Source organism: Diceros bicornis, chromosome 23 (genome assembly GCF_020826845.1).
Source record: "Diceros bicornis minor isolate mBicDic1 chromosome 23, mDicBic1.mat.cur, whole genome shotgun sequence".
NCBI classification, from domain to species: Eukaryota; Metazoa; Chordata; class Mammalia; order Perissodactyla; family Rhinocerotidae; genus Diceros; species Diceros bicornis.
In genome coordinates, this window is record NC_080762.1 from 35930248 (window position 1) to 36002336 (window position 72089).

Genomic DNA, 72089 nt, shown 5'->3' on the forward strand with positions numbered 1-72089 from the left:
AAGACTGAATCTAAAAAGATCCAAAATAAATAAGGATGACTAGATGTTAACATTTGTTACATCTAGCTGGTGAGAACACAAGTGTCTATGTTATTTTTTATATTTTTAGATTTTTTGAAATATTTCTATTTTAAAAGACCCTGAAGAATGACCAGAAAGATAGGAAGTAAAGCAGGAGGGAGCTACTTAATTGAATCTAAGAAAGGGTTGCATTTCATGTAGGGAGAAGTCAATGATAAAATGGAGAGGTCAAGCAAGACAAGGATTAAAAACTTTAAGTTGTTTTGTCAATTGAATGGTTATTGTGACCTTACTGAGAACAGTTTCAGAAGACATGTGGGGCAGATCACAAATCTCATTTGGTATAAGAGGAAAAAGAAGATGAAAAACAGCTGACTATTAAAAAAATAAAGCTAATTATCTCACCTATCAACAGTGGTGGGTAGGGCAGATTCAAGACTTTAATTCTGTAGTTAAATGATATCATCAAGTACACAGGTCTTTTCATCTTTCTCTTTTGTCATCCTCCTCATTTTGGATTTTGTCCTCAGCCTTGTCCCCTCATTACAAGATGGTTACCGCAGCTTCAAGCATTAAACCCTCAAGCAACAATAAGAAGAAGCAAAATAAAAAAGGGGGTGGAGAGGTTTTCCATCTTTTTGAGGTGAGGAAACTATTCCCACTATCACCCAGGAACCTTCTTTATTCTCATTGACCAAAATAGCATCACTGTGCTCAGCTCTAGACCAATCATCAGCAGGGTGGGTAGGACTACCATAAATAACAAGACTTACTCCTTGAGCCTACGGACTAGAGCAGCACCTTTTCTGAACACAAGACAGCAAAAGGTGAGCCCCTGATAAAATGTGGGCTCTTCTTGCTGGCAAGAAGTAGCAAGAGAGTGATTGTGAGGAAAGGAAGAGTTGAGATAGACAATTAAGGGTGTCTGCCACAGCCTATCCTGAGAGAAAATATCCAGCAGAGAGGGAGAGGTGAAGCTACAGGAGAGACAGGGGATGGCTGAAGGGCTATAGTTAACAGGAGAGATGGAGCAAGGAGGGTGGAAGCCAGGACATGGGTAGAGAGACCAGTCTTGGTCATGAAGGACTCTTGGTCCACTGAGAAGGGAGAAGGTTAGGCAGAGGAGGGGGGGAAGTAGGAGAAAGGTCAGATGCAGGTAATTTTTAGGAATTACGATGCAGTTGTTGCAGATGTAAGTCAGGAAATATAAGTATGTATAAACAGCACTAGCTGCAGGTTGCCAGAGCTGGATGGGGTCACTGGGAAGACTCCAGGCATCATACAACATCTAATTCCCAAACAATTAACAGGAGAGAGATAATTAGATCTAGATGGATTTGAAAGGCTTGAGTAAGTTAAATAGGATTGTGGAAATATGAGATGGGGAAACATCTTCAGTGTCAATTTGGCCTTAAAAAAATCTTTATAGGTACATATTTATTTAAATCATACTAATATATAAAAATTAGCATGCTTATTAGGCAGTGTATGTGGGGGAAAAAAAACTTCACATAAAGCCTGGTATACAGTAGATCCTCAATAAATGTCAATTTCTGATTTTAATCCTACTTCTATACCAGGTCCATTAAAAGTCCAGTCATATCCAACCCAATTTATGTACTTCTTCAGATTTTTTTGGCCTCTTCTCCCTCCGGGTACTTGGTGGCTTGGTTAATTGAGAGCCCACAGCTTCTCCAGGGTAAGGACCAGGCTCAGGCATGGCTTTCCATGGTGCCCTCTAGAGCCAATGGAAGATGCAAACCCTCTAGTGGCCTGGCACCCAGTCTCAAGTGAAGCACAGTGCCCCAAGTTATGGGGCCAGACTTCCCCAGTCTGTGCTGGGAGGAACTGGATAACAGCACCAGAAGTGAGGGAGCATTAAACATTCACAGCTCCTCAGAGTGTCTCCACAGTGGGACTTGAGCTACAATAGCTCAGACTGCTAACCAGCTGAGTTACTTCTTTGAACCTGGACCAGTGAGTGCAGGAGGATAGAGGGATCTGGCAAAGAAATTCCGCTCTCTTTGTACACCACCCACTGACTCTTCCCAAAGGTACAGTGGTTCTCTGCAGCCTGCCCTGAGAGGATCCTAGGACCAAGCAACCGGCTATGGATATCTGGGGAGCTATCCCATCTTGGTAATACAGAACATTATATCTGCTTTCCTCCTTTCCTGCCCCACTCCCCTTCTCCCTCTCTTCATGCTGCTCTGGGATTTCATACTGGCCTTCCCACCCCCTTAAAGGGTTAAGAAGTGAGCATTTCGTCCACAAGCTCTGTTTTCCAGGGAAACCCAGTGAAGACTGAACAAACAGCTGGATTGCTGACCTATTAAGTATACACACCAAGAGTGTGAAACAATAAGGCTGTCTGCCAATACCCAAATGCGCAACTCCAGTTGATGAAAACTGCTCAAATAGCCAACCAACCTGAGCCCTTAAAAGAATAATCCAAACATAAATGGAATAATATAATCATTTCAAAACAATCCATGAAAAATACCTAGCACAGGCCTGGCACAAACTTGGCACTCAGTAAATATTCATTAGGTGTTTTGTTCATTGATTTCCACTGTTTCCAGGGAGAACAAAGGACAACTTGCAGGGATGTAAAGCATTTGTTGTCCTTTATTTCGAGTGTGTGCACAGTCAGAGACAAACTAAAATCCTTGATGAACTACAATGGTTTCACGTTCAGTATTGGATCGCAAGATAGGACTCCATGCTGCAATTGTAATATGAGCCTATTGATAGAAATTCATACCTCAGAACAACCTAATCCATGATCATTTGAGTGAGAAACAGCATAGACCACTGGAGAGCAGCAGTGAGCCAGATCACAGGTGGCAACTGTTAGGTGAAAGGTCGTTGTGCCAAGGATGAGGTCCTGTAATGTAATCCACGACTTGTCAACTCTCAGACAAGTCATCCATAAGTCCACTCCCCCATCCCCATACCAGTTGTATGGCTGTATTGTGAATTTATACTTGAGAATGTCACATGGGTTATATTATACTTAGGCCTATTAATTGTGGAATGAAATCCTCAGTGTTGTAATAAATAGTATATTCCGAAACATCTCTAGTTGCTGCATGAAGCTGATATGTGCATACGATTCTAGTTTACTCTAGAATTCTCAGAATGCAAGTAATTGGCATACAATTCCTAATACTTCAGAATGGGCAACAACAAACTGTATTCTCCTCAAAAATGCTTTAATTACAAAATGAAAGATCTGATTAGTCCAATTCTAAACCTTTATAAAACTTAAAAAACTTCATAAATAATTTCTATCCCTAAAAAGATGCTACTAACATCTTTTAAAATATTTTACTTTACTATTTTAAAATAACAGTTCAAACACATCTGTTGGTAGCATCTTTCTCAAAAAGGCTGGTGAATAATAATTTAATGTCATAGTACCCGAAACAATAATTCCATGAAGTGTACTATCATAATCATTTTATAGAGAAGGAAACTGAGTCTTAAAAGGTGTAATTCTTTTGCCTCGAGTCATACAACGTCAGATGCTAAACTAAGATTTTTGATGCTTTGCCAATTATTATTACTCTATAACATATTCTGAGCAAATAGGCCAAAGGCTGTCCAATTTTTAGTATATTCAATTTTTATCCATTCAGTCATCAAATATTTATTTAGCACCTTCTATCTTTGAATATTTTTATGGTGCATGGCATTTCATCCTCACATATTTTATACAACTCTCAAATCTGCGTAATTAACCTGGGAAGTGAGAAGAGCAGCTGTTACTATCATTATTGTACCTTTTCATTGAGCACTTACTTTGTGTTATTAAATGTATTAATCGGGCCATTTAACCCTGAAAATAATCTTTAAATCTTTACAGATGATACAATTACCTTTTAGTTCACACTTTTAGAGGTGTGAACCAGGGCTCTCAGACTCCAAGCCTATGATTCTATCCATGGCTTATTTTATAAGGGAAGACTTAGAGCTCAGAAAGGGTACTATTTTATTGAAAGTCAAAACTTGAGAGAATAAAGAATCAAACCGAGTCTTTTAGCTATTTAATTTATAAAAGTTAGATTTTAAAACCCTCAAATTTAGCACGAAAGCCTCAAACATAAACAGTAGTAAGGAAAATAAAAAGCACTGCTATGGTAAACACAAGGTAAGCAGTTACAATCTTTTACCCAGTTGAAGGAGCAGATGAAGACTCCACTATATCCTTTGTACATGAACTACATTATTGAAAAACTGATTCAGGAGATAAAACTTTGGAATTAAAATAAATTCAAATACATCCCTTCCACTGTATTACGTTCCAGCTTCAGGAAGACAGGCTACGCAAGTCAAAGAAGAGGAAAGAACAGATACTGAGTACAGGCATAGAGGTCATTTAACTGGCTCTCATTTTCTTGCTTTACTATTTCAGCCACAGTCTACTCATGCTATCATCGAGGTCATGAACAATTTCTTCAAATAATGTATTCATTCAGATATTTTCAGAAAAAGATATCATAATACACGGAAATCTCGAAAATGAGAAGGTTAATATCACTTCCTTTCTTTGCTTTCATTCCCAAAGTTTAAAGAACTCAGAGTGACTTACAAGATGGAAACCAATGGCTTTAAATTTTGATGCCATCTTAAAGGGATTCAAAGAAGGTGCTGGGATTCAAAGCCTCCCTTTGAAGTAAAAAAACCCTCAAGAAGATTGTGTTTTGTCTTGCATTAGCGATCTTTCTTAAAAGTCACTAATGTCTAATTCTCTTTTCAGCCTAGCATATAAGTGTGCACTGCATAAGGTTCAGAACCATGTCATGTGCAAACCCTCTTGCAGAGACTGTACCAAATGCCATCATTTATGTTTGGAAAAAGTAACATTTCATAACAAAAATGAAACTGAAGATAATACTGAAAGTAGGATTCTTTTAAAGTTATTGAGAAATAATTACCTCTTGATCTACTGAGCATATTGATATGGTACTTCTTTGAGTATATGCTGATTTTGGTAAAGAATTGGCATAGCTATTCCATTTTATCTACTAGTTACTTAACGTTTAATGTTAATTTACTGAAATATCTCCAAGTACCTAGAACATTGGGATAGGTGCTTCAAACAAGTTTACATTTTAACTACCTCTATTGTTTCAGGTTGTCCGCTATACCTCCTCTCATAGCATATGCTTAGCATAACTATTAAACTCCTAAATATGACATGTAAGGCCCATTGTGAGCTGACCCCTGCCCCCGTGCCCAGCCTTATCCATCACCACCCCCTTGTCTCCTCAGCTATTTCCTTGCTCCAAGCTAAAACTATAACTGCTATTTGCAGTTGAGGAAATGCATCAGCTCTCTTACTCCTGTGCCTGTGCACACGTGCTCCCAGTGCTGTCCCTATACTTCTTCCCTGGCCAACTCTGACTCCTACACCACCTAGGGATTAGCTGCCCTCCTCTGGGCCTTCATAGTAGTCTTTGTGTGTCTCTACCACATGACCTCTCTAAGCTAACATGTATTGCACTCTTACTACGTGCCAGCCACATTAATCTTCTGAAAAACTCTAGGAGGTTGCTACTTCTGTATCTCCATTTTCTAGACTTAGTAACTTTAAGTACATTCCTCAAGGTCACACAGGTATTGAGTGTCAGATACAGGATTCAAACCCAGGTCTATCTGATTTCAGATCCCTTGGTCTTAACAAATATTTATTTCTAAATGTCATAATGTATTGTGATGCTGGCTACAAATTCATGGCCCTTCTCTTCAACATGATAATTTGTCCATTAGCACATTATGGAAAAAACTCTCCACACACTTCGCTGAAGAAACGATATCCCATGCTAACAGAATTATTTTGATCTACCAATAAAATGTTTTTAGCATACCCATAATAGTTCCTAATTAATCCTGCTTTCTTTTTCCTGAGATTAGTAAACATCTGATTAAAGGTAAAGAATATAGAATTCTGCAAAATACGATCATCAAAGTTTGCAAGCTGTAGTTTCTACAATTCACCTTATCCTCTTCCTAACACTTGCCTAACTGGGTCATTCACCTTTCTGACTTATCATGAGTCCTAATAGAGTAATGATGATGTTTCTGTGATCCTGCTTTCATGTGCTTTCAGTATCCTAGGATGAAATGTGTCTATCTGGTTTAGGGGTGTTAATTCACACGTTGCAGCTGGATGTGCTCTTGCATCTTTGTCCCAGTCTTAAGTTTGATTTCCTTCCTTTGTGTCACTTCTGTCCTTTCCATTTGCATACCACTTTCCTTGACACAGAATGTAGCGATTGGAATTGAGTCCTCCTGCTGTTTTTTCTCAGCTGGGAGCATTTGTCCAGCTTCCTCATGAGCAAATCTAACCCTTTTTTGCACAGCTACTTCTACATACAAATAAAAACACCATTTTGGTTGTCATCAGTATTTGGTGAGGTTTGCCCCAATCTGTTTTTAGCATTTTTGATAGCATTATTTCAATTCCCAACTATGTAACATATTCAAAGAGATTAATCCATTCAAAGGACCCAACGTCTCTCAACTATCTTGTTCAAAACACAGGAGAAGTCATTTCAGGTCCTAGTTACAAGGTCCAGAAGTGCAGATAAGTGCTGATTTTTCAGCCTTACCTTAGCTATGCAGACCTTGTCCTAGAAGCACTAAAGGCAATATGCCTACAAATTCACTTTATTACTGTTTATGATGCTTTAGGCTTGATCTTGGATTCCCATTTCACACCAGAATTTATTTACCAACATAAACATGCACAGCTCAAAGTCCTCTCTTTTTCAGGAAAGAGAGCAGCAAACCAATCTATAGAGTTCCCATTGGCCTTAAACTCAGAACACATCAGGAGCGCCTCGTTCGTTAGATGGATTTAGCAGCAGGGAAGCCTGCGGCTCATCAGCTTTCTGTTCCTCAAAAGTAGGTACTTACCGCAGTCAAGAGGAATCATTCCTGAGGAGTTCTGGTCATGGGGATGTTTTTATTACCTCAAAAAAATGTCAGAATAAGACAAAAGAAAAATCCTTATATTTGTTTTCACCTACAATATTGCATTTGATTTAAATGGCTTTTTTGTGTGTGTGTGAGGAAGATCAGCCCTGAGCTAACATCCATGCCAATCCTCCCTTTTTTGCTGAGGAAGACCAGCCCTGAACTAACATCTATTGCCAATCCTCCTCCTTTTTTTCCCTTTTTCTCCCCAAGGCCCCAGTAGATAGTTGTATGTCATAGCTGCACATCCTTCTAGTTGCTGTATGTGGGATGCCACCTCACCATGGCCAGACAAGCGGTGCATTGGTGCAGGCCTGGGATCCGAACCCGGACCATGAGTAGCAGAGCACGTGCACTTAACCGCTAAGCCTCAGGGCCGGCCCCAGATTTAAATGGCTTTTCATCTACTCTGAGTGTTTTAATTAGTAAGTGAAAATTATATATTCAAATAAAATAAAGTTAATGATATTTTTAATTCTTTCTCTAAACAAACATTTAGACAATCTACAGGGTCCTGGGCGCTATGGTAGGTGCACATATAGATATAAGACATGTAGGTCTCTGCCGTCAAGGAAAAGTAAACACAATGGTAGAGAAAGACATATTAATGGAGTACGATGAGGACTTTGGATGACAGACTAGAGGGACAGATGTGATCTTCCTAGCAGTGTTCAAGAAGAATTCATAGCAAAAGCACATGAGAAAAGAGAAGAGAATTCACTGTTATTGGGTACCTAATATGTTCCAGACTCTGAATAAACATTCAACAAATGCCATTTTATTTAATCTTCACCACCTTACTTTTACATGGGTAGTCTTTGCCCTCATTTTTAGATGAAGATAAGGCTGGACATGTTAAATAACCTGTCCATATTTTGTGAGTGCCGAGCTGATACTAAAAATCTGTCTAATTCCAAAATGTGTATTCATTTCCTACATTGTTCTGTCTTCTAGGGGTCATTTGAGCTATGTGGTAAGAGATTACTGAGTAGTTTTTAAAAGAATATACCTCAAAGGAGTTTTCTAGGCAGAGAAGAGAAAGAAGGCAATTCCAGTCAGGGGGACCAACATTTTAAAGAGAAAAGTATGCAAAATAATAAAGGAAAAAGAGAAATTCTAAGACTATACTTAAATAATGATAAATTTCCCCCCTCAAGATCTAAATATGGAAGGTTTATTACGAGTATTACCATTCTCTCTATGTTGTGCCCTTTTCCATAAGTCCCCTTGCCTATTTGAAATTTTTAGGACATGTCTATAATCCTGATGTTTCTAAGGATAAAAATAACAATAAATAATGAGATTTTTATGTGCCAAGTACTTTCTAAAATCTGAATATACATTAAGTTCTTTATAAGGTTCTTACAAAGCAAGTAACATTATTAGCCCTATTCTAAAGATAAGAAAATTGCTATATAGGAAATCGTACAAATTACCCAGGGTCACATGATTAGGGAGTTGGGATCTGAATATAAAAATGTGCTCTTGGTAATTCAAGCCGGAGAAGTCAAGATGGCTGCGTAGGCAGACTCGGAACTCACCTCCTCCCGTGGACACAGCCAATTTACAACTACTCGTGGAAAAATTACCCTTGAGACAGAACTGAAAACTGGATAAGGGGAACTCCTGCAACAGAGGACAATCCTAACTGAGGTAGAAGAGGAAGAAACTCCCTTCTGGATAGGAAAACTGCCGCCTTCATAAGCTGCCAGCTTCACGGCAGCTGGGAGCAGCTCACAGGTACGCAGCCTCTCTGGAGGCGCGGGGCCCTGAGCCAGGAGCGCCCCCGCTGTGGGCATTTTGTGGACCCAGCACAATCGAGACAAGTGGCATAATATCTGACTGTGCCTGCTACTAAAACATTGGGGAGTACCCCCAGAAAACCCGGTTCACACAGAAACTAAAACCGGCTTTTAAAGGGCCCATGCGCAAACTCACCCATTTCAGAAAGCAACCTAAAATCATCAGAAAGAAAGGTGCACAGTGCTGTGGTGAAAAGAGACTAATAGGCCCTGAGTGCATCTCGGTGAGGGGTGAGACCTCTCCAGGGACTGGGACATTGGCTGCGGCCATTGTTGTGGCCTGGTGTGGGCAGGCTGACACAGATGCCATTGGACTTCTCCCTGAGGCCTGCTAGCCCAGGGTCTGCCCCACCCGCTAGAGCACTGATTTATTCCAGCTCAGCCAGGGCAGGCAGCCCACCCTAGAGACTGGGCCCACCCAACAACAAGCCCTCAGGCAACTTGTGGGCCTGCATAGATTGGTGACTGAATTCTCTGCAGCCTGGCAACTGTGCCGACTTTAGCAGGGCAGGGTGTCCACAAGGAGTGGGGGGAGAGTGTGGGGCTGTGGCAGAGTGTGTGGGGATCCTGCCGTGGAGAGACTGGGTGCGCTTGGGGAGGTCGGGGAGCACACATGGGGCAGGACTATGTTGACTGTGTGTGTGGACCTGTGGGCAGCAGGGCTTGTCAGCTGCAGAAGACTTGTGCTTCTCAAAGACCCACATAGGGGGTTTGCCCCACCTTACAAAGCCTGAAACAATTGGGTGCTCCTGTGCCTGAGGCCAGCCCCACCAAGCTGCAATCCTCAGAGAGCTGACAAGAGACCTAATAGGCTAGAGGCTTACTGCAATTGTAAGGCTCTGAGCCTAAGAACCTGCCACGCTGGGGGCCTACTCACTTAAAAGAAATACTGCAACACAAATGTGGTATTAGAACTTGCAGCCAACTGTGCTGGGGCTCCCCACACCTCATAAAGAGACTGAAGGGCCTGCAACAACTACAAGCAACTGAGCATCACAACAGCTGGCCAGGAGCATAACTCAGCCTCCCTGGGTGCTTACAGGGAGAGCAAACAGGCCACAACAGAAGGACACATGTAGCCCACATAGGGGTCACCCCGGGAACATTGAGAACTGAGGGAAGCACACTGGAAGCCTCCTAAGGCATCACTTACATAAGTTCACCTATCCAAGAACAGGGGATGTAGCTGACCTACCTAATACGTAGACACAAGCACAGGGAAAGAGGCAAAATGAGGAGGCAAAAGAATACATTCCAAGTAAGGGAACAGGACAAAACACCAGAAAAGGAACTAAGTGAAACAGAAATGAGCAACCTACCCAACAGAGAGTTCAAACTAAGAGTGTTAAGGATGTTCACTGATCTGGGGAGAAGAATAGATGAACTCAGTGAGAATGTCAACAAAGAAATGGAAGCTATAAAAAAGAACCAATCAGAAATGAAGAATACAATACTGGAAATGAAAAATTCATTAGAAGGACTCAAAAGCAGAGTAGAGGATACAGAAGAACGGATCTGTGAGCTGGACGAAAGACTAGAAGAAATTACCCAAGGTGAACAGGTAAAAGAGAAAAGAATTAAAAAGAGTGAGGACAGTCTAAGGGACCTCTGGGACAACATCAAGCGCACTAACATCCGTGTTATAGGTGTACCGGAAGGAGTAGAGCGAGACAAGGGGGCAGAGAATCTATTTCAAGAAAAAATAGATGAAAACTTCCCTAATCTAAGGAAGGAAACAGACATCCAGGTACAGGAATCACAGAGAGCCCCAAACAAGATAAACCCAAAGAGGCCCATACCAAGACACATCATAATCAAAATGTCCAGAATTAAAGATAAAGAGAGAATCCTAAAAGCCGCAAGAGAATGTCAAGTTACATACAAAGGAAACCCTATAAGGCTATCAGCTGACTTCTAGCAGAAACCTTACAGGCTAGAAGAGAATGGCACGATATATTTAAAGTGCTAAAAGGAAAAAACTTACAGCCAAGAATACTCTACCCAGCAAGGTTATCATTCAAAATGGAAGGAGAGATCAAAAATTTCCCAGAGAAGCAAAAATTAAAGGAGTTTGTCACCAAGAAACCAGTGCTACAAGAAATGTTAAAGGGACTGATTTAAGGGGAAAAGAGAAGACCACAAATAGGAAAAATTATCTATTTCCATGATAAGAGGGTAATGGATACAAAAGCACAAAAAAGAGGTTAGATATGATATCAAAAACATAAAGGAGGGAGGAGGGAAGTTAAAGAGTACACCTTTCAGACAGAGGTCTAACTAAAGTGACCATCAATTCTGTATAGAAGAAGAAAGGAACAGAGAAGGACTACTAAAACACTAAGAAAAAAAAAAAAAGTTAAAAAATGGCAGTAAGTACATACTTATCAATAGCTACTTTAAACGTCAATGGACTAAATGCTCCAATTAAAAGGCATAGTGTGGCTGACTGGATAAAAAAACAAGAGCCATATATATGCTGCATACAAGAGACACACTTCAGACCTAAAGACACTCACAAACTGAAAGTGAAGGGATGGAAAAAGATACTCCATGCAAATGGCAATGAAAAGAAAGCTGGCGTAGCAGTACTCATATCAGACAAAATAGACTTTAAGACAAAAACTGTAAAAAGAGACAAAGAAGGGCATTACATAATGATCAAGGGAACAATCCAACAAGAGGATATAACACTTGTAAATATCTACGCACCCAATGTAGGTGCACCTAAATATATAAAGCAATTATTAACAGACATAAAAACAGAAATAGACAATAACACAATAATAGTAGGGGAGTTGAACACTCCACTTACACCAACGGATAGATCATCCAAACAGAAGATCAGTAAGGAAACATTGGCCTTATATGACACACTAGAACAGATGGACCTAGTAGATATATACAGAGCGTTCTATCCAAAAACCGAAGAATACACGTTCTTTTCAAATGCACATGGAACATTCTCCAGGATTGATCACATCTTAGGCCACAAAACAAGTCTCCATAAATTTAAGAAGACTGAAATAATACCAACCATCTTGTCTGACCACAACAGTATGAAACTAGAAATCAACTATAGGAAGAAAATCAGAAAAACCACAAATACGTGGAGATTAAACAAAATGCTACTGAACAACGACTGGGTTAACGAAGAAATCAAAGAAGAAATCAAAAAATACCTGGAGACAAATGAAAATGAAAATACTACATGCCAGAATTTATGTGATACAGCAAAAGCGGTTCTAAGAGGGAAGTTTATAGCGATACAGGCCTATCTCAACAAACAAGAAAAATCTCAAATAAACAATCTAACAATGCACCTAAAGGAACTGGAAAAAGAAGAACAAACAAAGCCCAAAATCAGTAGAAGAAGGGAAATAATAAAAATCAGAGCAGAAATAAATGAAATAGAGACCAAAAAAACAATAGAAAAAATTAATAACACCAAGAGCTGGTTCTTTGAAAAGATAAACAAAATTGACAAACCTTTAGCTAGACTCACCAAGAAAAAAAGAGAGAAGCCACAAATAAGTAAAATCAGAAATGAAAGAGGAGAGGTTACAACAGACACATCAGAAATAAAAAAGATTTTAAGAGAATACTATGAAAAGCTGTATGCCAACCAATTCAACAATCTGGAAGAAATGGATAAATTCTTAGAATCATACAACCTTTCAAAACTGGAACAAGAAGAAGTAGAGAATTTGAATAGACCAATCACCAGTAAGGAGATCAAAACAGTAATCAAAAACCTCCCCAAAAATAAAAGTCCAGGACCAGACGGCTTCCCTGGTGAATTCTACCAAACATTCAAAGAAGACTTAATACCTATACTTCTCAAACTCTTCCAAAAAATTGAGGAGGGGGGGAAGCTCCCTAACTCATTCTATGAAGCCGACATTACCCTGATACCAAAACCACACAAGGACAACACAAAAAAAGAAAATTACAGGCCAATATCACTGATGAACATCGATGCAAAAATCCTCAACAAAATACTAGCAAATCGCATACAACAATACGTTAAAAAGATTGTACACCATGATCAAGTGGGATTTATTCCAGGTATGCAGGGATGGTTTAACATTCGCAAATCAATCAATGTGATACACCACATTAATAAAATGAAGAATAAAAATCACATGATCATCTCAATAGATGCAGAGAAAGCATTTGACAAGATACAGCATCCATTTATGATAAAAACTCTGAATAAAATGGGTATAGAAGGAAAGTACCTCAACATAATAAAGACCATATATGAGAAACCCACAGCTAATATCATCCTCAATGGTGAAAAACTGAAAGCTATCCCTCTAAGAACAGGAACCAGACAAGGATGCCCACTCTCACCACTCCTATTTAACATAGTACTGGAAGTCCTAGCCAGAGCAATCAGGCAAGAGAAAGAAATAAAAGGGATCCAAATTGGAAAGGAAGAAGTGAAACTGTCACTATTTGCAGGTGACATGATTTTATATATAGAAAACCCTAAAGAATCCATTAGAAAACTTTTAGAAGTAATAAACGAATATGGTAAAGTTGCAGGATACAAAATCAACATACAAGAATCAGTTGCATTTCTGTACACTAACAACGAAGTAGCAGAAAGAGAAATTAAGAATACCATCCCATTTACAATTGCAACAAAAAGAATAAAATACCTAGGAATAAACTTAACCAAAGAGGTGAAAGAGCTGTACATGGAAAACTATAAAACATTTCTGAAAGAAATTGAAGAAGACACAAAGAAATGGAAAGATATTCCGTGCTCTTGGATTGGAAGAATTAACATAGTTAAGATGTCCATACTTCCTACAGCCATCTATAGATTCAAAGCAATCCCTATCAAAGTTCCAACAACATTTTTCACAGAAATAGAACAAAGAATCCTAAAATTTATATGGAACAACAAAAGACCCCGAATAGCTAAAGGAATCCTGAGAGAAAAGAACAAAGCTGGAGGTATCAAACTCCCTGATTTCAAAATATACTACAAAGCTATAGTAACCAAAACAGCATGGTACTGGCACAAGAACAGACACACAGATCAATGGAATAGAATCGAAAGCCCAGAAATAAACCCACACATCTATGGACAGCTAATCTTTGACAAAGGATCCAAGAATATACAATGGGGAAAAGAAAGTCTCTTCAACAAATGGTGTTGGGAAAACTGGATAGCCTCATGCAAAAAAATGAAAGTAGACCCTTACCTTACACCATACACAAAAATTAACTCCAAATGGATTAAAGACTTGAATGTAAGACCTGAAACTGTGAAACTTCTAGAAGAAAACATAGGCAGTACGCTCTTCGACATCGGTCTTAGCAACATCTTTTCAAACACCATGTCTGACCGGACAAGAGAAACAATAGAAAAAATAAACAAATGGGACTACATCAAACTAAAAAGCTTCTGCACAGCAAAGGAAACCATCAACAAAACGAAAAGACAACCTAACAATTGGGAGAAATATTTGCAAACCATACATCTGATAAGGGCTTAATCTCCAAAATATATAAAGAACTCATGCATCTCACCAACAAAAAAACTACCAACCCAATTAAAAAATGGGCAAAAGACCTGAACAGAGATTTCTCCAAAGAAGATATACAGATGGTCAACAGACACATGAAAAGATGTTCAAAATCACTAACTATCAGGGAAATGCAAATCAAAACTACAATGAGATATCACCTCACGCCCGTCAGAATGGCTATAATTAACAAGACAGGAAACAACATGTGTTGGAGAGGATGTGGAGAGAAGGGAACTCTCATACACTGCTGGTGGGAGTGCAAACTGGTGCAGCCACTATGGAAAACTGTATGGAGATTCCTCAAAAAATCAAGGTTAGAACTACCATATGATCCAGCTATTCCACTGTTGAGTGTTTATCCAAAGAACTTGAAAACACCAATTTGTAAAGGTACATGCACCCCTGTGTTCATTGCAGCATTATTCACAATAGCCAAGACTTGTAAGCAACCTAAGTGCCCATCAAGGGACGAATGGATAAAGAAGCGGTGGTATATATACACAATGGAATACTCAGCCATAAGAAACGATGAAATCCAGCCATTTGTTACAACATGGATGGACATTGAGGGTATAATGCAAAGTGAAATAAGTCAGAGGGAGAAGGTCAAATACCGTATGATTTCCTTCATTAAGTAGTAGATAATAACAATAAACAAACACATAGGGACAGAGATTGGATTGGTGGTTGCCAGGGGGGAGGGGGGAAGTGAGGGGGGTGAAGGGGATGGTTCGGTACATGTGTGTGCTGATGGGTTGTAGTTGGTGTTTTGGTGGTGAACATGATGTAAGCTGTGCAGAAGTGGAGGTGTAGTGATGTACACCTGAAATTTTTACAGTGTTATAAACCAATGTTACTGCAATAAAGAAAAAATTGAAAAATAATAATAATAAAAAAAAAATGTGCTCTTATCCCCTACACAGAACTGCCCCCTCAGTTTTAGTCACCAATAGAAGCATCTTAAGATTCAAATGGTTATTCATATGAGAAAAGAAATAAAATATGACAATACATAAAAAATTTGGAAGGCTATATGGATCAGAGTGATTTGGCTCTATCATCTCTCATTTCATCAACCATGAGAGTTTATTCAAATTATAAGTTGCTAAGAAAAAACTACTCATTCTCATGATGCTCCATTTTTTTCTTTCCTTGGAGCTTTGTTTTTTAGAATAATCTTCTCAGATTAAGATGACTATTAACTGCACTCACTTGCTAGAAATATTCAAAGTCTATTTATATAAATATAACCATATTCATATGTCAGGCATTAGAGAATTTCAGCTCTTCAAAGCATTCCTTTATTTCTTTGGGTAAGATATACATGTGTCACCAAGAATTAAATAGTCTGAGGCTCTGCTACTTTTATGGAGGAGTAAGCTTGTAACATCAAACTTTCTGCACGCCTATAGATAATAACTACAGATTCAAGGGGAAAAAACAAACAAAACAGAGAAAAACAAACAAAAAACCAAAATACTCTAGGGCTCTGGAAAGTGACAAAGCAGCTGGATTGTACAGAGGAGTTGAAACTTGGAGGAAGCGACTGGCATAGAGTGCCCTGTTTTTGTGGCTTTGTCCTGAGGGCAGTCACAGTTATACCAGTGGAGAGGAATGGCTAAAACTCTAATAGAAAATCAGATGTGTTTCTGGTTGGGGGAACTAGAGGAAGAAACATGAGACAACCAGGGCCATCAGAGAGTAAGGAGGAATCCAGGAAAGAAAAGAGCCAGTGATCAAAGCTGCTGCCCAACACAAGTGGGACAGAGTTTGAAGTCTGAGTTTAATCAAGTTAATTTCTTTTAAAAACAAAACAATAGCATTCTTTGAAAAAACTACAGCAGAATCCAGAGAACCTAAAACATAACATGCCTAAAATCCAGGACACTATGCATAATTATTCTAATTCAAAGAGCTAGGAAAATGTGACACAGTCTCAAGCAAAAAGAAAATAAGCGGAAGTTCGTTAAAAGATGGCCCAGATGTTGAAATTCTCAAAGACTTTAATAGTAGTTATTATAAATGTGCTCATTGAGGTAAAGAAAAATATGTTTGTAATGGATGAAAACATAGGAAATTTTAGCACAGACACAAAAATAAACATAATAAAATTTTGGAATTAAAAAATATAATATTTAACTCAAGAAAAAGGAAACAAACGATATGATTAAAAAATGAGCAAAAGACCTGAACAAATACTTTACCAAAGTCAATATACAGATGGCAAATAAGTATATAAAAAGATGCTCCATGTTACCTATCATTAAGAAAATGCAAATGAAAACAACAATGAGATACCACTACAGGCCTATTAGAATAGCCAAAATCCAGAACACTGACAACACCAAATGCTGGGTGTTGTCACACACACAAAAAAGCCAAAGGTTAAATAGTATTGGAATAAATAGTATATGGAATAAAAAGTATTAAAATAATCCAAAGGAAAAAGAAAAAGAAATTAAGAAAAAGAAAACATAGCAAATAATAAAATAATAGTCATAAATCCAGGCATATCAATAATGACATTAAACAATAACATATCCTCCAAGATATTTATCAATCACAAATGAAAAAATAACTACAGTGGAGAAACCCAGCAGATACTAACTTAATCAAGTGATCATGGTTAATGTTAAAAGACATATCAGCATCATGTACTCCCTTGATACAATACACTGCAAAAACAAATCACTTTTGTAGTATTCTTGCCTAAAATGCATAACCTCAATTTAATAATGAGAAAACATCAGGCAAACCCAAATTAAGGAGCCTCTTACAAAACAGTTGACTAGTACTCTTCAAAAGTGAATAGGTCATGAAAGAAGGAATGACCACAGAACTGTCATAGATTGAAGTAGACAAAGGAGATTAACAACTAAATGTGATATAGGATCATTAACTGGATCCTGGAACAGAAAAAAATTAGTGGAAAAATTTGTGAGACTCAATAAAGTTTGTAGATTAGTAGAGTATTGCTTCAATGTTAATTTCTTTTTTTACGATATGATGTATGTAATATGTTAGCTTTAGAGGAAACTGGGTGAATAGTATACAGGAAATCTCTGAACCATTTTTGCCACTTTTCTCTAAGTCTAAAATTATTTAGAAATCAAAGTTTAAAAGTACTAATGGATTGAACACACCAATTAAAACGCAGGTATTATCAGAATGGGCAAAAAAGCAACTATATACTATTCACAAGAGACACACTTTAAAGAAATCCATAGGTTAAAATAAATGGATTTTTAAAAAGATACAAATGAAAATAATAAACATTAGTGTGCTGAAAAAGCTATGTCAACATCAGATAAAATAGACTTAAAGACAGAGTACTACCAGAGATAGAGGAACATTTCATTATGACATAAGGATCAATTTCTCAGAAAGACATAATCATAAATCTGTATTGTTAGTGACTGTAATTCTTTATTCTTAGTAACATAGACTCAAAATAAATAAATTCATCAATGTCTCAATACACAATGTTAATACACAAAACTCAATCATATTTTTATATACTAGTAACAAACAATTGGAAGATAAAATTTTTAAAAGTTCATTTACAGTCAAACCAAATAACATAACATACTTAGGAATAATTTTAACAAAATATGTGTAATATGTCTTCACTCAAAACTATAGAACATTGCTGAGAGAAATTACAGAATATCTAAATAAAGAGATATACTATGTTCATGGATTAGAAGATTAAATATTTTTAAGATGTCATTTCTCCACAAATTGATCTATAGTTAAACATAATCCCAGTGAAAATTTCAGCAGCCTTTTTAGTAAAAATTGATCAGCTGATTCTAAAATTTATGTGGAAATACAAATGACCTACAATAGCCAAAGTAATTTTTAAAAAAGAATAAAATTGGGGGCCGGCCCCATGGCATAGCGGTTAAGTGCGCACGCTCCACTGCTGGTGGCCTGGGTTCAGATCCCGGGCGCACACTGATGCACTGCTTGTTGGGCTATGCTGTGGCAGCATCCCACATAAAGTGGAGGAAGACAGGCATGGATGTTAGCTCAAGGCCAGTCTTCCTCAGCAAAAAGAGGAGGACTGGCATGGATGTTACCTCAGGGCTGATCTTCCTCACAAAAAAAAAAAAAAAAGACTAAAACTGGAGGACTTACACCAACTGAATTTAAAGCTTACTGTAAAGACTGTAAAGCTATGCTAATTAAGATAGCATGTGGTATTAGCAAAAGAATACACATAGAGACAGAGATTGGATTCGTGGTTACCAGAGGGGAAGAGGGGAGGGAGGAGGGCGAAAGGGATAATTAGGCACATGTGTGTCGTGATGGATTGTAATTAGTATTTGGGTGATGAACATGAGAACATGATGTAATCTATGCAGAAATAGAAGTATAATGATGTACACCTGAAATTTATGCACTGCTACAAACCAATGTTACTGCAATAAAAAAATAAATAAATAAAGATACCTTCATGAAAAAAAAAAAGAATAGACATAGTTAAAAAAAAAGGAAGAGAGAAGCAGTTCTCAAAATGTGGCCTAAGATTAAATTAAAATTACTTTTCTAATAATAATAATAAGACAATTGTCTTTTTCACTCTCATGCTCTCACAAGTGTATAGTGTCATTTTCCAGAAGGTAAATGATATTTAATATCCCAATAAATTTAATGCAAGAGTAGATATCAGCATCTAGCTGTCTTCTATTAAAACAAGCATTGAAGAGATTATTTTAAAATGTAAAAAGATGCTTTTTTCCCATATTTTATTTTGGAAGATATAGATATTTTTATAAAAGTATGCTGTTTATTGTTGATTTCATGTAATTAATACATATATATTTTTAAATTTATCAGTTTTAGTTTCTAACACAGTAAGTATTGATAGATATAACCCACATAAACAAAAAAAAAGCTATTTGTGGTCCTCAATAATTTTTAAGAGTGTATGGGGTCCCCAGACCAAAAAAAAAAAGATTTGAAAACCATTGGAATAGAGAATCCAAAAGTAAATCCATATGTTTATTGAAATATTGAAAAAATTTTCAACAAAGATGCCAGGAAAATTCAGTGAAAAATGAAAAGTCTCCTCAACAAATGATTCAGAAATCACTGGTTATCTATATGGAAAAAAAATATCAACACCCACTTTTACCTCTCATCATAAAAAAAGAAATAATTCTGAATGGATCATAGACCTGAATATAAAAAGCCAAAATTATAAAACTTCTAGAAGAAAACATTAAAAAAATAAAGTGATATTGAGGTAGGCAAAGATTTCTTAGATAGGACACAGAAAACACAAATCATAAAAGAAAAATTTAAGTCTACTTTATCAAAATTAAAAAGCTTTGCTTTTGAAAGCTACTCTTAGAAAAATAAAAATACAAGTCAACGAATAAAAGAAAAATTTGTGAAGCATATATTTGACAAAGAACTTGTATCAGATTATAAAAAGAATCTTTTCAACTCAATAATAAGATTACAACAAAAAATATTTAATAGCACTTCACAAACAAAAGTATATGAGTGATTAATAAGCATAAGAAAATATGCTCACCATCATTAGTCATTAGAGAAAGGCAAATTAAAGCTATAATGACATACACTTTACGCTCATTAGTGGCTAAATTCAACAAGACTGACAACACCAAGTCTTGGTAAGGATATGGAGCAACTGGAACTCTCTTATACTGCTAAAGGGAATTTAACATGGTACAACCACTTTGGAAAATTGTTTCTCAGTTTCATAAAAAGTTAAACATCTACATACTGTATGACCCAGCCATTCCACTCATTGGTATTTTCAAAAAGAAATAAAAACATATATCCACACAAAGTCTTATGCACAAATATTCATAGTACCTTTATTCGCAATACTCAAAACTGGAAACAACCCAAGTGTCAATCAACAGCTGAGTGGTTATGAAAAATCTCATATTTTCACAATAGCTACTAAACAATGAAAAGAAAGGGACTATTGATACATATAACAGCATAAATCAACCTCTAATCATTATCTTGGGTGAAAGAAGCTAAAGGGTATATATTCCATGAATCTATTTATAAAAATTTTTAAATGTGCTAACCAAGCTACAGTGATAAAATTTAAACAAAAACAAAAACACAAAACAGATCAATGCTTGCCTGGAGTTGCGGATAGCAGGAGGAATGGTCCGCAATGGGGCAATAGGACCCAAAGAATGTATTGAGGATGATGGAAATATTCTGTATTCAATTGTGGAGGTGATTTCAGGGTGCAAACAACTGTCAAAACTGATCAAATTGGATGCAGTACGTTGTATACAAAGTTGATACAAATTTTTAAAAAGAACTAAGTCTATATAGGTGACATCTAAATCAATTCTAACCAACATTTATTTACACACACAGACACACACACACACTGGTTGGAGCTGCATATCCATATTATCACTTAGCTTACTCATTCAACAAATGAGTCTTGTAAAGTGGAAAGTATTGACAGAAAAAATATCTTGACTATTTATGTTCTAAAACTGGGAAGAATGGCACAATCAGTCAAGATGAGGCCTTATTAAGGCAGCATGCTGGGAAAGGGCAGCTTATCTTGTCTTTTTCTGATCAACATCAGAATTGTGATTACAATTATATAATGGTCTCTGTCCAGTTCAGATATCTCTCTTTTTTTAACCATTCTTCATAGATTAAGTTTTTTCAGAACTGCATAATGTCTACAAATGGATTAGTTGAGAATAAGTAAAAAGTCACACTGTGAAGTGAATTATGTACATTTTACCAAGAGTCAACATAAGCAAACATATCAATTATTATTACAAATAATATATATGTCTAACATTAACCAATCGTCATTAAAAAAAACTTTTAAGACCATTAACCATTAATGTATTAAACTATTCTCTTTGGTTATTATTCTGTCGTTTTTACCTAGATCCTGCCTGGTGGGTGAACCACTCATGGGAGATAGCCTCAGGGCTACAGGAAATACTTTACCCACAGCAGCATAGGCACGGGTAGAAAATTCAAATTTTCTTAGTGTCAAAGAGGTCACTAGGATGGGATTCTCCCATCCACCAGTGATGGGAGAATAATAAAGGACAACAGTGGTCAGGTCTGTGTACTGAATGAAAGGTGGATAAACACAATCAATTGAATACCTATCCCTTAAAGAATAATCAGTGGGTCACGGTTTTTTACACAGAGATCTAACTACTTGTGCTATGGACCTCACAGGTCAAGGGAAATGCCACACTAGACTGGAGAGCCTAGTTCTGCTTTGTTTTTGCATATCCTTTCTTGTATTCCTTGCCATGGGTGACCCCAATGAATAGGTTCTTCTGGGTAGCCAAATTTTACATAAATTGTAGATGTTTTTCTTTGCAATTGCTCAAACTAAGTCTTAGTCAATTAAAACTTTAAGTTTTCACTATTGTTATTCTTACTTAGCTACTGAACATGTCTAATTTGTCTCTTTAGTAGAGAGACCCGAAGAGTCAGCTCAGCTTCTGCAGTTCTGTAAGTCTGAATCAAATGGTTGACGAGGTGGGGGAAGGCGGGGGGGGGGGGGGGGAGGTGTGAAGGATGGACACCAGGAGCTGTGGATGTCCCCGTAACCAAGGTTGTGCACAGGAAATAAGAGTGCAGTGGAGAAGGGTGTCCATAAACCACAGAAAGGAGTACAATTGGCTCATCACAGCAAGAGCAAGGTCCATAAACAGGAAGGAGTGGCAATTCAAAGCCATGGGATCAGAGAATATGAGGTTAAGCAGCGATTCATTTGAGCACAATCCTAGATCAGTACCTAAAATCGGACCTATCGCCTCCTGCATGATGCAGGAAGGTGTGTCAGTGGTACTGAAAGGGTAGGTAGGAGAGATGGAGGTCACTGCAGTATTGAAAATTACAAAAGTCTCATTCTTTTCAGTGCACATTTGCTAACTACCAGTACAGCCACTGCTTTCTCTTTGTTCTCTGTCTCCCCACCCTGCACACCTCTGCTCTTTGGTGATGGCGGCAGGAGATGAGAAGTATAGAGATTATTCTGACTTTTAGCTGAAAAAAGGGCAATCTCCAGGTGAATAACTATCTGGAAATGCTTCCCCCATGTTACAGGTATAATGAATTCCATGACACTTCCATGCTGCCTCATCAACCACCCTCCACAGTAAAACATACTCGCATATTTAATTATTTCTGTCTTCTTTGTGCAGACTTTACAATAACTCTGTGATGTTCTGCCAGTGTTAACATATTGCTCCTTAAAAAGACCTGAAATATTATTTTTGAAATATGAATTTACTCCTTTACCCAAATTTAAAGACACTGAGTGTCTTCTTTCCGAGTCATAATCATTAGTATAATTACGCAGTATGAGGAGAAAATTTTTTTTCTCATCCTTCAGTTTTTCTCTTACCTCATATATCCCAACTCAAAGCATAAAAAAGAAGCAATAATGAAATAATGGAGTTTGTTTCCAGAGTTGAGTTCTCATCTCTGATTGCTTGACTTAGCCTCTCTGTACCTTCTCTGAACTGGAGGAAAAAATATCTAATCTGCCTGCCTCACAGTATTCATAAGGCTATCAGAATGCAGAAATGAGTAGACTTGGAAACATTAGAAATATGAGAATAAGATATTTTAAAATAAAATTTAAAATTGTTAATACTTGGTACTTTCAGCAGGGTTCACATTACCTAAAACATTAGTAGGTAAAATCCAGGTATTGCTCTTGTTTAGCTTATTCTAAAATTACTTAAGAGATAGTATCTATACTCTGATTATTGTTGACATTATTTTTTAAATGTATACTCCCCAAAATGTAGCAATTTATCTCAAGCATGATTATTCTTTACATGGAGAAGAAAATAATTGATGTTTATCTCATCCACTAAAAATTCTATTAATTTTTAATAAACCATACAAAAAGACTGATTTTGAATGTAAAAGCCCTTATATAGTGAGCTAGTCCTATAAAGATCATGTCACTCTTGTGTCACTATCTTAGAGGATTGAGACAGACAGAATGATTTAAATCAATATAACTACTGAACTAGGGTTCAAAGAAAGCATGTCCTGTGCCTCTCAGGACATTTTACTCAGTGCATATTTGAGGAGGAGATGGAGTGTGGTCAGCCTTGCTGACAGGCTAGACTTTGGTTGGCCCTGTAACCACTGTTTTAGGTTTGCATTTTCTTTGATTGATTTAAGGAGAGAGATGGAGACAGGGTAGAAGGGGAAAGACACCATTTTGTTTTTCTTCTCAACAACTTGATTAATTAAGAAGAATTTAGTAGGAATAATATTTTGTGATTAATTTTATTCCATATGATTTTAGTGTTCCTATTATGTCTGTATACATTTGAATAAAAGCACCTCATGTAAATCTTCATTCTACTTTCTTTGGCCTTCCACATTCTCCTCCATTTTTCCCACCCAAATCAATATTAATGGTAGCATGACGTGGTGGAGACAGCTTTGCCCTTGGCCTAGAAGTGTTTAGATCTGAGTTCTGATCTTACCATTTAATAGACGTGTCATTTATCCTTTCCAGGTGATAGAAAAACAATGCTCCATGTGCCAATGTCAAAGATCACTTCTAGTTTTAAACAGAATTAGCCTTTTTTATTTTTTTGAGGAACATTGGCCCTGTGCTAACATCTGTTGCCAATCTTCCTCTTTTTTCTTTTTTCCTCCCCACAACCCCAGTACATAGTTGTGTAGCATAGTTGTAGAGCCCTAGCCCTTTTAGGGGACACTGCCTCAGCATGGCTTGATGAGAGCCAAATAGGTCCGTGCCCAGAATCTGAACCAGTGAACCTTGGGCCGCCGAAGCGGAATGCACGTACTTAACCGCTATACCACCAGGCCGACCCCAGCCTATTGTTTTTTAATCCATCCACAAATTGTGATGATTCTCTTCTGTGTATACTGACTTCACTCTCATTGTGTCAATTAACACTGCTTATGTTAAAGTTTTTGTGTGTCTTAGGAAATGTAGTTAGAACACAGCTGAGTGTCCACGAAAGGCTTAGCTAAAAGAAAAATTGAAAATGCAGTACTTGTAGGGAAAAACACTACTGTCGTTTAAATTGACACTAAAAATCATTCTATTGAGATGGAAAGCTTGCTGTCTTTTTCAAATATTAAATGTGCATGTATCTGATCAGTGATTTATTATCAAGAAGCTGAGGTTCAATGTATATAATAATATCTTTGTAATAAAGAAAAATTTAGAGACCACAATAAGTCACCAAACCCAACACACCATATATTCTAGAAACCCAACATTAGCTGACTGATTAATATTTTCTGGAATTTAGCTTATCAAGTAGATTTGTGAATTATCACGTAGCCTTCCCATGTCCCAGGTCAAGAAACTCTCTCAAGGTAGAGATTCTGGGATGTGAAAGCTCTCTATATGGCTCACTTACAGATTATAGGGCCTTTCTATAGGTTAAACATATGCAGTTATCCTGGTAGCTGCAAAAGTAGAACAATACGTATCACAGTAAATTACTCCAGGTGCAGTGTCACTGTCTCCTGGTTGTCTTTGCTCTGCCTTCCATTTAGTTATCACTGGCTTTCTAGAGCTCTTGAACTTGAAAAAGGTTAGACAGCACACCGCTGGAGCAGTTTGTGAGCATCAGCAGATTTAGCTTGTAATTTCATTGATCTATATGGGCTTGCTGTTTGCAAACCAGCTGCTGCACTGTTTCCCCACAGCTACTGATCTCAGTAGCATTGATTTTTTTCCCCCTTACATTAACATAGCATTACTTCTTTAATGGGCAATAAATGACTGGATGTAAATACAATCAGAGCAGCAACAACAAAAGGAAAACGTCAGACTCATTTTTATTTAAGAGATCCTTTCCATTAATATTTGCCATAAAAATTATAACACAAATTATTGACAAAAGTAATGCAATTTTTATTCTAGTGCATTTTGTTCGTTTGTAGATATGTGGTGTCTGCCAAGTGGTCTTTTCTTCCTAATGCATTAGGCAAAGCAATACAATAGCAGTGCTTTTATGGATACTGTAAATTTTCACCATTACCTTAGTACAACTAAATCCTATTCATGAAGGAAAGCAGAAAGCAGTACAAAGGTTTACACTTAACTCCACATAGGCTGAAAATGAAAGTATTTCAGATTGTGTCAGCTGGCCAAAGGACACCTTTAAAATATTGGTTAATTTCAATAAAATTAGAAAAAAATTGACTAATCTGTGATATTCAAGAACTTAGTCTATGTAAACATTAAGACATAATCCTTACACATCTTCCTGATGCACATTTAAAGCAAGTATGTCTCTGTGTGTGTGTGTGTGTATGTGTGTGCAGGGTGATCACTATTTAGAAATTTTTTCTCAGAGTTCCTTTCTGGAGTTAAAAATCTGTAAATGATAACCATGGGAGAGGATATAAAAAGTATGCATTTTAAAGTTCCTTATGCATAGATATGTTTTAGGTGGTGAAAGATGTGAAAAGAACTTAGAAACAGACTTTCACTTCTGGTTGTCATGTTAGTTACTTTAAAGAACACAAACGTCATTAAATCCAACCAATAATTTAAATTTGAAATAAAACAAAGTCAACAACGTATTTTATTTCATAAATTTTAGAATTTCCACTGATTTCCATTGCTACTCATAATATATAACCGATCTCTCATATCCAACATAATCTCCAATACCAAGTCTATTGATTCCTTTTTTCGTTTGTTTTGAGATGGGCAAAAATTTGGCAGCAACTTTCTCAGACGCTTTATGCCAGGACTCTGGCAAATATAGTTTTGAATTTTTAAGAAAATGGTACTAAATCTAACGTCTTCTAAAAAATCACCTATTTTTAGCCATGCCTTTAAATATCTCTGTTTACTTCCTCAATAATTTTCCACCAGTTTCCAAATTTCACTGAGGTTCAGGGACCACTATATTTCAAATAAGTGGAAATAACTATTTTGAGAAATAACTTTTTGTTTATATTTTGTACATCAGTTTTCTTTTTTTAAAATTCTGTTTTGTAAACAGGTGTTAAGAGTAATTGACCTGAAGTAAGAGTCACCAGAATCAATGATAGAGATGGAGAAAATATCTACAGCGACACGTACACTACTTTCCAGTGTAACTCTTACATTTTAATGGTTCTATTGCTGTTGTATTGTTGTCACTGTTACTTTCAAAAACATTTACTTACTTCTTTCACTCTCATATCTTTTTTCAAAATTATGTAGTGTCTATAACTTCCATCAGTGGTCTGACCTATTCCTGAGCCTGAGACCTATAAGTGACTTTGGCACAAACAGTACTTTATCCTTACGGTATTGTCCAAAGTCTCACTGTTAAACAATGAACTGCTGCCAAGTCTCTGTCACTCTATCTTGGGTAATTCTGCTACCTGGTCACCAAGCTAGCATACCCACTTCCCACAATATTCATCTGTTCTGCTGCACCCCATGTGCCAATGAATTTGAAAATACATAAATGAATCAAATTCTTCTCATTTCTTTCTTGATCACCAAAAGAAAATCATGAGAGTGGAGGTTCTACTCTTTCAATCCTAAAATTCCAGATTTAGGAGGGAAAGTAATACTTAGGAAAATGAAATCTCTTTCAGATAATTTTTTGGAGGCAAGGAATAGACAGAATTTTTTATACAAATACTCTTAGATTCCTATTTTAGAATTTTATATAATCCACATTTATTTCTATTATCTTTAAGAAGATTCCAGCCCAAGGAGTAAGGTCATAATTTATGTGATCCAATAAAATGTCCAAAAAGTTTCTAATATTTCAAATACAGTAAATTATATTGGGTCTATCATTCAACTAATTATAAAGGTATTCAAGACCACACTGAATTGTTTCTGTTACAACTCTCTTTCTCTTCAATACTGAACAGATAGGCTTATTTCCAAACTGTAATGCTGTAAATATAAAATTATACAGAATCTTTCAAAAAAAACTAGGCTTTCTCAATTAATTTACTTAACAAAACTACTGTTTACCAGAAACTATTTACTGAGCACTAGCTAGAAGCGAGAAATGACCAAGTCATGTTCCCAGCATCAGAGAGCTTACAGTCCAGCAGAGGTTACACGCAGATACACAATTCACCCTGGTTTTTGTACAAAATTTCCTAGAACTGATGAGACACTTCCTTCATTGTGTATTGTAGCAAAGACAATGGTCTAGGGTCCCCACATGTGTATACACAGGAGGACTATATCTCTTAGGCCTTCTAGCTACCTGGGGACATTGGTCAGTGGAATGTGGATAGAAAAGATGAATTTCACTTCCAGGCATGAACCCAAAATATCTCCTGCAATTCTTCGTGGGACCTCTTTTCCTTTACTTATCAACTGAACAATGAAGTGAATCCATTGGAGAATTCCAAGGAGACCCCAGACTGTGATGGAGCCAGAAGAAAGGAGATTGGGTCAAGAGCTTCCAGGAGAACCTCTTGACTTACAATGGACTCTGACACGAGTAGGAAACAAACTTTTGTCATGTTAAGTCTCTTAGATTTTAGGTTTGTGTGTTAACTTCTCAATAACTCTTTATGATCACTCTATCACTTATTGTTCTGTGTTGTAATGCAAAGGCACACACAAGCTTTAGCAAGGAGTATAGGGCTTTGGGTCCCTATACTAAAAGAGACTCAGAATTTTGCCCTTATAAAGTAGCTTATTTCCCCTTGTGGATTTTTTCTGACTGTGTTTTCCTAGTAGGTGTTCTGCAAGGGTATCATTCTTCATTGAAAATCATGTAGCTGGTTCTGACTTCAATTTTATGTGTTCTCAAAATGAGAAAATCAAGCTTAAAATTATTAGCTACCATTTATATAACACTTACCAAGTACCAGGCAAAATTTTAATCACATGCAAATGTCATTAAAACCCTTTAAGGTGGATATTATCATATCCATTTTATATATGAGGAAATGGAGACTTACAGAATTGAAATAAATTACCAAATTAGTGAAGTCTAGCACAGTATTTGACCCTAAGTCTGTGAATGCTCAAACTATTAATTCTCTTAACATAGTTAAGTAGCATCTTTTACTAGAATGCTTCAAATAATATGATACTTATACTCACTTCTGAGGGCTCCCTCTTTTTGTATCGTATGTTTTATTTCTCTACTATGTTCAATAGGTGAGGTTCCCATATAGCTAAATCCCAGAAAGGTGAGATGCATTTTCTTAGAACAGATTAGCAATAATCTCTAATATAATATATATGGGCATGATTTTTTACATTTAAAACATTTTTATTATAGAAAATTTTAAACATAAACAAAAGTAAAGAATATACTTGACCCCCATATATCCATAACACAGCTTCAACAATAATCAAATCACGGCCAACCTTGTTTCATATACCCTGCATACCCTCCAGATTTATTTTGAGGCAAACTTCAAGTAATTTCATTTGGAAATGGAAGAATAGGTAATATCTTTTCGATGTCTCTAAAAGATAAATCATAAAATATATATAATTGCAATGCTGTTATCACACCTAAAAAAGATTAAAATAATTTGGGTAGGAATTCTCAAAAGATATTATTCACATATTTGCTAAATACCATATGTTGAGTGCACATCATGTTCCAAGCCTATCTGAACATCTTTGAGCCCTATCCTATAAATTTAAACAGCTTTAATTCTATACTCAAATTACAAACCTTGTTCTTTTTTTTTTTCTTCAGCAGCCTCTAGGCCAGCTGTTATTTAAAAGAGGTTTTTTTCTTTGCTTGTTTTAATTGTTGTGAATTTTACATCTTTGTCATCAAACATTTACACTTTAAATTACTGTCAATAACCTTCCTATTACTGCAGTTATTTACAACTTGCTTGTTTATAATCTCTATATTACCCAGGATGCAACAGAATTAACTTACTCTAAGTTATTAAATTTTTCCTTCCTATTAATGTTAATGTTCTAGGAGTGAAAACCAGCACTTAAGAGATAGCTACTAATTGCCAGGATTCAATCATCAAGTGCATTAATAATTCCTAGAAAGCATGGCCTGTCTTTTGAACTGGAAGTCAGGTCCTGATCTGTTTCTGGCATCCTGACTCTGCCTTGTGTATCGTTTACTGAATATGTGCCTCACTATCCTGTTGTTAAAAGGGGAATAACAAGATAATAATACACATCCTTGTGAGCCACACAGAAATCTTGTGAGAATTAACACTCAGAAAGGACTTCAGAGCTTAGCGAGAAAAGGCACTTTAGAATGTAAACACCATGCAATTATTCTTATTACTGTGAGCTAGAAGAATGCTAGGAAGAAATAGCACGATTATTGTGGCATGCATTAAGCCAAATAAGAAAGCAGGCTAGTGGCGAATCCTATCGAAGATAAAAATTACTTTGACCAATCCTTCCTTCCCTCCAGCCACTGAAAGAAATTATTTTTATAGCCATGTTTAAATGGTACCCTAACTTCCTTTCATTTTGCTTAAAATCTGTGATACAAGAATTGTGCTTAAATGAAATTTCCATCAGCTTTTACATATTAAAAAAAGCAAGTGCATTTTAATGCACATATTGAACATTAAATCATTTTTTGCTGCAGGTTATTGCAAGTAAATAGTAATTGTAAAATAGATTCTTTTTGATGAAACAAAATGAAAATAGACTGCTAATGTTCACCTCAGATTTTCTCATCATTTCATTAACAGTTCAACTAGGAAAGGTATTTTTATAATGATGGGCAGGAAAATCATACCCATCAATATGCATCCATATTCATATGTTGGCACAGTGGAAACCTAAAATGAGGGCACAGAAATATATGAAATGCATATGTTCCTTAAAATTATATACAAAAACTATTTTATTTGTTCAACAATTGTCTCTTCATTCACAATATTCAGACACCAAATTCATTAAGAAATATAAAAATATTTAAAGAATCAGTTTGCTTTTCCACATAGTTGCCTTTTCAGAAAACAGGAATATGACAGACAAAAATTAGTAGAGCAGATTAGATTCCTAGTGGACTAACTACAAACTTCTGTCCTACTTCTGTGTCAATGTAAACTCAAACCCTCTCTAGCCCCAAGGACTCTTTGTATCTTTATAAAACATTTTTCTTTACATTCAACTTTTTTACATTTGCGCATATGGCTTGCTCCAAAACTTAAAGTAATTATGCACTTTAAGACATTGTGAAATTGTAACGATTCAGCCTGTTTCAAACAAGAATAATAAAACAGCAGTGCCTGGCAAGGACAGTTTCAGCAGGTGCAGACAGGGAACTGAGAAAGCTACCACTGAGCTTGCATTGCCCCCTATGGTTGCTCTCGGACAGCTCCCGAGGACAAGAAGCCATGTTCTCTGTCCTCTCAGTGCACAGCAGCATCTGGGCACTATGCTTTGAGCTTTAGCTCAGTTCTGAATAAACACCTTACAGCATGAGAGCATTAATTCAGACGCTAATATTCTGGAAATTTATATGCTTTATTTCAACCCTTCTTAATGCAGTAAATTAACAATATCTTGTTTTATCACTTTAATATATATTGTCAACCTTACACAAATTCTCAAATTATGGTAGTGAAAATTCTTTTAAATAACAAACATTTTGATAGTTACTTCCAAGTATGAAGCTCTCTGAAAGAGACATCCCTTTTTTCTGGACTCCAATTTTACCTCTTGTCCATTTGGTACCATCTAGCACTGAGTTACAAGTCTAAATTGTGCACACAGCTATGTTTTTGCTTCCAAACTAGATGGTGAGTTCAATGAAAGCAGAAGCTATGCCCCCTGTCATTGTACACCCACACAGTGTTAGCAGAGGGCTGGGCTCAGAGAAGCTGCTCTATCAAACCGAGATTATTGATATGCCCTCTTGAATTTATTTTATTGCTAATTGTCTTAGGTTCAGTTCTCTAGAAGCAGAACCTAACAGAGCAAATTGAATGTACAAGATGTACTAACAGCATGATCTCTAGGCAGAGCCTACAAAGGAGGAAGAAAAACAGGAGAGGAAAGAACTTAGTAAAGATGTGGTCTCAGGTAATGTTCAACCTTGGCCTGATCCTCTATATGGGTGGGATGGGAGTCTGAAGCACAAATTGCTCCACAAAGATACCCCTCCTTGAGGCAAGAGAGCCAGACTGTTGTACCCCCTATTTTTTGGTCATTAGCTGTGGCCACGTCTGGATGGTGGAAGATGTGTAGGTGAAGCAGCAACTTCAGCTGAGGGCAAATCTCCAGGGAAGGGGGCAGCTGCGAGCTGTGAGTAGCCAAAACTTCCAGCAGATGAGGGACAATAAAGGGGTCAGAAAAGGAAATCTGGGCTGAGCATCTGCAGCATCTGCTTGAACGTACTTGTTTCCTACATCAAATTTACTCCATCCAGGCACAGATTGTCCAGGATTCTGCAGTCACAATTCTTGAAGAAACTTACTCGCTGCTATCTTTGGTCTTATGGCAAAAACTCACCTCCCTCCTCTATCGCCCATTCTATATTCCTCTTTCTCTCTAGCACTTCCACTGGCCTATGTGACCTCATCCCTAAGGGTTGAGCCCTGTTATGACACCATGGTTAGGAAGGTCATGGTTGCCGTACTTGCTCATTCACAGTTACAAATGGGCATGAGAGGACCCAGAGACACCTCCCCTTCCTCGCGCCCATGGATCATCTGAGTGCCAAACATGTTCTTCCCTGCTTTCAGCAGTTCTGACTCCAAGAAGATAAGCATCAATTATTCTTGCTTGTGTTTGCTGATCTACTGACACCAGCTGCCCAAAACAACCAGGTGGCAGTTGTACCTTTACATTTAATAGGAATCTTACTGCGTCCACAGGTGGAAAGGACCCCTTCTAGAAACCCAGAACCTCTAGACCCACAGAGCTTAAGATTTCAGGGTCAGGAAGCACAAATTCCCCAAGCGGAACAGTGGCAGTCACGTTGAGTGGGGCCATTCGTACTTTCACCCCTTAGTTCCCAAAGCCATGTGTATTAGTTTGCTCAGGCTGCCATAACAAAATACCACCTCCTGGGTGGCTTGAACAACAGAAATTTATTTCCTCACAGTTCTGGAGTCTGGAAGACCAAGATCAAGTTATCAGCAGGGTTGGTTTCTCCTGAGGCCTCTCTTCTAGGCTTGCAGATGGCCATCTTCTCACTGTGTCCTCAAATGGCCTTTTCTCTGTGTGCATGCATCCCTGGTGTCTCTTCCGCTTCTTATAAGGACGCCAGTCCCATCGTATTAGGTCCCCACGCTTATGACCTCATTTACCCTTAATTACCTTTTTAAAGGCTCTATCTCTTAAAACAGTCAAATTGGGAGTTAGGGCTTCACTATATGAATGGGGGGGGACACAATTCCGTTCATAACACCATAAATTCTACCTGTTTCTGACACAGCAGCACATAATGGATGTTGGTTTAAGAGTATACCACATTCTGAAAACTAGTGCCTTACCCTTTAAAGGTGTCATCTCCAAACTGGGGCCTCATATAAAGTTCATTCTACTATTCTAACAGGACAGCAGTTTCTGGAGGGTATAGTAGGTGATGAGACCCATGGTTCTCATGGTCATGTGCCCACTTCTCCACCTTCTTTACAAAAAATAATGGATCTCTTGCTCTGAGATGCTGTTATACAGGATTCCATGCCAGTAAATCAAATACTCCATGAGCTCTCGGAGTATGACGTTGGTCAAAGTCCTGTGGGCAAGAAAGGTGAACCCATATGTGTCAGTCCTGATCATGACAAATTCTGCCTTTTTCAAAATAGAAAGGGTCCCATGAAATCAAACTGGCACTAAGTTGCTGATTGGTCTCCTTGGGGATGGTATCATATAGGACACTCAGCAATAATCTCTGTCGCTGACAGGTCAGGCAATCAGGAGCAGCAACTGGATAGATAGATCTCAGTGAGACGGAGCACATATTTTTGGGCGCATACATAGAATCCATTTCTGCCACAATGGCCCTTTCATTCACATGCTCATGATGTCGTCATTTTCATGGTCAAGGAGAGAGGCTGACTGATAACAAATGGCCAAGTCATCCTGTCCATTTGGTTGTTTAGTGCTTCTTCTACAAAGGGTCCACTCTAGTGCACAATGTAAAGAGCTTCATGCTTCCTTTCCACTCCCATAGATCCATCTACGTGTCTCTTCCTAGACATCTTTAACCATGATCTCACAATACTGCTCCTTCCAGATCACTTGACTAAGTATCTAAATTATTTATCATTGTCTATGAATCTATTAATATTATTACCTCAAACCATTTCTCTCTTTACACAATAACCAGGAGCCCTGCCAACTGGTAGTTTTCCCTTCCTTCAAAGCCTTTGTCTTTGTCTTTCAAAGCCACCTGAGTGGAAGTATAAGGCATCGACTATTCATTTTAGGGTTGCACCAACACACCAACTTATCTGTGAACCAAGCTCAGTTTTTTATCCCCGTCTGCCACCTGGTTACAGAAAACCCATATGAGGCCTGTCACAGGTTGTGTTCCTTTAGGAGTAGGCTCGGTTAAGGGGTTTAGAATACAGGATATTTTTTGAGGAGCTCCACTGGAATCAACACTTGTGGAAGGGAGAAGAAGGAAGCGAGATTGAAGAGAAGTCAAGCTCTAATGCAGCCTTGGCCAACGCCATGGGGATCTCTAGATAAGTATCTCTAGTAGATAGCTAAAATGTCCCTTCAGAGTTAGCCTGAGTTGGGCCAAAGGGACCAGGACTTTATACCTGCATTGATGGGTAGGGGGCATGATGATGGGTGAGGCAGCTCTCTGCAGCTGAGCCAATCACTGAAAGATCTGAAAGCTGAAGAGTATCTTTTCACAGCACCCCTAGCAGATGGAGCATTGAGCACTCCATCGAAGGGGGAGCCGAGAAGTTCATCACGGTGTCCATCATAAGGCAACTGGTATGAGCTGAGGAGAGGTTGCTGGTGCAGCAGTGATAGGTAACAGGGAGTTCTAGCTACCTTGTTTGTGCAGCTTTCATGAGCCCATGGACCTGCTTGAGCTTACACATCCTGGATGTACTGCTTCCATCATATAATGGATTGATGCTGAGCCCACCCTACCCAATCTTATGACTTGGTAGTCTGACATTATCCAGCTCATGATGAGAAATTCTGGCTGCGTGGTTACTTGATATCCCATTGTCAGATGCTTCAGCTCTACCAGGGCCCACCAGCACACCAGGATCTGTTTGGAGAATGGTACATAGTTCTCTGCTGTATACAGCATGTCCTTGCTCCAGAACTTCAGTAGTCTATGTTGCAACTCTTCTATTAGTGCTTGACAGAGTCCCCAGCATGGTTTTCTACCATAAACACCTCTAGGTATTTAGGAAGTATGTAGAGGTATTTATCAAGTATGTATCAGGTCTGCCTAGCCATATAGCCTAGTAGCAGGTTACTTGAACCACAGCTGGACCACCTGTGGAATCATTTCTTGCTCTTGGCCTCCCTCAAATCTAGCAGCTTCTAGGTCATATGATAAATGACGCAGAGCACTACTACCAAACACAGATTAGTCAGCCTCCAAAACCTGAAGAGGTCTGTCAAGAGATATGATTTTTAGCAGAAGGAGATGCAAGGTGCAATAGTTTGTCCTTTACTTTTGAGGGGATGTCTTGTAATGACCTAGACCACTGGACCACGCCGTATAAAAAATCTGCACTATTGAAGCAGCTTCTGAATATCTGTAGAGTCTATCTCTCACCCTGTTTTACTTTAGAGGAGATGTGCTTGCATGCCCTAGGCCATGGAACTATCACTCCCTCAAATCATATCATTAATGAAGGTTCCTAAATATTTGTGAGGTTTATCTCCCACCCTCTAGAGCACACGTTTAACCAAGGAATCCGTAATCATTGCCACTTCTTGTTCAACAATACAGTGGACCACTATGATATTCTGCAGGATATCCAGATGGTCCATGACCCATTGAAATATATTATGAGACAACAGGAGATTTAATATAGTTCCAAGGAAAGACTGTAAGTCTATATTGTCTGTTCCATGTCAATTTAACTGCTTATCCTCTTTTTTATGCATACAGAAAAGAATATTTTCCAAATCTCAATAGTCACATACCACACAGCCAAAGCTCTGTTAACTTGCCAGCTGAAGATATATCTAACATAGTTGCCACAATTGGAATTGCCATTTGGTTAAGTTTGTGTTTAATCCACTGTCATCTTTCATGAACATCTGGTTTTTGCATGGGTTAGGCTGATGAATTAAATGAAGATATAATAGTACCACAATCTTTACAACCTTTAAGGCTTTGAGGATAGAACTAATCTCTTCCATTCTCCTGTGGATACAATATTGTTTTTGATTTATTATCTTGGCTGAGGAGGGGTTAGTGGGGCAGTTTCAGGGGCTTCCACTTTCACTGCAGTTGCTCTTATTGAACTAGTCAAGGAGCCATAAGAGAGTTCCACCAACAGCTAAGTATGTCCATTATGATTATACACTCCCAAACCAAAAGAATTGAGTAGTAAGTGAATCTGTAGAGCCTATGGATCCACTGTGAGACAAACCTAGGCCAGGAATCCATTATTAACGGTTCCCATATGCCCTTTTACTGGTAGGGAGGCTACAATGGTGTTTTAGTCTCTTGGGAATCAGCATCAACTTGGATAGTGTATCCAAAATACCTCAAAAGATTTAGATAGTCCCCTTTCCTCAGTATATATTTACCTAAGTAAATGGCTGCATGTCCCTTTAGGAAAGAACTGGAGAAACATTGTATACAATTGCCATAATGTTAAAAGGGCCTTCGTTATGGAAGGGAACCTGACTTCTCCTTAAGTTGATGAATTCCAGGTCTAATAACTGTCCAGGTCTGTAAACTTGGCAAAGGATCATAACTTTCCATTAGGGTGGCTTATTTCATCCTTCTGCATATTCACTTTTGATCTCATCTGATTTTAGATAGATGATAAATGACAGGTAGATAGATAACAGTATTCTATACATTGAGTACCTAGAGTATAATGAGTATATACTCAATATATTAACAAGTTCTATCTATCTATCTATCTATCTATCTATCTATCTATCTATCTATCTATCTATCTATGGAGTCCAATTCTATTACAATGTTTCTTCTACAACCAGTCTCAGCAACCTACAAAGTATAGCCACTATGGGCTTTTAAATGAAGCTGGTGCCCTCTTCAGAGATGGACTGTACTCCAGGCTCTTCCAAGAAACAAAATCAGCAGATGGGTTTTCAGGATTTATATAGTAAATCCTTCCTAGAATGCCCACTTTTCTGAGGCTTCGATCACTTCCAACAATTGGCTACAGCAGTCTGGCATCTCTACTACATTAAATCCAAGTCACTGATGTTCAAGCTTCCAAGAAGCTTCCAAGCAGTGTATTAGAACCATTTCCAGGGTGTTAAGTTCTGTATCACAGGAGGATGCCCCCATATTGACATAATCCCCCTTATTCAACTTTATATTGCACCCCACCACCCTGATCCACCACTTTCAGAACTCACTCTCAGGAATACTTTTCTAGTTACCGCTGTACTTGTTAGTTATTCCTGAAACTCTATTGGCATATAATCCATCACTTCCCTCAGCAGGCTCAGTTCTTTACCAGTCAGGGTTATGCTGAAATATGATCTTAGTTGTTGGTTATGTGGCCAAGAGGGGAAGACCAGAAGGGGTTAGCATTATTTTGCAAGGCATCTGCCTCATCTGAGTATTCTGCATAGCCTTTAATCAAGAGATAGGGGAGGCTCTATCTTTCAACAGAGGTTATTGGACCAGTTGTACAAGCCTAGACATTCCAGGGGAATCCAGGAGTCCAAGGTTTGCATGTATATATATCCAGATAACCCTATCCCAAGTTTCCATGCCCCTTTCTTTACCTTTCAGAGTTCTGTCTTTAGCGTACAAGACTTTCCCAGGCTGAGAATTAAGCTTTCTCTTGAGGTCTGTGACTTTTATAATTAAGTCCTATGCCTGGTCTTCAGTTCTATCTGCCCTCCAGCTACAGGAGCTGAAGGTCTCTTTAAAAGCTGCCAAAGGGGCCCTCTGACTCTCATACTTGGCTTTAAATTGGTGATTGATTGCCCTGGGACTGTTATTTCATCTCTTCAAAGCACCAGTGGTATTCAGAAATAGCTTCTCAATTCCACAGTCTTTATAATTTATATTTCTCTTATACCTCTCAAATGCCAGAGATATTACACAAGCCAATGCATCTCCTTTTGCCCATATCCTATCCCAGTTGACCTCAATGACAGCCTCAGCAATTGCACTGCCAATTGCAATTGGCTGCATGCCAGAGCTATGCAAACTCCACCTACCACCAGTGATAAGGTATTTGTTGCAAGCCAACCCTCAAGTTTCTAAATCCAGGATCCCATTCTTGGAGTCTGCTTCCTAAGACCACTTTGGTAACATCTGAGTTCAGTTTCCCTAGAAACAGAGACCCATCCAGGGTTTCAGATGCTTTACTGAGAAAGATCTCTTCAAGAACACCTCTAAGGATGGGAGTGAAGCAGCATAAGGAAGGAGAAGAGCTGATCAAGAACCTGGTCCCAGGCAAAGTCTAGCTGTGACTTGGTCCATGGAAATTGTGAGGAGTCTGGAATATAGATCTCACCACAGTGTTGTCCCTCTTGAGGCAAAGAAGCTAGACTTCTGTATCCTTGTATCAGTCAGACATAGTCTACATGCCGTCCTTGAATGGGGTGAAGGAGTGCCACAGCCTCCCTGGCTAGACTGCTCCCATTAGCCAACAGCAATTCTCAGGATGAGGGAGATGGGGACATGGGAAGCCAGGGGAGTGAGGTGGGAGCTGTGATACATTTGTGGCCAACACTGCCAGTAGTGTTCGATCTAGGTGATCTAGGCAGGGCACCACAGCTTCTACTAAGCTAGAAAAATTATAGACCTTGGCATCAGGAACAACTTTTAATTAATGATCCCAGATAGTTTTTTTTTTAATAAGTTAATTCAAGATGTTTGGGCATAGAACAAAGGTATTATAAATACAAATTGTTGACAAAATCAAAGATCTATGAAGAAGTTACATAAGATTATATAGAAGAATTAGAATATGTGTGGGGAAATTTATAAGATGACATTAAACTGAGGACTAGAAGTTGGCACCACACAGCACTCGGCTGGAGAGGACATGCAGGACAAATTCATTTGGCTGCCAGCACAACTCCCTTCTTGTCTCCTTCGGGTGTGGCTGCCAGCCAGCAGCAACTCAAACTCTATCCAAACATAGATGAGGAACTTATAAAGTAAACAAATCAGAAAGTCAGCTCTTAAAAAATTAATTACAACAATTTGCTTTATTCTGGACGACAGATAAAGAAGACCTTCTTTTGAATCCATTAATTAATCTTTAGTATCTAAAACATAACTAAAAGATACAAAAGACCCTAACATCACAATTCCATCCACAGGGTAATTTGACTACTGAATCTGTTCTTCACAAAACTGAAATCAAGAAAGTATGTCTTCAGGGGGCCAGCCCCATGGCCTAGTGGTTAAGTTTGGCGCACACTGCTGTGGCAGCCCAGGTTCAGTTCCCAGGCATGGACCTATACCACTCTTTGGTGACCATGCTGGGGCAGTGACTCACATACAACTAGAGGAAAATTGGCACAGATGTTAGCTCAGGGTGAATCTTCCTCACAAAAAAAAAAAAAAGAAAGAAAGTATGTCTTCGATATATTATTACCTTTTCCTTATGCATGTTTACCTCCCTGGCTAGTATCCCTCTCCTTACACCAAACCAGAGTCTGGCATTCCTTTGGCGTGAGCAAAAAGTCAAAGGCCTCCATTGGTAACATCCCACCAAGCCAGTCCATTTCTAAGAAGCTCATTAGATATTTACATCTTCTTTCTCCTCACGAAACCTTAAAGGACCAATGTCCCATTTCAATAATGATTTGAGTCTATACATTCCCTATAAAATCCCATGGACATGATGAAAAAAGAGAAAAGAAAATTTTAAAAGAAAAAGAAAACGTGGCATTGCTAAAATGCAGAAGCCATCAATGGTCAAGAAACATTAATTTTTTTTCTAGAACTGTGAAAGAGAATGACCTAGATTAGAGAAAGCTGATTGGTATTGATTAGCCTGTTTCTCAGGCTATTAGCAAAGGAGAAGAGCTCAGCCTATAAACTGAGTGATTAGGTTTCTCCAATAGGACTCAAGAAATCCTCAAATTCTGCACAGAAGGAGATACAGCAGAGACATCTCTTAGACTGAGTCCACCTCCCAGAAGGGCTGGCCACTGCTTATTTTTTTACTACATCTAGTGGACAGCGTGTACCAAGTGAAGTTTGTATTTTACCATGGGCTTCTTCAACAAAGTCCCTGGGGTGAGTAAAAGTGGGAAGAGGAGTTTGCAACATCTCAGCTAACTTTAGCCCATCTCAATAAATCCAAAAGGAAAGAAAAAAATAAAAAGACTAGGTGGAACGGTGAATTCCTCTAACACACTAACCCTTGTTTTGCCCTCTTTCTTCCTTTCCTACTGGTAACTGCACCTTTGAACTGTTTTGGACAGCCCTAAGTTCCCACCAGTAGGAACTGGAGAAAAGGAACAAATTAAAGGACTCTAGCAACCCAGCTAGAGGCCACAGGATAGTGAGCTCTAGGTTTCCACCCTACACTTCACGTGGGTCAGAGGGTCTTCCAAGATTTCAGAGTCAAAGCTTCATGACTGGATCCTTGAACTGCCTATTGATGGATCTCACCTACTGGGCTGTCCTCTATGGCGAACCCCATCTCCCTACTCAAAGTCGATTCACTATACCAGGACAGAGTCCAGCCCCAACATCAGAGTAATGTTTATAATATAGTGAAAGAGAAACTACTTGAAGACCATCAATAAATAATTGTTCAAATAAGGAATACTGAGCAACTGTTAAAAGAGATGAGTTAGATCCAAATTAAGAGGAAAAAATTGCTAAGACGTATTAAGGGAAAAAAATAGGTATAGAAGAGTCTTTACAGCATGTTTACATTTTTATTTGAAAACTTTAAGCATGTTTAAATAGATATAATGTATAATATGGAAATAGTATACAATTCAGGCATAGAACCATATCTGAAATAATATTTAACAAAATGTACCTAGTGATTGTATACTAATGTTAAGATTATAGGCAACATTTTTACTCTTTATATTTTTGTTTATTGTCTAAATATTTACTTTTTTAATCAAAGAAAAATCAATAGAAATGTTTCCATTTACAGTGGTAGCTTACCATATGGAATTGATAAAAATGCCGATGTTCCATGGCTGTGCATGTGTATCCTCTCTTCAACACATGTTCTTTTCCTGTTATCTTATTAATAGCTTATACAGAAATTGAAAATCTAATAGAAAGAAATTCTGGCCATTAGGCAAAACAGAATTTTGCTTCACCCTTGAAATAAATGGTTCCCCATTCAGGCTATATATTGGTGTAGTTCTAGCAAAAATGCAACATCCAAGGACAACTTTAGTGTGATGTTCTTCATTCTTTTATGTGACTATGTTAAAGCAATTTACATCTTTCAAGTTTGGTTATTTGGTTATTTACATAGCATAAACTTCAGATATCTATTTCTGGTAATGGCGGATTAAATAATTCCTTCTAACACTCCTGCTAAAGACACTTGGAAACTGAATAAATATAAGAAAACAGAATAAAACTTCAAATATTCGAATGTATTAGACAGCTAACAAGGGATTGAGGGCCAAGATCTGAGAGAAGGTGAAACCTAGACAGGTAAGTTTGGCAATTAAGGCCACTTTTCTCCTAAGGACATCAGCAGTTTCTGAAAATTTGGCTCAAAGTCTAAGGAAATGAGCAGCTCTTGTCTTAGGAGTCAGGTCAAACTGCAAGTAGCTTTCTCAGCGACTGATTTTAAATCATCTTGATCCTTGGGCTTGAGTTAAGGTGATCCCAGATTGCTAGTTTCTCTGACTGCTTGACAGAAGCAAAGGTAAATCCTCTCTGGAGAAAGATAGTCTCATCTTGTGCTTTAGATAACTTTTACAAATTTTCATCTGGGATTACTTTCTTTTTGCCTGAAGGGCATCCTTTGGTATTTCTGTAGTATGAATCTGCTGATGACAAAGCCTTTCAGTTTTTGCTTGATTGAAAGAAACTTCATTTCACCTTCATTCCTGAAGGATACTTTTTCCCTAGGAATAGAATTCTAGGCTGATTTTCTTTCAGAATTCTAGACTGATTTTCTTTCAGCATCTTGAAGATATAATTTCATTGTCTTTTAGTTTCCATTGTTTACACTGTGTCATCACCAATTCTCAAATTTCCCGGTGCCCTGAACTCCAAAAGCCGTCCTAATTATTCTCAGTAAGTCAATAATAAATGGATCGGACAGACTTCTACAATAGGTCTCCATTCAATGTCTCCACTTCCTCAACATCCACTCACTCATCAGTCCAGAAGCAGTGTGGCTTCTATCCCCAACATTCTTCTGGAAATATTCTCATTAAGAACAATAGCATCTTTGTTGCTGATTCATAGGACAGGCAGTAATATTATTCTATTGTTTTCTCAGAAGCATTGCCTACAGTCAAGGACATTTTCCTTTACATTAGATTATCCTACAAGCACACTCTCTTGGTTTTCCTCATCTCTGTCTGAGCATTCCTTCTTCCTTGACTTTTCAAACTCCTCTTCCCTGTATAGCCTATACTTTGGCCATATTGACAAATCCTTTGGTTCCTCAATGCCACATAATTTTCTGGCTCTTCATGCTAGTGTCTCCTCGCCTAAAATAGCAACTTGCCTAAAATAACTGCCTATCCTGGCAACTTCTTTGTCAAGTTAAGTTACATTCCTCTTGGTTCTTAATTTAAATGCCATTTCCTCTGGAAAAAAATTTCCTATACCCTCAACACTAAGTTAGGAGCTCCCATTTTTTCCTATCAACCACATTAATAATTATATTTTACCATTAATTTGTTTAATTATATTATTTCTTGCTAGGACTATCAGCTCTAAGAGGATAGGGACATCTTTTTGTTCACTATTGAGTCTCCAAGGTCTAGCATATTGTCTAGCCTCTACTAGGCACTTAATAAATATTTATTGAGTGAATATATCTGACCTATTCTCTCCTCTACATGGACCATGCTAGTCTCTCTATTCAGCTTCCATTACTGAATTTCTGCAAACATATGTCCATTTCTCTCTTCTGTCTCACTTACATCTTAACCTACACACTGCTTTCAGATTAATGCATTCTATTTGGCCTTTAAATATTATTATTCCCCCTCCCTTTCCACCAAACACACATTCCTGGGTAATCTCCTTCAATAACTATATATACATTTACTAATGCACCTCCAAATATACACATACACGTGTTAGTTACATATGTGTAGCATAAATGTGCATTTATTATATTTACAACATTTGTTACATAAACAAGCCTGTAATTATAACATAATGTCCACAACACAACTCAATATCTTCCATATTTCTAAGTGCCTACCTGTTATCTTCCATCCTATGAGTCTCGATTTCCTCATTATTAAAACATGGGTAATGATACTACTTCCCATTATAATTATGAAATATTTTAGTCCCTTTCTTTCCTCTCAATTTAAATGTTCCACAGACAGATCTTGGTCTTTCTGTCAAATACATAACTCATTAACTTGACCATACAACCAAACTTTCCCCTGTTTTTTACAAATTGCATTATTGCCGTCAACTGAATTGTAATCCCCCAAATTCGTATGTTGAAGCCCTAAGCCCCATTGTGACAGTATTTGGAGTTAGGGCCTTTAAAGAGGCAATTGATGTTAAATGAATTCATAAGGGTGGGGACCTAATCTAATAGGACTGGTGCAGGGATGCACACACACAGAGGAAAGGCCATGTGAGGACACAGCGAGAAGCCAGCTGTCTGCAAGCCAAGGAGAGAGGTCTCAGGAGAAACCAACCCTGCTGGCACCTAGAGCTTGTACTTCCAGACTACAGAACTCTGAGGAAATAAATTTTTGTTGTTTAAGCCAGGCTATATATTGGTGTAGTTCTGGCAAAAGGACAACACCCAAGGACAACTTTAGTGTGATGGTCTTCCTTCTTTTACGTGACTGTGTTATATACCAGTCTGTGGCATTTTGTTATGGTAGCCCTAATAGACTAATACAATCAGCCTCCAACTCACCAAACCAATCTCAAACCATTCTGGACAGGTCCTTCTCCTTAACTCTCATGTCCAGATTTATCTAAGATTCTTATCAATATCTTCCTCCTAAATATGGCTTGATTTTGCATTTTTGTCTTTATCCCTCCCCATTTCATCTACCTAGGTCCCAGTTTCTTCATCTTCCTGAACCATAGGTTTCTCCCAGCTGTTCTCTTTTGCCTCCAGTCTTGATTCCCTTCATTCTGAACTCAACCTGCTACCTAAATCGTCTTCTACAAGGCAAAGGTGATTGATTCATTTCCCTCTCATAAGCCTCTAATCTCCATGAGCTACAGGACAAAGGAAAATGCCTTATTCTGGCATATGGCGTCCTTTGGAATTGGGCTCAACTGCTGTCCAGTCTTTTCTCCATCGCTGTTTCTCCAGGCTCCAGCCACATAAAAAAGGCGATAGCCTAGCCAGCCTTTCTATCTTAGACCAAAACATTTGCTTATTTCTCTCTTGACTCAGTGAAGCCTTTCCAACGTACCTGGACAGAATAAGCTCTTCCCTGCACTGTGTTGTCATCACTGTTTTTTCTTTTATACATAACTTTGTTATACATTCATAACATACAGTGAGTATGTTTACATGGCTATCTCACTAAACTATGAATCTTTTGAGAATAAGAATAGCATGTATTTCATATTGATATTTTGTGTACTTAGCATTGGGCCTTACCACAGTATTTGATAAACAAGTGTTTCATAAATGAATGGATAAAATAATAAATTAATGGTATTGAAGCATAGCTGAAGTTTTCAGCTTATAAGTCTTTAAGAAACTTTGGTTGGCATAGAATAAAGTTTGGACTTTTCATTCAAGTATTCAAGACACTTTGCTCTGGACAAAAACAATATTTTTCCATCTTCATGCCTCTATTTATAGTCTTCCCACATTTAGTCCCAGATCAAATATTATTCCCACAAGCCAGAAATAACTTCTTTTAACTTTGCCTTCTTAATAGAATGGCTTTCTGTCTAATAATATTTATTAATGTATGCTATCATCTCTTTTAGACTTTAAGATTTTTAAAGTAAAAATCCATATCTGATTCATCATCAAAGATTTAATGCCTAGTCCCAGTCATATAGCAGACACTTAGTAGAAACATGGTGACATCCACTTTATGAGTGTTTGTTGAGTATCAGTTGTTTTCCAATATTTTGTTCATGAATCTTATAAAAAGAAAACTTCTGTGGATATGTTCATACTATGTGTATATTTAATTATTTATAAATGAAAACATGTACTAATACACTAATATGTGGATTATAACACATTCAGAAAAACTAAAAAATTTTAAAGATAAAAAAATGTTTAAATGGAAGTTCTTTTATTTTTTTCCTGCATCTCAAAGGATCTGCTATGTGTCATTATAACACAAGAAATATTAATAACTGCTTTAAGTACTGCTTTAGTCATCTAGTGTTGTTGAGAAATGAGCATTCAGCATAGTTTATTTCCTATGTAATGCAAGTTTAACCCATTACAGGTGGGAAAGGAATCCAGCCAGCTGCAAAGTTGTTTATTGAATGCCATCATGTCAAACACTGTGACACATCCTTTGTGTCCATAATTTCATTTAATTCTAAGAACAATCCTGTGAAGTATATATTTTTATACGCACTTACAGATAAGTTAAGCCCATCTTACAGATAAGAAAACAGATTTTCAGAAGACTAAAATGTTCATGACAGTCAGAGACTAGACCCAGGATTTGAATCCACATTTGTCTAACCTTAAGCCTATAGTCTTTCTAATATACCCAGTTACAGCAACATTTTTTGAAATTTTAATGTTTTTTGATATGAAAATTCATGTTAAAATAATCAAACATTTCCGTTTTTTAAAAATACTCATAGGCTGAATCTCTCTCAACATCATCCTCACCTTGGTCCTCTGGCCTGTACTGTGGCAGTCCACACAGGCACAAAGGTTGAGGAAGGAGAGGAGCCGTAGCTCACAGACACTGACCCCAACAGGATAAGAGGATCCTGATACCCTTTGCACAATGAAAGTTCATGTTGTCAACTCACTTTCACATCATCTGCCCCATTGTCTTATAGGTAAAACAAAGCATGTACAGATGCAACACTTCCTTTCTGCAAAATTAATTTCTGAATCAAAAATTAAAGCAGAAAATTATATTGTTGTAATTTTTCTTATCAATGTCTATTGAGTTTTAAGCATCAGTTAAAATGGGTTATGTTATTTTTGCCTATCTAAATTAATAAAAAATAGTCATCCCCTTTTTAGCTTTCCCTCCCTCTTCTAGGCTACTTACTCCAGTTATCATGATAGAACGCTTTACCATGGTCACAAAAATCTAGTACAATATCTTAAAGAACTTTACCATTAGAACACAATACTTCAGAAAATGTAATATAAGTCAAAATTTTCTTCAAATTATTCTTAAAGACCTACTTTTTAGCAAAATTTTCAGCAGAAGCAGTATTAAATTTAAATGCAAATCTTCAGAACTACAATGATATTTAAAAGTGTAATAAGAATTTCTCAAGAAATATGTTCTGAAAAATATACTAAGATAAAAAACAAATAAACGTTATCTCACATTAGCAGAATTGTGTGAGTGTCTAGCAAAAGAACATCATGGATAGCCTCAGATAAGTTTATGATAATAAAATGATTTTTCACTGAGAATAACAGTAGTGGTAGAATCAGACAGAAAGAAAACATTAGTCTTATATATTGGGATGCATTTGTTTCTGACATTGTATTGAAATGGTGAAATTAGCCTGCATAAACCATACGCTGTTCAGATTTAGGACATCTGATTCTCTGGCACTTGCTGTGATAAATTTTGGCAAATAATGGCAAATCAGGTGAGTTTCAACACTATGGAACAATTATTTAAAATATGTTTGTAAAAAATTCTCCAAAATCTCGAGTTTTTCTGTAGCTTTATTATTTTCCACCTTTTATACAAATATTTCCCTATATTTCAAATGCCAATTAGAAATTCCAGAGAATTTTTCATTTATATGCTTGCTTAAAATGTTTTGCTTTTTAACTAGTACTTGAAAGGGACTGTTTGTTGTCTCCTCATATCTATTCTTCCCTCTTCTAGGAAGAGAATCTCCAAGTTTGGGCTGGGCACACAAATACAACTTCCTGGGTTTGTCCACAAGGGACTGGATGTGGCATACACTTTCTTTTTCTCCCTCCCACCAGGTGGAGTGCAGAAAAGGTGGTGAGCCAGTGGAAGAGGGACACAGTGCGGTGGCAGATGGAAGGAGCTTTGGATCCTGACACTGTGAGACCTCATCCTGGCCGGAGACCAATTCCTCTACTTATATGAAAGAACTAACTTCATACTGCTCAAGCCAGTCTACTGGGGGTTTCTTATTACAGAATCCTTTTTTTGTCCTTAAAATTACTGGTAGAAACAGAAGCTGATTTTTGACTGAAAACCGGTTTTATTAGAACACAGGCCCACAGCAGGTAAGGGCTAAATAGATTTTTTTACTTTAGAATAGAAAAGAAAAGGAAGAAAATTAAGCAGCTACATTCATACATGCATTCTTAAATTTGCTCATTCAACAAATGCTATTTGATATAAAAAATACCAGGTATCTTGCCATGAGTTGCAACATAGAGATGAATAAGACATAGTACTTGTCCTTAAGCGTATTATTCTCTAGTTGAGAGGACACACGAATTGTCAAGCATTAATTCATTCATCATTCACTTGTTCACTCATTCAAATGGCGGTGTGGGCATACTGCATTATGGGAATACAGAGTAAAAATGGCCTAATTCACTCTGGTGGGTTAAATGGATCTTTTAGGATATAGTGCTGGGAGTGAATTTTGGAAAATGAGAAAGAATTAGTCAGGAAGGAATATTGGGGAGGCACAAGCAAAGAGCATTTGGCAGAAGAACTATGGCCATTTGCATTCCTATGGGTTTGCTCTAGTTGGTCTATACAGATTGTGTCTAGAAGCAAAACAGCCAGAAATGAAGCTAGTAAAGTTAATAAAGGAAGATTATGAATGACTTAATATGCCGTGTTAGAGAATCTGATTCTAACCACTGAAGGTTTTTATCTGGACAGTCACAAGTTCGTAATTGGTGACTGAAGTAAGATAAGAACTGAAAAGTCTCTATTACACGAAGAGATTAAGTAGAGTATGTGGGGGTGGGGAGGATAGCAGGGGTATGTGGGAGGGCATCACAGAACCAGATTGCCATGGGCTGTTAGTTGATGAGTAGATGGGTACAAAAATGAAGATAAGAATAGACTCCCATTTCAGGATGCTTGGCTGTGGAGAAAGGAGGGAGAAACTGGGAACTGAGGGAGACCACTTAAGGGATGGAAATCAGCATAAGGTCTCAAATTTCCCTTTAGGGCAGCACAACCCACCTGTGTCATTCCATCTTTCACTGAAATAAACTTGGTATTCTCATCAGAGGATAGATTTTGCAACACAGCTTAGGTCGGCTGTTATGAATATGTTTTAGACAGAACATCCAGTCGAAAACTGCAAACCTTTCTTTGCGATATCGTATTATGGTTTGCCTTGGTATTACAAGGAATCTCTTCCAGCCTGGCAGACATGCCTCTAGAATGGTGCTACCAGAATACAGTAATAATCCAGAAGGCTACTGGCTAGACCCTTCATTGCTGAGTTGTGCTAGTGTAATGTGTGCATAGCATAGCACAGCAGCTGGATGCTTAGGAGACAGTAAATCTGAAGAGTTACTTCCTTTTTGACTCCTCTTTTCCCTTTACTCTCCTCAGCTGTCAGTAAACTATGGCCTGCAAGTGAAATCCAGCCTATAGCCTGTTTTGGTATGGCTCTAAGCTAAGAAAGGTTTTTACATTTTTAAAGGACTGGAACAGAAACAACAAAAATATGCCACAGCAATTTGTGTGGCCCTCAAAGCCTGAAATATTTACTCTCTGGTCATTTGCAAAAATAATGCCTATCAACTCATGCCCTAGAAAATGGTGTAGAGTTATCCTACTATTTCTGCCTTCTGCCTTTTCGTTTCACGATCTCTGTCCTCTGCTTTTAAACAGGACTTATTGCTTAATGGTCTCCATTTCTAATCCCTGTCACTTTACTGACTGCTACTCAATTCTTCTCGTCTTTCCTATAGCACTTGCCTTCTATCTCCTTTCTCTATTGTGTCTCCTGAAATTCTTGATCTCAATATAGAAGAGCTTGCCATTTAATAACCAATACAAAAAAGTATTTCCTGCTAGGTAACTAATTACAAAGTGTCATATATGTAGTCTTCAAGTATTCATCTTTATTTTTGCTGCTTCTTCAAGTAAAAAAAATGACAAAAGAAAGTTAAAAATTTTTTCCCCTTATTTCATGCTCTCCTTCTGTATCTAGTTAGCTTCCTTCATTCCTTTTTCTTAATTTCATTCTTTTTCTCTTTGACTTTCATGATCCTAATTAGCTCTAGACCACACACTTGTTACTAATTATCTCACCTCCAGGTAACTGAAGCAACCCTCAATTTTTTTCTACTTGAGTTTTTGTGTTTGTTTGAAATGTCAAGTATAGTCATATACATATCTTAGAGTTTTCTAAATTATGTTTCACTTTTTAAAGATGAATTGTTACAGAATTCATCAGCCTTAGAAAAGTGAACTGGGCATTTTCCAATATGGGTTTTCTGCTCTTTTCAGATAGTCGGCTTGGTCACTGCCAATGATCAACATAAAAAAGAGCTACCATAACAGTTTCTCACTTTTCACCTCATTAGGTCCATGAAAATGATGAAATGCACTTAACCTTTTCCTCATTTTACAACATTGACCCTCTACAACACAATATAATTTACAGACCTATGAGGAGCTAAGTATGGATATAACAAGGTCTTCAATTTCTCTCTGATATTATCACCAAGTCATCCTCACATTCCAAATATTTCCTTTTAAAATCTTCAGTGGTATCTACTTCAACTTTTCTCTTTTTACTTACTTACACTCAAAAAATGTGTGTGCTTTTCTCAGACCTTTCCATTACTACAGTCTTGTATAAATGGCAGGGCAATGTGGTCCTAAGAAGTCCAACATTCTAAGCATTATGAAAAAAAGTTTGTTGTGCAATGTTCTAACATCCACTTAATCCACAGAGACACAGAGGAGTTCTCTCATTGATGTAATGTAGACTATATTCTGGTTATGCAAGAACAAGAACTTCAAGCCTTAATGGCAACAACAATTTTCTATGTAATGAGTCTGTTTACACACATCAAATTTAAATGTCTTAGGTTTTTTACTGGTATCTTTTGTAGACTAAATCAAACCCTAAGGATATAATCAAATTAAAAGGATTAGTGCTCATTAATAAGCTGGCAGTAATATTTCATCAAAAGTTTGCTAAGTCTCTCTCTGCAAAACCAGTAGATACAAGCAGGCAGTGCATAAAAGTGTCTGTCTACTGCATTAAAACATGATGAAAATAATATTTCTTAACATTGCCAAAGAACCATCTATTTCTGAAGATCATACCAGTTCCCATTGCATAGGCCAGTAAGGGTCATTAAACACCAATGGGTCTCTGAGTCCTTCTTCAGAGTCAATGACATTGTAGGCTTCACTCAGGATCTCATTTTCCTTCACACAAGGTCTGCAGGGCAAAGAAGGCAAATGAACTATGAAAAACATAATCACTGCTTTTACTGTTGCTTTTTTTGTCATAAAAATTCCATTTATTTAAATTCCATTAAAAAGCACATTTGGCTGCAGAGAGCATAAATATACACTTTTATTATACTTAGCATTTTTCATTTTCAAAAAAAAATTCTGACATTTGTTTAGATAAAAATGTTAAAATATTTTCAAACTACCTGTTTTAGCTAACCACTTTCTACGTGTTTGTCGCATACAATAAATACTGGAAAAACAAGTGATTTGGAATGCAATTCAAAAGCTCTGTATATATTTCCCATTAGAAGTTATCAGCTTACACTGATCATTATCCTTACTATGTCATGTGCCTGCCACTATGACTTTCCCCAAAATATATCTCTTAGGCAAGCGATTTAAATTACTTGAGCTGTAGTGGGTAACATTTTTTAAAAATCCCATTTTTCTAATTGCTCTGATGTATTGAATAAATCACTAACCGAGCAAGTGACAGTGCTAGAAATTCAGAAAGGCTCTTTAACACAATGTTCTCCTAAAGACAAAACTATAACTCAGTCATTCACATCTGCCTGTGCACCTTGGAGGATTACCAAAAGCAAATATTGGGGAAAATAATCAAGCGATGACATTGATAATACCTCTGTCTTGGAAATAAATTTAAATTTAGTAAAATGACAGATGAAATTAAACTACAAAATATTATAGTCATTCTTATTTATAAATACATATAAGATTAAGCTAAGATTATAAATTTATTAAGAATAGGAATTATATCTAATTTCAGTATAGTCTCAGACCTGTGCACATAAGGCGTTTGGGAATTATTTGCCAATTTACTTCCAGAGAATCAAAATGGAATAGCCAAGTAGCAACATTTACATAAGAAGATATGTCCAGGAATTTTCTCTATAAGCATCATTTGCAAAAATGAAAAGCTGGAAACAACTGAAATGTCCTTCAATATGGAATTGTTTAAAAATCATGTTATAATCACACAATGAAATAGTATTTAGCAGTAAAAACAAACAAACTTGATCTACAAGTGTCAATTGGATCCACTTAGATAAACCTCAAAAACTGTAAGGAGAGGCCGGCCCTGTGGCATAGTGGTTAAGTTCACACGCTCTGCTTCAGCGGCCCAGGGATCCTGAGTTCCGATCCCAGGCGCATACCCACACACTACGTATCAAGCCGTGTGTGGCAGGCATTCCACATATAAAGTAGAGGAAGATGGGCACAGATGTTAGCCCAGGGCCAATCTTCTTCAGCAAAAAAAAGAGGATGATTGGCAACAGATGTTAGCTCAGGGCTAATCTTCCTCACCAAAAAAAAAAAAAAAGTAAGGAGAGGGGAGAGGGCTATGTACGTGATGTTATCATTTATATAAAGTTTTGAATCATCCAAAAACAAGTTTATAAATAATTCTTAAATGATATAGCTGTAGTATATGAATTGAAACATACATCGAAGACTCCTCTGAAGAAGGCAAGGAGGGAAATAGTTTTAGGTAGGAGTACACAGAATTCAACTCCAGTGATTTATTCCTTTAAAAAATCTGGAGCAATTATGACAAAATGTTAAGGTTAACAAATACAGGTGGTATGACATATTATGCATTTTGTTGGTGTATATATTTTTATGTACATTTGGAGTATGTTATAATGACAAAACACACACACAAATAAAATTAGTGAGGCCTAGTTGTTATATCAATGAGCCAAAAATGGCTCTGTACATTGGCCCTATGTTGCTTACTTCTTTACGGCAGGCTGGGACCTATTAGCTCCACAGCCCACTGGCACCAAACAACTCCAAATTTTTATATCCAGTTGTTTTAAATGTAGCCTGAATAAGCAGAATATTAGCCATTGAGAGTCTTCCTGCTTTGTGCACCCTACAAAATTGCATGCAATATTTGCTAGCTATAGATAAGATAAACTCTGCGGCTACAGAAGACCCCAAGTTGCTGCTGCCCTTCAGAGCTCTCTGACCCAGAGACTTTCCATTGTGCTGCTGAGCAACATCATCTAGACTCACAACACCCTGTCCAGTGCTCCTCTTTCCCAGGACTTCCACTTGCCCTCCTCCCCTTCTGGATAGCGGCCCCCCCACCCCTTGCCTCTGGATGGTCTCCTGCTGTGAGGGACTTTCCCCCCAGTGCAAACCTGCCAAAGCACCACCCAAATACAACTCCTTGTGTGCTACTGCCACCTCATGGTCATATCTGCTTCCTTGATCAGTCCCCAAATCCCTTTAACTCGATACACATACAGTGAAAAGAATTGAAAAAGATATCAAAATAGAGGTCAGAAGACCTGGACGCTAGATTCTGCTCTCCACTTTGGCTCTTTCAGTGATCAGAAGGGTTCAAATAACATTAATCTGGCTAAACATCTCTAGTCTTTTTTCAGGAAGAGGATCATTATTTCTCTAGGAATGGGGGTTAGCTATGGGTTTTCAGAAAAATACCAGAAACATTTGGATGGCTATTAAAGGACTGAGAGATTGATCAAGAAGAATGTAGCATGGTCTTCATAGAGGTGCCTGGGACACTCCCAGCCGGCTCTGCTGGCACTGTGAAGTCCTCCTCCCTCTACCACTGCAATAACCACAATTCCTGCCAAGCGTCAAAGGTACAGGATTTGAAACTTATGAAATAAAAAATTTAAGTAGGAGAGGAGAAAAGGAAGTTTTATTAAAGTTAAGAATTTAATTTAAAAATACTAAAGCAATGACAATATAAGCGGAATAAAAGAAAGCATAAGCAATAAAGTAATAAAAATTAGTAAAACAAGTTATTAATTGTAAAAATGAAGTAAAAGTATTATGCATAGAAAAAATATGTTTATCATGATCTCATTGTTTATTTCACTCATATGTTCATATAACCATGAACATTTATGGAAGAATACTTAAGAAAATGTAAAAATGGGACAAGAATCAAGAAAATTTCCTTATGACCTTCTATACCATATGAATTTTTTTTACCAAGTGCATGTACAACATTTGTGTTTAAAAAGATTTTTAAAGACAAAACAAATATCAAAATCTCCCAGACTTTTGAAGGAATTTTGGAATCTGTATTTTTAATAAAATTTCCAGTTTTTAAAAAGCTATTTATATCCAATAGAATGTTAGCAGGCTATATTCGTCCTAATGTCACAAATTTTGACCTCTGTTCTATAGTATTCTCAACATTCTCCTATATATCATTGGAATTCAGAAATGAGGAATCCTACATCTTGAGACAACAAATAATAAGAATAAAATAGGTTACTTCCTTCCAAAATTTGATGTAAGTTAACATTATAATGCATTGAATCTGAAAATCCCCTTGTTTTATTTAACTTAAAACAAAGGGAGTATTTTTTTCAATTATATTTCAATGTAAATACTTATATCTTCATTTTTATATCCCATTCAGCTACTTTATCAAGACTAACATTGAAACAATATCTAAATATTTTGTGAATCTAAACTGCTTAGCCTTTCAAAAATATTTTTCTCTATACTTATATTTTAGCACATTTGCTAAGTTGCAACATTTTCATATTCCTCTCCATAACTGACTGCTGAACAGATAGACCTGCACTAAGTCTATATGGGTGACACCGAAATGCAATGAACAACAGGTGCCTTCCCCATCTTACATGTCCCTGAAGAGCACTTGCTGTTTTCAGAAATAATTTAAGTGACCCAGGCTTACAGCATCCCGTTGCAACAATTATGGTTCTTATGGCTGAAGAAAATTGTGTGAAAGCTACATCTTCTCTGTTGGATTCAAATTCACAGAACTGCATAGCTGAGATTCAGAGCCCCAAATAGGATGTCATATCGGAAAATGCCAAACTGGCTCCGAGTGATGATTCCTTTTCAATTTTTGAAAATAGTAATGTTAACCATTGCATCATTATCTATTATCCTTCTGCTAGATGTTTTACAGTAAAGCTATATTTTGGAAAGTAGTATATTACCTCACGATCCAGTAGCTTTCTTTAATCACACATGTGTTTGCACATGCATACACAAAGCTAAATGAAGATACAAAAAAAATTTTTTTTTTTTTTTTTTTTTTTTTTTTTGTGAGGAGATCAGCCCTGAGCTAACATCCGCCAATCCTCCTCCTTTTTTCCTGAGGAAGACGGCCCTGGGCTAACATCGGTGCCTATCTTCCTCCACTTTATATGGGACGCCGCCACAGCATGGCTCACCAAGCAGTGCGTCGGTGCGCGCCCGGGATCCGAACCAGCGAACCCCGGGCCGCCGCAGCGGAGCGCGCGCACCCAACCGCCTGCGCCACCGGGCCGGCCCCCAAAAAAATTTTTTAAATAACTTAGGATATATATTCTTTTATTTCCTAATGTTTCTTTTACTTTATTTTTTTTTTTTTAGGGAGGTAAATGTGACAGAATAAAAAAAAAATTGCCCCAGGGACTATCTTTGAGACAGCCATAGGGAATAGTCTGCTATAGAGAATGAAGCCACCATCATGATACAGTTAGAGGTTTGGGAGCCTCGCCAAGAACAAGCTGGTAGGGCCCGAAGACTAACCTCAATTCATGCAGTTTTCAGGCATAGAATAGCTGCATGGTTAGGAGCCACTTCATTGACTCACCTGAACCCTATTCCCAATTTCTTTTCTATGCCAATCTCACAGCATGGTTTAGAAAACATTTTATAATTGAAGAGACACCAATTTACTAAGTATCCACCTGACAGTGTATACAGATTTGCATCCAAGCAGGAGCTCCTACCACAGGAAATTGTTAAGACTTTTAAAAATTCAAAGCAATAATGCAAATATTCTTCACTGTGAAGGAAAATAAAAATCGCTTGAAATAATAATCTTTTTATTCTTTTGCATTATTATTAAGTACTACAAAAACAAACAAACAAAAAACTTGTGTATTCCTTCACAAATTTGCAAATCCATGTGCTAGTCCAGGAGCAAATAAACTTTTTCTGTAAAGGACCAGATTGTAAATAATTTGGACTTTTTGGGCCTTTATAGTCTCTGTCACTACTATTCAACTATACCATAGTAGCAAGAAAGCAGCTATAGACATTACATAAACAAATCCTGAATTCCGGTAAAACTTTATTTACAAAAACAGGTGCAGGCAGGATTTGGCCTTTGGCCTTCGGCCTTTGTGCCATAGTTTCTTGGCCCCTGTGCTGGTCTATACCATGCTTCTACCAATGACACAGCTTAAAACTATTAAAATGAATGTCTATAAAGATATATAAAGAAAAAAATTATCCATTCCCTACTGAGATATATGTGCAATTCACTCTTAAATTAGGGCATTAAATTCCAGAAGAAAAGTGAAAAATGACAAGAATTAAATAAATACACTTCTTTCTAGTACTTCTCTTTTGGGTCTTTCTATTTACTGTTCAAAGCTTTTTGTTGTGTTTTAAAAATAGTAACAGACCATGCAATTTGAGAGAGAGAAAACTAATATTTTTAAGGGCAGCACTGGTGACAATTGAGTTCTCTGCTAAGTGAACTGGGCCTTGACTTATCACAAGAAAACAGAAGTGAATGTTTTCAGTGAACATCTAGAAAGTGTGCTTTTAATGCAAGATTCGTCAATAAATGCAAAACATACTTCTCCCAAAACTTAAGGTTCAAAGTAAAAGCTTTCTAGAATGCGTCAGATATTGCTTAACTCCACAAAACCATAGAACTGCCTTTATTTAATTACCATCTCATGAAACATTCTGACAGCCCAAATGCAGTGCTTAGTAAGCATTTTACCCCAGACAGCTTGAAGACGTACAGTAGCACTAAAATTACAATACGCACCATGACTTGTTCTGTCATCCAACTTTGGGAACGGAGCATACTTGTCTCTATAATGAGCTGTCTGAGGTTCCATCCAGTTTACCTGTGGCAAACAGGAGTAAATGTAACTAACCATACGTTGGCGTATTAGTGAGATGCAAACAAAAATATTGTCCTTTTATAAGGGGCTTTAAGCAAGGAGAGGTCACCATACATAATTTACTCATACTTGCACTTTGATACAAAATAGCATGCATTTAAAATTTTTCAGCATGAATTAAAATTTACTCCACGACAATATTTCTTCACATTTTCCCACATCTTGAGATGTGACTAATGTAGCAATTAAAATCTGTAGAGAAAGAAATGCACCATCATTTGTCCATTGTCGGCACACGAAGTGATTTGGTCCTTTGAACTGTTCCAGGACACATATGTCCTTCACAGACTAAGCTTGCTTTGTCAGACTTGAAGGTATCAAGTTGTATGGTTGAGGTTTGGCAGTATATGCAGACTAGTAAAATAAAAGTACTTACTAATTAAATAATTGTAAGATATTGCTGAGTTTGTTTATACATATGGAAATTAGGGTGAAATAAGACCACATAATTAAATTATTAGCTTTGTTAAAATCTACAAACAGCCTTTTTTTACTGATCAGTTTTATCATGCATTTTTTTAAACATTTTTTCACTACTAAAAAGCTAAGACAATTTTAGACAACTTATAGTGTTTATTTTTGGTAGCCACAAACAGAGAAAATGCAAGATCCACAAGAATAAAAATGCTTTACGAAAACTTTATATAGAAAAAAGAGAAAAAGGCAACCCGGAGCCTATTTTTAAATGAAATAATTTCTTTTTGAATGTTTTTACTTATCAACAAGGATCACTTCTTTTTAACCATTAACCATTAACAAAAATAGACTGTATAACGTCTTTAAAAAGAACTGTCAGCTAAAAAAAGAAGTGTGACTGAATTGATTTAATAGGTCTCAGTAAAGACCTATGGAAATACTGTGGATTATGCAACATATATCATTGTCATTCAGCACTGGTTCCACATAAGAAGCCCAGTAACTAACACGTCACAGTCAGAATTTTTGTCAATTACACTGAGATTTGTTAACAAAATCAGATTCTACCAATCTTTGCAGTGCTCAAGCAACTTTTGAATTTAGAAATACAATACATTTAAGAAAACAGAAAGTATACTTAGGCTTTCAGAATATAAGGATCTCTCTGTGCTATAAATCCATTAAATGGCCCACATGACTGTATTACTGCCATTGTGAATGAATGGCACCAGACTCCACCCTAATGTATATATATTAGGAATTATAAACCACTGGGTTACCAATTCCTCTGATGTCCTAAAATACTTTTACTTGTTATAATATTTATGTATATTATTAAATACATATGCATATATGTTATATATACATATATGATACCATATTAGTAGAGTATCATAGTGGAAACACTATAGTTCTAAAACCCTTTTACTTGTTACTATATTTTATATCTGTTACTAAATATATATATTATATATTTCATTAAATATATACACGTGTGTATATATTTAATAACAGATATAAAATATAGTAACAAGTAAAAGTGTTTTAGAGCATCAGAGGAATTGGTTAACCCAGTGGTTATTAAGACTCCCAAAATACTCAGTATTTTGTATATATACAGTATATATATACACTACATTTCCTTAGAGAGACTGAGACATAGTTAAAAATTAAGTTCCTTAGTTTTACACCTGGTTTATAATTCCTTCACTGCTATTTCTTTATATTCCATGCATTTCCTTTGTAAAGTTAATCCAGAGGCACACAGCATGTGGGGTATCTTTTCTAATGCTCTTAACACATATTTGGTGGCACGGGGGCAGTAGGGAAGCAGGGGAGGAAGGGAGGGTTGTGTGCTGTCCTTAGCAAAACCACTCAGTCACAAATGAACATGAGTGATCTACCACTCTGACACCATACTAATCACTTAGGGAGCAGAGACAGTCTCATTGCAACAAACATTCACACACACAGCCTACATACCAAAGCTTTGCTACTGGACAGGGGTCTCCCAGCCCCTCAACATATACATTTGATTGTGCTCTCGTCAGCACAGCAACGTCAATAACACTATCTTCTAATTTTTCACACATTCTATTCTAATCACCTCTCCCTGCTCATGACTCATAGTAAGCTATTTTAAGACTGGAGTGAAGCTTGTGAATACACAACAGAGAGAAAAGGATTTGGAACATTAAAATACACACACACATACACATATATATATACACACATATAAAAAGTGTTTTAGAACATCAGAGGGGTTGGTAACCCAATGGTTATTAAGTTTCAGGCCTAAATCAATTTTTCTCAGACACTTTAAGACAATCAAAGTGATTAGATCGGCAGCCCAGGATCAGATCCCGGGCGTGCCCCGACGCACCGCTTGTCAGGCCATGGTGTGGCGGCGTCCCACATCAAGTGAAGGAAGATAGGCACGGATGTTAGCCCAGGGCCAGTCTTCCTCAGCAAAAAGAGGATGATTGGCATGGATGTTAGCTCAGGGCTGATCTTCCTCACAAAAAAAATAAAAATAAAAAATAGAAAATAAATAATATGTATTAAAAAACGATTAGATCATTCGTTTGCTTATGTAACAGTGCAGGATTTAAGTTTTGCTTTTGTTTTGTTTTACTATGTAAACACAGATTTGAGAGGCTGTAAGGGTTGAAACTAAGTTTAGTGATGTTTTAGCCTAACTCCTTCATTTTGAAGACAAACAAACTGAGACGCAGACAGGGTCTGAGCCCTCCAACCATTTTATCACAACACCCACAGCAGGCCCACAGCAGGCCCCAGGCAGAAGGCCTCCATGAGCCACTGGGTTCAATGTTCTGAGAAATGACACATCACTGGCTGACAAAACAGGTGGAACCATGCAATTTTTAAGCAAAAATCAACAAGGAAACTTATTATAAGAAAAGTGCTCTATGTCAGGCACTACAAGTTTAAAAATCTTAGGTTTCACTGTCTATAACCCAAGCTAAAGATTGTCAGCTATTTAATGGTAGGAATCTCAGTCACATTTTATTGTATACATGGCATAATGTCTAGAACACAGTGGGTGATCAAATGACTATTTATAAATTCATAAATATAAGAATGAAGATGGATTGAACACACGATAGTTAAGGGGTGTACAAGAATCTTTATTCCTCTATCTGGGATTCCTGGAGAGGACAGACAGATTCTGCATGGCAGTCTAGTAACACAAATGCTTTTCTGAATGAGTTATATAACCTTAGCCCACCCTCCCTGGCACCAGCATGTCACCTTGCTAACCCTAACATAATGATGACCTCATGCAAAAACAATCTGGAATATTTTGGAACATTCCAGAGCAGATCACTCACCTCTCTAATTCAACATATTACTTAATAAGCAAAAGTGTATGATTCCAAGGACTAGATTTGCTTCACCTATATTTCTTCCCTCAACTTCTTTTCCTCTATTTCTAATGATTGTAAACCAACCAAATAAATTGCAGTTTAGAATTTTTCACATAAAAAAATCAGAGGAATTTGCACAAGTTCAAGATTGAACACTAGCATTTTTTTCATGCAACCATGTAAAACTATTATTAAAAGCACTTACAAACTTCTTACCATTGTATGTCTCCATGCAAATAGAATGAACATGATTAAACAAAGTCACTACATGTATGATATTACAACATACAATTAAATCGGATGAAAGGCAAACTTTTAGATAGGTACTTTAGAAAAATCTCCTTTTCCTATGTTCTAGTTGTGTATTATCCATTTTTGTTTTGCCCCCAACACTCTGTATGTGATAGAAAATAAAGGGAGGCAGGCGCACTAACATTCCCGTTCACTTTCCCGGGGCTTGCAATTCTATTATGAGTATCTGATTTGGTTGTAATATTCATTTTTAGAAATGTAAAAATGATTGCAAAATTTGGATTGCTAAAACTTTCCCTAAAGTCTAATAAAATACACTTCCCTTATTTTCTAAGAGAAGATAAAAGAAAGGTCCAATAAGAACCAGTGCCACTTTTCCAGATCTTGAGATTATTTAGGAAAAAAAAAAAAAGAAACTATTGCTAGTTGGAAATCATTTTCTTTCTCACAATTAGTTTAATACTGAAATCCTTTGTCTCATTCTCTAAAAAATAATAAAAAGTATGACAATGAAAAAACAAAACACTGGACAAAAGCAAAAATCATAGATTACATCCAGAGTCTACTTTACATGATGCACACCATGTCCACAAACGCTGTCTTTTTTGAAAAGCATGTTTTTCTTTCATATAAAGATAAAAAGAAAAGCTTTTAGGTCATGGGCTATGAGAGGAAGAGACCATGTCTCTTGTGCTTTGATGTTACAAGTAGCTCTTCATTACAGAAGACTTCTAGTAGTGTAATAAAGGTCCTGGTAAACTGAGACTGAATATTTAACAACCAGCTTCTACATGGAAGCTTTGTGACTTTCCTGTACTTGGCACAGCCGAGTAAACATATATGTATATATTGAACAAATAGCAAAGCTTTATTATTTTAGTGTAGAGATTTTACTTTAATATTTAAAGATATGATGTCACTAAAAGAAAAGCATGATTTCTATATTCCTTAGGAAGTTTTCTGTTTAGAAATGTTTCTAAAACACCCGCTGACAAGAAATTAGGATAAAATTATGCATTCGTAGTTAAATGCAACATATAAAATTGGTTTCAAACTTTTAAGTATTGTTTGTAAACAGAAATTATAGCCTATTGAATGATGTTCAAAACTCTGATTTATTGTCCTATGTTAATTTTGAAGTTAAAGATAAAACTAGGTGAAGTTTGAAAAATATGTTAATTGCATGTTAACAAGTTGCCTGAGTTTTAAACTTTGGCATTCTACACATAATAATTATTTAAAGAAAAAATTTGTCAAGTCTCTTTAGGAAATAAAACTTTTTGATAAAATTCTGTATGTATGCATGAAAAATTCAAACAACCAATAGAAGTATAAATGAGAGATTATAAAATTCAGATAGATAGATAGGGGCATATACAGGTCAGTCATATATACATATGGGCATATACAGATTGACATAAACAACTGCATTCAAGTCACATCAGTATGCACAGTATCATGTGATCTGCTTTTTGCCTCACTCAAAAAAATGTCACAAACATCTTCCCAAGTCAATAAAAATACATTTTTATCATTTTATACAGCATTCACTTGTACTAAGACTTGTTTTTCCAGTTTCTTGATGATGGACGTTTAGTGATCATCTTTTTGTAGCACAATAGTAAAATATTATTTATCTATTGGTTGATTTATTGCTCATCTCTTTCCAAAAAGAATTTATGGTGGCTTACAGTAAAAACATAAGTAAAAAAAGAAAATATAATTTAACACCAAAAAAAACAAACAAACCAGGAACCAACAAATAAAAGCAAGACAAAAACATGACTCTCCTTGTAAGTGGAGTTTTGGATGAAAGTCCTTACTTCAGGCTCTCAAAATTTATCACTAAAATATCTATGAAAAAACAGAAAAATACAAAATGAAAATAAATACTAAAATCAAGGATCAACAGCCCATTGCCAGAATCTGAGAAGAGTCTCCACTAACTTCAAAACTAACTGAATTAGATTTAGAAAAACAATGGCTCACAAATATCACCACAAGCAACACAGGAAACAGAGCAGATATTCTGACAATAAAGAAGAGGAAACAACATGTTCATTTTCGTAATAGACTATCTCTGCAAAGGCATACAGCAGACTGGGAACAGGGATCGTCTCTAGCTAGCAAAAGTGGAGAACTCTGAGAAGGCAGGAAGAGGGGAATTAACATTCACGTCCTTTCAGGTCCTTTGTATTTCTACTACAAAAATGTATTTCCTCATGAAAAAATTAGTTAGAATGTCTAAAAATTATTAAGCCTAACACATAAAAATTCAGGTTACAAAACTATAAACAAATAATTATCCCAGATTTAAGAAAGAAAAACTATATATGTATTTGAATGATTGGGTAATGGGTGGGATTATTATCATTTATTTTCTTTTTTCTCCTTCCTAGATTTTCTTCCATTATTCTGCTATGAACATACTGTTGTTGAGCAGAAAAGCTTGTACTTAAAAATAACTACTACTAAAATCAGTAAAAAATAACAGAAAAAAGAACACTAAATGTAAAAACTTTGTAATTCGATCTAAATTCTATTCAAGTCATTTTTCATTATTTCATTAAAAGAGAAGGAACAAAAGTAAATGAAGTCAACTTGAAAAGTTAGCCAGAGAATTTTTAAAAAATCAATGTAAACCAAGGGAAAGGAAAGAATATAGTATTCAAAGAGAAATTAATAAAACACAACCATTAAAAAATAATCTAAGGTATGTTTTAAAATGTTACAAAAGACCTTAACAAATATAATCAAGAAAAAAGTGAAAACTCATCTAGAAAGGACAAATACACAAAGAAAGTAAAATCTCTGCTAATGGATCTTTGAATTCATCTCCCCTGTCTCCCCCTTATCCAGTCCACCCACCCCGTCTCCTTGTTCTTTCTCACACACGCCAGGCACACACTTGCATTCACACTGGACGTTCCTCCTACCTAAAATTCTTTCCCCAGACATCAGCATAATTCACTCCCTCAAGAACTTTACATCTTTTTTCAATGTCACCTTTCAGTGAGGCCTTCCCTGACCACTCTATTTAAAAATATATGTATATGTATATGTGTGTATACACACACACACACGCACATTTTCATACAAATAATAGAAAAGATAATATATTTGATATGTAGATTTTCTTTTAATCTGTGAGATTTTTTAAAGGTGAGTTTATCATGTAAATACACTTTCATACATGCTCTTTTTCTTAACACTATATAATAAAAACCTTTAGAAGTCACTAAAAATTTTTGAAAAATACTAATTTTTAACTACTGTGGTATCCAGTAGACAGATATAACATATTACATTTAAAATTAACAAGTTTTGAACTTTTATTAGCTTTCTATTTTTCTATTGAAATGAAATATGAAAGAAACATTTTTTATTAATTTATTAAAAATTTAGTGATTACCTATAATGAGCTAGAAACAGTGCTTCAGGACAGGGGGCAGAGGCAAGAACAAAGACGTAGTCCCTGTCACCAAAAGCTTACAATATACATAGAGAAGATAGCAATTAAGCAGATAATGATGAAAAAACCCACATAATCATAACTGCAATAGAGTGTATCATGGGAGGGACTGGGCAGAAGTAGAAACCACTACTGGATATTGGAGGAAAATTGTGCTGAGGAGGAGACATTTCAAATAACACCTGATGAGGGCCCAACTAAGGAGAGTGTTATAGGCAAAGGATTTGTATACCGAGCATCTATGTGCATTACATGAAATTTTCCTGCAAACCTCTATTTCCTTAGGATAAATAACCAGACGTTAAATCATCAGATCAATGGGCATGACCAGTTTTACAGTTTTTGATGTATACAATCTATTTCCCAACACTGACTTCGTTTCAAGATATAATTCCACAAGCAAAGTACAAAAGTATCTATCTTACTGTTCTCTCATCAACACTGGGGACTGTGTTTTGACCTTGATTTTTAAATTACACTACAAGAATATAACTATTGCTGAAAAATCATAAAATATGTATGTGTACAAAATTATTAATGAGCTTACAGACCCCAAATTTCCACCATCTAGAAATTACTACTTTGAACATTTTATTGTATATTCAAGACATTCTTCTATGTACATATACACAGTAAAAAGTATCACTGAGGGGCCAGCTCGGTGGCGTAGTGGTTAAGTTCGCCTGCTCCACTTCAGTGACCTGGGATTTGCAGGTTCGGATCCTGGGTGTGGACCAATGCACTGCTCATCAAGCCATGCTGCGGCAGCGTCCCATATAAAGTAGAGGAAGATGGGCATGGATGTTAGCCCAGGGCCAATCTTCCTCAGCAAAAAGAGGAGGATTGGCAATAGACGTTAGCTCAGGGCTAATCTTCTTCACCAAAAAAAAAAAAAAAAAGAAAAGGAAGTATCACTGTATGATGGTTGTTTTCCACTTAATATAGTACAAACATTTTCTAGAATAATAACTGTGCATCTACATTATCAACTTCATATGCTGAACCGAATTTCATTGTTAGACTACAGTAAGTTTAACCAATTTCATATTGTTAATTTTTCTGCAGTTTCACTATTCTGAGACTAAGTGTAGATTTTTTTAACTTATTTATCTTGCTTTTGTCTTCTTGAGTTTCTTAAATTAGTGGACCAGTGTGTTTCAGTGGTTCTTAGAAATTTTCAACCATTGTTGCTTCAAAATTTTCTCTGCATAATTTCTTTCTCTTCTTATTCTGGGACTCCAATTAACATGCTAAATCTTTTCATCAGGTCCTCTAGGTCTCTTATTATTTTTTGAATTTTCCATATTTTTGTCTCTCTCTATTTTGTTTCTTTTGGAGGGGGGAGGGAGACCAGCCGTGAGCTAACATCCGATGCCAATCCTCCCCTTTTTGCCAAGGAAGACTGGCCCTGGGCTAACATCTGTGTCCAGCTTCCTCTACTTTATATGGGACGCCGCCACAGTATGGCTCGACAAGATGTGCGTCGGTGCACACCCGGGATCTGAACTTGCAAAACCCTCGGGCCCTTGAAGCAGAGCGCGCACTCTTAACCGCTACGCCACCAGGCCAGCCTCTGTCTCTCTATATTTCATTCTTGATAGTTACTAATGACCTACCCTGCAGTTCAGAATATATCAAACTTATATAATTTGTTTGTAAATCCATCCTTTGAGTTCTTAATGTAGACTCAGATTTTAGTTATAATTTCAGGTTGGCTCTTTTGCATAATTAACATATCACTTTTTATAGTTTTCAGATTTCCTCCACTACATGGAAAACACAATTGTTTTATATTTCTAACATCCGGAGTGTCAAGGCCTGTTTCTACTGTATGCTGTTTCTGCTGATTGGGGCTGATATTGTCTAGACTCATTGTATGCCTTGTTATCTTTCGTTGTTTGTTGAATGTTTATTTGAAACATTACCTTCAGAAGTAACTTGAGACCCAGGAAATGATATATTCCTTCAGAGAGAAACTTCATTTCCTTCTGCCAGCCACATAAGGGTGCTGGCCATCTGAGACCAAGACTTGAGGTTTTGGGGACCATGTAGATGACCCCTCAGAGTACATTTCATGTTCTGTATTCCAGAGAGCAGGCTTTCAGGGATCCAGGCCAGAGTAGTGGTATTTCCCTTTGATAGGGACTGAACTTTAATTTCTGCTTCTTTCTACCAAAATTCTATCTTTACAACTTAGCTGCTTACCATAGCCAAAGATTGACTGAGACATACCTCTTTCAACTCTAATGCTTTCTCTGCTCTTGGTCTGGTATTTCCTTAACTATTTTATTAACTACATGATCTATTTAAGAAGATGTTTTGCATTTCTTCCGCTTCATTTTTTTTTTTTTTTACATTGTGTGTAAAAATGGGTGATTGGTCTGCATTACCCATGCATCATTATAAGAAACAGAAGTCCCCCCACACTTAATTCCAATTTGTTCAAAATTAGTTTTATTCCCAGTTGTGGTTGTTGTTGTTTTACTGTTACAAATGATGCCATCATAAACATTGTTTTAAATATACTTTTGTGTTCTTCCAGTTGTTTCCTTATACTCCTACAAATAAATTGTTGTGTTCAAATGGTATGCATTTTAAGGCTTTGACATGTTTCACCAATTTACCCTCCAGAAAGAATCTATGTTTATTCTCTCTTTAGTTTATCATCAGAAAGTCAATTCCCCCCAGCTCCCTTCCCAATCCCACATACACAGACATTCACACATATAACTGGGTAATGATTTTTCATTTTTGGCAGCTTGATAGGCATATAAATATAAAGTTAAATATAAATATAAATATATATCTTCTTTTCAAGTGTTTATTTATTTCACTTCTAGTGAGACTAAGCATATGTTCATGTTTATTGAACATTTGTAGTTCTTCATTTGTGAATTATTTAGTCAAATTTTCTTAATCATACAGTGGGTAGTCAATCGACAATTTTATTCCTACTTGTACTACTAAAGATTAGTAGATACAAATGTAATTATATAAAAAGGTAAAATTAAACTAAATGTAGTCAATAAAGGAAAAATAGCATGAAAATATGAGGCTTTAAATAAAGTAGAAGTAAGACCAGAATAAACTATTTACAGCAAGAATCAGCAAAATATTTCCTGGGGCCAAATCTGACTCGCAGCCTGATTTTGTAAATAAAGCTTTACTGGAATACAGCCATGCACGTTCATTTATGCACTGTCGATGGCTACTTTCACACTCCAACACCAGAACTGGGGAGTCGCCACAGACACTGTGTCGCCAGCAACGCCTAAAATATACGGAGCGAGAGTGATTTGTCTTAATCCCTCCTAAGTGTGAAACACTAGTAAGATTTGTACTAAACTCCATCACTACCCTCACCGTTATTATTAACATTTATCTGGATCTTATTTAACACTGCTTTACAACTATATATGAAAGACAAAAAAGCAGTATAACCGTTGAAGAGAAGGAGAATTAAACTATTGTTTGCATCAAATATGAAAACACAAAGAAAATGAGAAAAATGCAGAATTAGTAAGATAATTCAGTTATTGAGTAGAATATTAATATAAACAAAAACCCATAGCTTTTCTCTTAACCAGTTAGAAGATGAAAATGGAGAAAATCTCTTTTCAATAGCCATAAACACATAGGCTGTCCAGGAAAAATACTGAGGAAATCTGCAATTTCTTTACAAATAAAACTTCAAAAGGTTTTTGAAGAGACACATCAAGTTTTGGATTGTGGAAGACAGTATCACCAATACAGCAATTCTTTCTAAGAACACTTAGAGGTTTAAAATGGGTTCATTTTTTTTTAATTAATTTTAAACAAACAATTATTTTATTAGCTGACAAATGAATTTAAATTGTATCTGTACAAATGTACAGGTTTGAAAGCTAAGAAAATTGGGGGGAAAAAATGAGTGACGGAGAGAAGTTGCCCTATCATATATTAAAATATAATAAAACTACAATGATTAACACTGGTGATAGGATTAACAAACTAATCAATGGACAAATAAACAATCCTAGAAAAAGGCCCAGGATATATAAGAGCCTCGTAAATGGTAAATGATGCAGTAGAAACTGGGGGTTTAATGACCTTATGAGACAGACAAAAACTAGATTTAGAGCATCATCTTCTCACAACATAAATCGAAACAAAGTCTAGGTGGACTGAAGAATTAAAAGTAGAAATGAAACAGTGGTTGCTAAAGATTTGGTCTCTTATCAAAGGCTGAGCATGTGACAGTTTAGAGAAACTGATTCTCTCGATACTGAGCCTGGCATATAACATGGGCTCAACAAATGTGTGCATTGAACTAATAAACATACTCACTCATTTATAACTAAGTAACCAATAGATTAATTACAATAAAGTATAACCTGCATCTCCAAAATCTTCATTAATCAAATCTTTTTGGGTTCTGAAGCCAAACTGGAATTCTAAAATTACGGAATAGATTTCTGATCAAAATCTAGCTTGTAATAAATGCTATAAAGAAATTTTTAAGATAAGGTATTTTATCTCATCTTCTATAGGAATTGCTAATATACCACATTCGAAATTGCTAACTATGACTTTGAAATTCCCAATTTTGACGATGGAATACCGAATTCAATAGCACATTATTCTAATATCAATAGAGATATCATTAGAATCAGATAGCTTTCCATTTCCTTTAATAATTCCTCCATTAATATTTCCATTAAAGGAGCAATGGCTGTTGCTCCCAATTCCTTTGGAGCTCTGCTTCCATACTCTGAGTCCTCCATGAAACGGGTGAATGTTGAAAACCGTAAATTTTTAGCTTTCATATTGCTGCTACTTCCTTCAGATTACAGACACACAGTATTTTTTGCCAATGTGTTTTTTTGCTATTTATTTGTTTAAAAAAACATTAATAAGAGCCTAATATGTGCCAGACATTGCATAAAGTAATTTCACAAGCACTGTGTAAATTTGGCTATTTTTCATTAACTGCTGAGCTCGGTTAATCAATATCAAATATAAACATTTATTCATTAAAAATAAAACAATAAGCTGGATCACAGTTAACATCTAGAAAATATACTAGTCCTATAAAGTTACTAGGAATTTTAAATAATGACTATTATTTATCATCAGTTATTAATGGTGATCAACAATCACCATTAATTCCTAATTTCTAATCAACAATCAAATTTTAAATAAGTTAAATGTGTTCTCAGCTGGAATCCATATAAAGATTTTATTGAAATTACTAAATTTTTTATTTAACATATTGCTATTACAGAATTTTGTATTATACATGTCTAGGATGACACAGAGTATATATTTATTTTATTATTTCCTCATAAATCATCCCCCTCCCCCAGTTCCTTTTCAGTTGTTACTCTTTTCTGAACTGACTCCAATTTTCTGACTTCTTTCCAATATTGAACTACCCAGAAATTTATGTGATGTTCATGCTAGCACAGTTGCTCAGTGGCAGAGTTTATACTAAGGCAGTCAGATCCACAAAACGTCAGGTGGGCAAGATGGTTTGGACAAAAAAGTCCTGCAGTAAACCATTTTGGTCTATTCTGGCAGGTCTAACTTCCTCTGTAGAGACTAACTACACTAAGGGGATTGATGAGAAGGAGAAGTGGAGAAAAGAAGCAGTTAGAGTGGCTAGGACATGAAAATAGAGAATAAAGAGAGCAAAAATCACTAATGACTGATGCTTTAGCTATTTAAAGAATATTTTAATGATAAATGTTCTCTAGATTTTTTTCTTTCTAATCACTATGACTGCATACAAAATTACTTACATAGGATTTTTATAACTTTCAAATGTTATTATGTGGCCCTTTGCCCACAGCTATTAAAATTTGTTTTCCTTTTTGCTGTTTACCTCCCTGTATTTTGGACCACCAATCATCTCCTTCCCAAATGTCAGCCTCTCCCTTTTTCATCTTTACCACACTGGTATTTTCGTAACAAGCAATTGAATTTCCCTTTCTACCCTGTTAGTCCCTGTACTAACACCATACAAGCACACACATGCAGGTGCACACACATACACTCATGCACTTCCCGTGTTTGTCCAATTGCCTACATTTACTCTCCTAGCGCCTGCATCTCGGTTGCTTGTGCTCATATTTGCAAAGAAAATGCACATCCAAAACTATGCAACCTCTTTTTTTCAATAAAAAAGAAACTCTGTATGAGTTTGCCTGTTACACCACAACAGTTTTCAAAACTCACTTTTTCTTTGTGTTATAGTTGGACCTCCATTAGACATTCAATTGAGGAAGAGAAAATATCTACATTCCACAAAATATTCAATATCAGTAGAAATAAGCTAATAAAATTCCATAAGGGCAAGAACCACATCTGATTTTCCCTTCCAGTGCCTGACCGATGTTAGGTGTTTGATAAATGTTTGTTGAATAAATGAATTTAAGAGATCTAAGGAAATCAAGAGAAAACAGGTTGCCTTAGTAGTTAAAAGTAGACTCCGGGTCCTAATTAAGTCTACATTAGAATTCCATCTACAGACTTACCACTCACTCCCTCAAGCAAGTTTCTAAACCTTTCTGTGTCTCAGTTTCCTCATCTGTAAAATGGGGATAGCAATAGTAATTACTTTGAGAATTATATAAGCTAATATGTGTAGAGCATTTAGAACTTGATAAGCATCATATATATGTTGTCTTATTTTTTTAAAGGAGTTATCAGTCTTCCCTTAATTAAAAAAAAAAGACTGACTCCTCTATATAACTCATTTGCCAATCATTTCTGGAGGAAGATGGTTAGGTCTTTAGAGGTCATTCTTCCCTCACTTTCCAAACATTTTATGGAAACCACGTTTTTTGACATGAATTGTTTGCTGTGGGCTAAAATGAAGATAAAAAGAAGGCAAAATGTAGTGGTAAGTGAACTAATGGAGGAGCACATTTACTGAAGCAAGTGAGCAAATGGACCAGAAAATTATGTAAAGTGAGTTACAAGATACTCTAGTTAGCCTAGTGCATAAAACACGGAGTGAGGAGTTAGAAGATTTAGGTTTGAGGCCCAACCCTGACACTTAGTAAATCATTTATTTTGCACAGGTTAACCTTTCTAGGTATCATTTTTTACACATGTCAATATGTCACAAACCTCATGGGTTCCTATGGGAGTAGATAAGATAACTAAGTTAAAACATAAATTTTAGTTCTATATACTAAATTCTGATACTTTATAATGGTATATTGGCCTTTTTCTTTCAACTTTCCTATTTAATTGATTCCCCAACTAATCTTGAAACAATTCTAAACTTATTTAAATATTGTTCCTACTCTTTTTAGACATTATTTGCTACACTACATTACAAATACTCGAGTTAATAGACTATAGACTGCAGTTCTGTGATCCAATTGTTATATTTCTTTACATAAGTCACTCATTTTTAATTAAACCTCTGGTCTGCAAACATATTACTGCACTTCAAAACAGAACGATGTTAGTGGTGTTTGATTTTCTTTGTCATGCATTAAATTGTTTCAACTCTTGATGAACAGCACAGCCCAACAGAAACAGGAAGGGCAGCCTATGACCATGCAATGGTAGCTCTGTTCAGACACCCAACAATTGCACAGTTGTGAAGCGCCAGGCATGGTACCAGGAGCTGGGAACCTAACCATAAACAAGATCATCCTGGCCCTGTCCTACACAGAGTGCAATCTAGTGAAGAAGAGTTATAATTAAACAAGATATTATGAAAATCTTAAAGAATAAATGCTATGATGAGGCAGCACAGAGCATTCTTGGAAGCCAAAGGAAAGATAACTTGTGCTAAAAAAGTTAAGGAAGGCCTCTGGAGGAAGTAACTTCAGGCCAAGATCTGAAGACAATTAGCCAGGGAGAAATAGAGGTTATGTGAAAGAGTATGGCACATCTAAAGAAGTAAAACATCTAGTGTATCGGTAGCATAAAAAGTGAGGGGGGGGGGCCGGCCCGGTGGCGCAAGCGGTTAAGTGCGCGCGCTCCGCTGCGGCGGCCCGGGGTTCACTGGTTCGGATCCCGGGCGCGCACCGACGCACTGCTTGGTAAGCCATGCTGTGGCGGCGTCCCATATAAAGTGGAGGAAGATGGGCACCGATGTTAGCCCAGGGCCGTCTTCCTCAGCAAAAAAGGAGGAGGATTGGCGGATGTTAGCTCAGGGCTGATCTCCTCACAAAAAAAAAAAAAAAAAAAAAAAAAAAAAAAAAGTGAGGGGGAAACATCATAAATAGGAAAGCAGGAAACAAATTATAGAGGCTCAGGAACAGTGGAAATCCATTGAAATATATTAAACAAGAGCACGGTCTGATCAGATTTGTGTTTTAGGAAGCTAGCTTTAGCTGCTTTATAAAACATGGATTTGTTTATGAAAGCTTTCAAAAAGCAAGATGGTTTTCAGAGAGATCAACTGGGATTTCACTGCTGTATTCCAGGTGGGAAATGATGGTGGCTTTGACAAAGGTATGGAAAACTTTCCAGCTATGGAAAACTCATTTACAGTGGAGAAGTATCTGAGCTTGATGATTCCCTCATTGATTCATTCACTCATTCATTTAACCAGTACTGATTAGGAGCTTCTTCGATCATTAACAGGCTGTTGTTGTGGATGTCGCCTCAAACAAAACATGAGTCCCTTCGTTTGCTTATAGTCTAACAGAATAACTAGGTAGGAATGACTAGCTTTGCCATCTGAGGAACAACATAGTTCCTTCCCTCACACTTTTCACCAAAATATATTTTCATACAAGTGGAGATGTGCAACAGATCACGGGATAAGGAGGCCTGGAATTCAGGAGAGATGTCTGGGACTGATACACAGAGTAGGGAGCCCTAAGCACATGGATGACAACTGAAGATGACTCTAGGAAGAGAGGGCACAGTGACATGAGGAGAGGAAACAGGACAAAGGATAGAGGAATGCCAATATTTAAGGGAGAGGGGGAAAAGCAGCTTT